This window comes from Artemia franciscana, chromosome 18 (assembly GCF_032884065.1).
Source record: "Artemia franciscana chromosome 18, ASM3288406v1, whole genome shotgun sequence".
Lineage (NCBI taxonomy): Eukaryota > Metazoa > Arthropoda > Branchiopoda > Anostraca > Artemiidae > Artemia > Artemia franciscana.
The window spans coordinates 3,810,918-3,883,006 of NC_088880.1; the positions used below are offsets into that span (position 1 = coordinate 3,810,918).

Consider the following 72,089-nt stretch of genomic DNA (forward strand, 5'->3'; position numbering starts at 1 on the left):
ACATCTTTTAATTGTCTTCCGTTTCTGCGTAAAGATGTTTCCATGGATGAAGGGATTTCTTCTATGGGGACCTGACTAGGTCTCAAAGTATTTTTCGACGTTTCTCCACCACTAAATGTTCTTGTTCTGTTAAATTTCTTGACGAAAAATTAACGACGCCCGGTCCAAGAATTACCGAAGGGAGGACTTCTTTATTTTCAGATAATTGCAAAAACTTTTTAAGCATTCTTTCTCCGAAGAGCCGAAATCATGATTGAAATGATTTTTTGCTCTTTGTTGAAAAAAACAAGTCCCTTGCACTAACCATTTTTTTTCGCACCTTCCACCTCCTTTACTGCAACCAGAACCTTCCTCGATCCAGAGTTATGCCAAAATTATTAATCAGCAGCGTCCGGTCAGTCTCGAACAAGATGGATAAACTGGAAACAGTCTTGCGTCAGAATAATATCTCAGTTGCCACCATTACAGAAAGCTGGAATGTGACTGAACAAACCTGTGCTATTTCAGGTTTTACAATTAGGATAATCACACAGCAATAGTGAGGCCTCAATCCTGATGGTAGCGTAGCAATATTCTGTAGAAACAACATTACCCAAAAGTTCCTGCCCCAACTTGAAGACCCCATCACTGAGTCCCTGTGGGTTTATACAAAGCCTAAAGGACTACACCGGCGCTTCTCCTGCCTTATTTTGGCAGCTGTATATTATACAGAAACCGCAAGAAACCGTAAAGAACTGTTATTGAATTTGCAAAAGGGGCTAATTTTGCCCGACTAAGTTCAGCTGCCCCACCATTGTTTTGCGTGGAAATTTCAATCAGACGAATAAGCAGTATTTGACTTCTAACCTTGGTCTGAAAGAAGTTGTCAAAACCGCTACTCACGTTGCTGGCTGTACACTAGACTTGTTTTGACTCATGCTGAGAGCTTGTACCACAATCCCATCTGCCTGAGATCATTAGAAAAATCAGCCATTATACTGAGTTCTGGCAGGCAAAACTCCCGCAGCAGCCTCTAAGAGCGTTCCTGTGGTAGTAAGACCTGTCACTGATACGAACATTCGGTCATTCGAACAACGGATAAGTCAGCATGATTTCTCAGCAGCAATCAAATGAACAATCCATGGACAGAAAAACCAAACTTCTCAACTCGATCTTAAACAAAAAGTACTCGGAGCACTTCACAACAAAGACTGTTTACAAGCCCTACTCTGATCGCTCATGAATAACAACTGAAACCTAGGCTCTTATAGAACATTGGTAAAGGTTTGCACAACAAAGTCGTTGCCTTCTGCTGCAAGGCCAAGAAATAATTTGCTGCAAACCACGCCAATCTGGCACACTGAAATGGCACGATTCATTAAAAAAGCTGACCGGCAAAACCCGAGACCCTCACTTATGGATTCTTAAAGGGGAGAACTACTATTTGACAGTGTCAGGGGTGAATAGCTTTTTCACTGGTATATGCATCACTTGCCCGAGGTTTACGAGTAAAGAACTTGCAACTGTTCTCGAAAAATCTAGACAGCGTAGCGAGCGACCGCCAGTAGAGCCTTATCAAGTTTCTAATCAACTACTGAAAATAAAACGTAAGAGCTGGTCATACCCTGGTGAAATCCATGTGAGATTTCTTCGCAGATTTCCTCCCTTCATAGCGACTTCTCTAGCAAGTATCATTAATCTGTGCCTGACTCTCCATAAATTTTCAAATCCTTGGAATAAATATTGTGCGATGATTTGAGACCAATTTTGGTAACCTCGTGAATAGCAAAAGTTACAGAGACATTCATTTCAAGGCTACTGTTGAACGATATAGAGCCCCAATTACTCTTATCAATACGGATGCCTTCGTGGCTCCAACGCCTAAGTGTATCCCGCCAGGATGTATGATGATATTCTATCCTGGCTAGAGAAGGGGAAATCCTTCGTAGATCTTGCCGTCACTTACAATAGAAAAGCATTCAACTTGATGAAACACCTTGTTGCTCTTGAAACTTAATGGGAATCTTAATGGGAAACTTAATGGGAAACTTAATGAAACTGAAATGGGTGCGAAAACTAACCTATTGCTTTTAGTTGCTGACTTCCTGTCTGGCGTTGAACAGTGTGTCTTCGCTTTGAACGCAAGGTCTTAAAATTGCTGGTATTGTTTTCCTGGTTGTCATAAACTATATCATTCGATCCTTCAAGGTTGTATACAAATCTGTCGTCGATCTATCCTTCCTACTAAAACTTCCTGCTTACTACTTCCTGTACTCGAAGGAGACTTTGCTGTGCCGAAAGTGACCCTAACATTATGAATATGTTTAGCAACGATTGTGAACTAGCAAGCCTCACTCTCAATGAAGTGAAGTGCAATGTAATGAAGCTCAACCCTCTAAAGACCCAGAGCCAGTACCTTTCTTCCAGCCTGTAAACAGCGAAAAGAAGCTGGACGTTACCTTCTCAACTAACTGCAGATTCAACAGCCATTCGAATGAGCTAGCCCGCAAAGACTACACTGTCCTGCAACCACTTGTTACAACGAAAAGGTTCAGTTTCAGTGGGAAGTCAAAGAAACTGGCCTATATGACTAATTTTTTGCCTGTCCAGACGCGTGTCCTGTTTGATCAATCCCCTAGAAGACGCCTGTCCTGTTTGGTGCCTGAGCGTCCACAACTCGAGACGATTGTCTCCCAACAAAAAATTAAATCATCCCAGTTTTCTTTGGTAAAATTCACAGCCACACTATTGTGAATGATAATCAAAGGATGCACTTTAGTTCTGGTTAAGTATAACACAATAGGAACTGAACAACATCAGAAATGCAAGTCTTTTTGGTTGTCGAAATGGTTAGTGTTGATCCATCTAAGCAGTTACAATTACTAAAAAAAAACCAAGGGGTAAACAACACAAAGAGGGTCTGCAAATTTATCGTTTTATCCTTAGAGGAATACAAAATGTATATTTTTATGAAAATAACCCCGAAAATATATTTTCGATCTTCTAGAGGGGGGGAAGCCCCAACCCCCCTCAATCGACGCAACTGCATCTAAGCACTGTTTACTCAAGCAGTGGATCATCAATTTAATTTTTTAGACTTATTTCCTAGTGTAACCAATTAAAACCAATTTAATCCGTGTCCTTCACGTTCTTTTTTCATTTATTTTTATTTTTCGTGCATTAAGCATTTATTTTAGTTTGAAATTTAGTTTTGAAATTGTGGTGACAAGCCATTTACTTTATGCTAAATGCCTGCATAAAGAGAACAAGAGCTAAGGGCTCATACGGCACTTGTGACGAGGTCGAAAGAGCCAAGAGCTCATTTGGCATGAGCTCTAGCAAAATTCTAAGAATCAATGGATTGATTTAAAAGGAAAATTAGAGGCTTAATGTCGGCCGGCATTTAAAATAAGAACTATGAGACTCGAGGTCTTTCTAAATATCAAAATTTATTAAGATCCGTTCACCCACTCGTAAGCTAAAAATATCTAATTTTTCCTCTTCCTTAAGCCCCCCTGATGGTCGAATCGGGGAAAAAAATTTATCAAGTAAATTTGTGCAGTTCCCTGACACGCCTACCAATTTTAATCGTCCTAGCACGTCCAGAAGCACCAAACTCCCCAATGCACTGGACCCCCCTAACTCCCCCAAAGAGAGCGGATCTAGTCCGGTTACATCAATCACATATCTAAGACATTTGCTTAAGTCTACCCACCAAGTTTCATCCCGATCTCTCCACTCTAAGCGTTTTCCAAGATTTCCAGTTTCCCCTTCACACTCCCCCCAATGTCACCAGATCTCGTCGGTATTCAAAATAAGAGCTCTGAGACATGAGTTACTTCTAAATATCAAATTTCATTAAGATCCGGTCACCCGTTCTTAAGTTAAAATACCTCAATATTTCTAATTTTTCCGAATTAACATTTCTCCACTCTAAGCGTTTTCCAAGATTTCGGGTTCCCCCCCTACCAACTCCCCCCAATGTCACTGGATCCGGTCGGGATTTAAAATAAGAGATCTGAGTTACGAGGTCCTTCTAAATATGAAATTTCGCTAAGATCCGATCCCTCTTTCGTAAGTTAAAAATATCTCATTTTTCTAGTTTTTCATAATTTACCCTTCCCTCCAACTCCCCCAAAGAGAGCGGATCCGTTCTGGTTGAGTCAATCACGTATCCAGGACTTGTTCTTTTTTTCCCACCAAGTTTCATCCCGATCCCTCCACTCTAAGCGTTTTCCAAGATTTTAGGTTCCACCCTCCAACTCCCCCCAATGTCACCGAATCCAGTCGGGATTTAGGAAAGAGCTCTGAGACACGATATTCTTCTAAATATCAAATTTCATTAAGATCCGATTACCCGTTCGCAATTTAAAAATACCTAATTTTTTCTAATTTTTCCGAAGTAACCGTCCCACTACTCCCCCCTCTCGCCAGATGGTCAAAAGACTATATCTAATTTAATCTGGTCTGGTCCCTGATACGCCTGCCAAATTTCATCTGAAAGTGCCTAAACTAGCAAAACCGGGACAGAAAGACCGACAGACAGACGAACAGAATTTGCGATCGCTATATGTCACCTGATAAATACCAAGTGCCATAAAAAGTAATATATGCCATATGCTTCCATACAAAAAAGTACACTTTAATGCCATTGGCTGAATTTGGCCAAGCCAATCACATACTCCCTTATCAATGAAGAAAAAGATCCATTTTTCAAGAAATGGGTTAACAAATGCACTAGTTTAAATAGTGCTGAGCGATAAATCAGATTGACAAGGAAATCCCTTTCCAGAAAAATTAACAATTCCGCCATTTCAAAACCTGGTTGGTTCTCCTGTATGAAGTTTTAAGCCAGTAAAAATAGCTTCATGTTTTGAGTCACAAGATTTTTTCTAAGAAGTTCCTCTGTTTCTTTTTGATTTGTCTCGTTTTTTATCTCGTTTGGGGAATGCCTACATCTAGTGATGCAATTGACGATGATCGTGTGTGTAATCTTAATTTCTCACGTGTTTTTTCTCCCTTACGGAGAGTTCCCTGTTTTATTTAAGCCAATAAAAAGGAACGATAAAGTTTTAAGGTTCGGTATTTTTATCAAGTAAATGCTTTTTTTATGGTATAAATAAAAGTAAAACAGTTTTAATGGAAAAGGACCTATATTCTGAAAGCGCATAGAAATATCATCGCTTTATCCAGAGTTTGAATCAAGGGATGGGGGGTTACCAAAAGGGTTTATGTTCGTGGGGGCTTTAGTGATTTTTACCTGCATTTTTATGATCTATTTGCAAGTCAAGGTTTTTTTTTTTGGGGGGGGGGAGAAATGGTTAAAAACCCAGAGGCCCCTGGATATAGCCCTGGGACAAATAAATAACTTATAATAATTAAAACTTATTCCTTACTGAGGAGAGTCAAAAATAACTATTGCAGCCTTGTAGTCAAACTCGGGTTTTGTAGGCAATATTGAAGCCCTGGTCAATGTCCCATATCTTCCAAATATATCACAGATTTCATCCTAAAAATAATTATTCATTAATAAAATAAAGGTAGAAAATTACAATAAATGACAATTATAATATATCACCATAAGAATATAATAGGCACAAAAACACAATAGAACTTATCTCCTTTTTGAAAACAAAAACCATAGAAAAAACAAATACGAAACTAATACACCTTTCAAGAAGTGGTAGCTAATTACAATGTTTGTTTGTGTCCAAGATGCCTCCTCCAGCCACGAAAGCTGGGTAGAGGAGATGTACGCCTCCTACAAAATATTTCATCTGCATTTTTGTCAAATCCTCACTAGCGTGAACTTTTTGTGTGTTTAAGAGTTTACCAGGCATATCTTGATTGATTGGAAATTGAAATTTCTAGTTTACTCTTTAAGAGTCAAAAGAGAGAGGGCAACTAGCCCCCCCCCTCCTCCATACTCTACCCACTCCTATCACCAAATAAATTCTACGTTCTTGCTTTTATCAAAAAGTCCGTGGTAACGTACTATAAGTAAGGAGCGACGTGGATCAATAGTAATCAAACCTCTAGAAACGGAATTTTCATATCAATGCCTATATCAAAAGAATCGACTTATTATGCTGATTCCAAATAAGCAAGGTTTATCAAGTTTAGTGTTACATAACAAAAGCCACCAACCTGGGGAAATTTGCAAGATTTTCAAAAAAGAGGGAGGAAAAACCCTAAAAGTCAAGGAATATTAATGAAAATCACAGCATCAGATTCAGCGTATCCGAGAACCCTATTGCAGAAGTTTCAAACTCCCAGCAGCAAAAACATTAATTTGTATTTTTTACCAGAAGAAAATTACATGTTTATCTCTTATATATTCTTTTTTACTTTCCCCAGGGGTGATCGCAACAAAATAATAGTTCTAAAGTAACAGACAAGGGCTCATTCAAATGCCAATTAAAAGTTCTAGTTTCGTTTTCATGTGATAAAAAAAATAGAGGGCAACTAGCCCCCCTACCACCCCCTTTCTTCCTCAAAGACGTCCGATCAAAATTGGGAGATGGCCATTTTGTTTAGCATAATTGAAAAGCCCAGTAACTATGCCTTTGAGAACTTTGTATTCCCCTAATATTTTACCTCCCCCCAAAACGCTTTCTGCGTTAATATCTGTTCAGGCATGTATACAAAGGGCCATCTTCCCGCCTTAAACCCACGAAATACCATGATTTCCCATGCCTTGCTTTATTTTCGATTTATGCAGCTTTGTTTTTATCCACCTCCTTTCCAAATTTAATCCCTCTAGAATAAGCTTTGCATATATGTCTAATACATAAAACAATTAGGCTACACATTTAACGACAGCAGCAGTGACGAACTTGATGCAGCGAAACATTTTTATGTTGCAACTATGATCAAAAGGGGTAAAATGCGATTTATCTTCACATGGTCCATGATCCGGGAGTGAAGAGCCTGCAGATTTTAGTATTTCTTTTACATCAATCAAAATTCTTATTTTCCCAAGGCCGCTTTGAGGATTTTCCCAAGGCCACTTTGAGGATTATCCGCTTCTAGTCCTGTTTCGTCGCGTCGGTTGTGTTTCCAGTAACGCGCTAGCTTTTCAGAATTCCTTTCGCATTAAGTTTTGACTTTGCTCTTTCCTTTTATCAGATTAAATAATAATATAAAAAAAAGTTTTTTTCAACTGAGAGCAAGGAGCAGCATTAAAATTAAAAACGAACAAAAATTATTACGTATACGAGGCGGATGTCCCTTCCTCAATTTCTCGCTCTTTACGCTAAATTTTGACTCTGTTCCATTTATTTAAATTCAAGGACCACTTAATTAGAATAATATTCTTTTTTAAAGTTTGCGGGGTCAAGTTTGACTTGACTCTGCGGGGTCAAGTCATCCTAAAAGAAATAGTAATTAGATATATCGACTATGCTGAACAAAATGGCTTTTTCAGAATTTTGATCCGGTTAAATTTGGGGAAAAGGGGAGGTGGGATAGGGGCTAACTACCCTCCAATATTTTTTGTCACTTGGAAAAGAGTACCAGAAGTTTAAAATTCCGATTAAACGAGCCCTCTCTCGATCTTCAAGGATTACTGCTTCGAAACGATCGCCCCTGGGGAAAAAACTAATAAACGAGGATTCACTTACTTTCTTCTGGCAGAAAAAAAAATGCAAAATTCTACATTTCTGTATATAGGAGTAGAGTTCTTAGACATGCTGAATATGAAAGTGTGGTTTTCACCAAGATTGTATGATATTTTGGGGGCGTTTTCCCCTTTTAAAAAAAATTGAGCAAATTTTCTCAGGCTCGTAACTTCTGATGGGTGACATTAAACATGACGAATTTTATACATTTTCAATAAGAAACAAAATTCGGTTCTTTTAATGTATCTACTGTTATCAAGACTCTTTTCTTTGAGTTTTTTTTTAAACAAAACTAAAATTTTGTTAAAATTCTTGAACTTCAGAAAACAAACTGTGCAACGTTATAGACATTTGGGTTTATAGACAAGAATCAACCTGTTCTATATAGTTTCAAGCCGGTGTGTCGCAACATTGGTAATCAGCCCCATCTATTACCCAATGAAATACCCTCAATCCAGCTGCAGCAGATGTGTGCCACCCCCTGAAAGATACAGAGCTCTGGATCACAAACTATGCTACTGCATTATACTGCAAAATCGTGATAAATAACGGATTGTTAAATCACTTTGTACTGACTTCAAAATGTCTTATAGTTGCTTAAGCAATTTAAATAATTTGCTACACAACACTGCCTTTCCATTTAGAAACCTCACCTTTTGTTTAACGCTTATCATATTGAACTTGCGCACTTGTATGATATACCCCCTGCCTAATATTCTTCTAATATGTTTCTCTGACGCTCACTCCTAATGAAATATATCAAAGTGAGATAAAAATGTGATTCTTTAGAATCAAATTTGGGCTATATATTTGCACTTTAGGGAGGGGGGGGGGGTAAAGTATATCAGGTCTGCATGCCTAATGTCTTAGGTACAATTATTCTGCATATTATGTAGTAAGAATTATTTTCTAACTTCCCACTGTCCTAATACTTTACCCCCACCCCTAATGTGCAAATATGTAGCCCAAATTATATATTTTCCGTGTATTCTGTCACTTCTCTTTGTCTCGTCACACGCTAAGCAGAAAGAAACTAACGAAAGCACTTGGTTCTATGATACGTCAATGAATAAACAACTTGAGCGGTAGGGGATTTATCATACATGTACTTGAACTTGTTCTAAAAACAACAATCACTGTTAGTAGATAGGTCTTTCTTTTTCTTTTCTTTCCTTGTATATCAGTTATATTTCTCAACACCTACTCACTATTTTTAATTTAAAGAACAAAGAACAGTATAAATGAAATATAATTGCTTGAACATACAGTTTTTGGCAGTAGCGAGCGCCAAATTAAAAAAAAACGGAAACATGGATGATAAATTAGCAAACAAGATCTGATTTATTAGATATTGGTCTAAATGGCCTAATAATCAGCTGCACCTTTGACAGTACAATTATTTTTGAGAATCAAAAAATGTTTAAGTTTGAATTTTGACGGACGGAAGTGTCACATTCAACTGATTCGTTTTACTTATTTGTTTTCACCGTTCAACAAGGCCACACTGACGTAAATGCTGCTCTAAAAGCTTCAGATTTTGAAACAACCAAAATAAAATCTTAGAAAATCTGTTTTCAGGTATGTATATACCTATGAGTGGCTCAACCTGAATCCTTCCAAACGAAAAGCCATACCAATCCAACACAACAACGGGCAATCAACATGAAAACAACGGGCAATCAACGGGCAATCAAATCCAACACAACAGTTGCTAATTAAAATTTATGAATTAATCGGTAAATTATTATAACTGATTCATGTATTGTCAACACAAGTCAATATGCATGGAAAACTTCAGTTAGTGGGACCATAGGAAGCAGTTTAAACATTGATTATAAGTTTTGTTAAGATATGATCGTCGATCTTATCAGACTAGCTAAATGTTATATAAAAATTCAGAAAATAAAAGGTGAATTAAAGTAAGGTAAATACAAATTAAAACAAAAAGTAATGTACACAGAAATAAAATTAAATAAAAACTATTTAAAATTTACCTCTTCCATATCCATCGGAATTTTCTTCACAAATAATTTCTGTCCTTCTCTAGACCTAAAAAGTGAACAGAATTTTAAATACCCACAAGATAATAATCTAGACCAACCATACGTGCGCAAAGGAGGTACTCCCACCCTTGATATCAGTGGAAAAAGACTTTGATTTTCGACATTTTATCCCATCCCCCTTTATAACCCTCATCTCCCCAGAAACACTCAATCCCCTCTATTCTCAAGGTTGGACCAGTGTTCACCTATAAAGTTCGATTGTATATAAAATTATTCCGGCATTTTCTTCTTGCTCATAATCCAACAATTTTGTCAACATACATCCTTGGGAGAGAAGAGAAAATTTCCCATGCTCCCATTGCGTGACGGTAGGGTTGGATATTTTTAAGGGCTAATATTTATGCAAACATATATAGATAATGGTAGCTTCTACTCGTTACAAAGAAAGGGGTTGTTAGAAAATAGCATTAAGAACGAAGTAAACTACAAAGTAAGCTAATTTTTTTAAATTTATATCTCCCATGAAAACCAGCATAAAGCAATGGAGTACGGCCCAGGCATGTACGCTAAAGGAGGGGGCAACAATCTTGTTTCGAAACTCCTAGACTTTTTTTTTATTAAAATTATGAAATAGGCACTGTTTTTTTATTATTATCTCCCACCACACCCCCCCAACCCCCCAAAAAAACAATTCCTGCGTATGTGCCTAGTACACAAGCGCGTACCAAAGATTTTTAGGGGAGAGAGGGGGAGTAAACAAAATTTAAAAGCGCATCAAAAAATGTTAACATGCATTTTTGTTACGTTTTTAAGAGTTGTGAAAAAACTTTAGGGGGGGGGGTTCCAACTCGGTGACCCAGCCTTGAATACAGCCTTCACATATGTCAATTTAATCAAAACCGATACAATGGTATCAAATTATTTAATTTTAAATTACGTTGTTAGATTTTCAATTGTCTAGGTCAGTCGTCATGCATAACATTTCACAGGATACAACTACTAGTTTACTACCAGGGTCGTAGCCCCAGTATTTTACTGGGGGGGGTGCATGAAGGGTCCACATCCGGAGAGTTAAAAGGCATAGGTTATATAATATTGTTTTCCTTTCCAAATTATGGGGGAGGGGCAAAAGCCCCCCACCCAACGACGCAACTGCCCACTACTAACAACTCTCTCCAGTACCAACACAGCTACACACGCTCTTTTCTCCTTCCTAACATCATCTTCACTTACTCCTAGTCTTGGGTACTCATTCTTCATGAATATAATTTTCCAAACCTACTCTAGCACCCTGAACTCGTCAAACCTCTAAAAGTGGATTCATTGTTCTAACATTTTCATCTAGGAAGCTTAAATAATCAAAGTCTATGAGTGTTTTACCTCCCCTTCGAAGCTAAAACATTTTAGCCTTCGGTTAAGACTGCTATCCATAGTATAATCAAATAATAATAAAAAAATTTTAACTGGAAGTAAGGAGCAGCATCAAAACTTAAAACGAACAGAAATTACTACGTGTATGAGGGGGGTTTGAATTTCGTCCAAATTATTTAAGAACGACTCCCGAAACAATGTTCGTTTTAAGTTTTAATGTTGCTCCTTGCTTTCAGTCGAAAAAACTTGTTTATTTATTTAATTATACGATGGATAGCAGTCTTAATCGAAGGCTAAAATATAGAATATAGAAAATTTCCAACAGTGGAAACTAATGCTAGTGTCAAATTAAAAAAAAAAATCATCCCATAATTCAAGCGTAGGGCGATTTCTTTCCGTTTTTGCCTATCTCCAACTGGTGCATGCTTGTTTTTTTAGGAACTTTAAAACATAGAGAAGAATAAATAATGCAGACTTTGGTCGTTAGTATCTCGAACAGCTCAAGTCAATTAGTGTACTTACAGTGGTATCAATCAATGAAAATATAGAAGGAGTAGGGCAAAGATTTTTTTGGTTTTTTAAAATGTAAGTACAAAAAAGGATATATTTCAAAAGATTCAAAATTGCCCCGCTCCCCTTCAGTAGCAGCCCCTAAAGCTTAACCTTCAAACAGTTTCCCACACTACCATAAACTTGCTTTTTACCGACTGGGTTCTGGCTAAATATAAATCTTGAGAACAAAAAATGGAGATTAATCATGACTGAATCTCAGCTTCATTTCTATATTATTGCAAATTAATTACATAAAATGAAGTGTTGCTTTTGTCAATGAAGTTGTCAGACGCTACGCTTTCAGTGATACTAACAGTCTTTGGTCCTTATCTCCTAGTATCAAATTTTCAAATACCCGATTTTTATATATTTTGTAAATTTTCCAGAAATTCAATTTTTCCATTCTCTTTGAGTAAAACAGCACACAACTGAACCAGGGAAACTCATAGAACAGCACAAATACAGCAAAGAACAAAACAAAAGAGGCATATTAACTCACCTGACCCAACTTTTCCACAAGAAGCTATAATCATATTATATATATATATAATCATATAAATTATCAAAAAGAATAAAACAGCAGAATACACTATATGACAAACATTATAATTAACAATGTATTCTACAAAAGCAATAACCAATAAATTGTATTTCCATGCCAGCCCAAGATAGATAGAAGTTCCACATCTTTTGTTCAAATATATTGTTAATAAGAACCTACAAAATTTCGACCCCCCCACCTCCAAATAGATATGAAGTTCCAGTCATCCCAATATATTTTTCTATCGTAATTCGCATAATCGTGTTTGCTTGTTTCGAAAAAAAATTCAATAGCACAAAAACATTAGCATTAGTGGAGTTTTTTTGAATATTGATCATGCAATAAAATTTATAAAAAAAAAAGAAATAATTTTCACAATATGGGCAGGAGTTTTCCTATCTAAAAAATCTGGAAAGGTTTAAGTGAGCAAAAACTTTCTTATTCCAGTACCAAATTATTTCTTTAGAATGATACACAAATCTTAACTTTCGAAAAAGAAGTATTTTCAAGAAGGCCCGAAAGTGCTGTCATCTACTTTTACAGGATGTTTAATACATAAAGTTGAATGAAACTAGCTGACATGATCTCAATAACTTCGAGGAGCTGACAACTTGCCCTTTCTGTGGCATACATCAGAAAAAAATCTGATGGCTGCAAAAAATTAAGCGATTCTTAATTCTGTGCACACAAATATTGGGAGGGGGCAAAGTAGGCCTGTTACCCCGCTGTACCTCTCCTTCATTCAATTTCAGCTTCTTAACAGAGAGGAAGGCCTGATTACAGGTGGTGTGAAGTAAAATCCCGCAAAAATGCTTAGTGTGTGTAATTGAAGGCACGATGCGGGTCTGTAGTCCTTTTACTTCCTCATTCCATTGCCAACATTTTAACAGAAAGGTACACAGGCTGTACCTTGTTTGAACCAAAATTTTGAACCATATTTTTCGTTTTTCCAAGGTCATATTTCGTTGGTGCTCAGGTACACTATAAAAGGTTGGAATAAAAAGTTTGCAACCTTTCATCAACTTCAATCCAACGGGACATTGTTTGAACCGAAAACAAAGGGCCAAGGTTTTGGACGTTTATCGCCTTTCTAAGGTCATATTTCGTTGGTGCTCAGGTACACTATAAAAGGTTGGAATAAAAAGTTTGCAACTTCTTTCATCAACTTCAATCCAATGGGACATTGTTTGAACCGAAAATAAAGGGCCAAGGTTTCTGATGTTTTTCGCCTTTCCAAGGTCATATTTTGTTGGTGCTCAGGTACACTATAAAAGGTTAGAAAAAAAAGTTTGCAACTTCTTTCATCAACTTCAATCCAATGGGACATTGTTTTAACAGAAAATAAAGGGTCAAGGTTTCTGACCTTTTTCTACCTTTCCTACGTTTTCTACCTTGTTTGAACCAAAATTGTGCAAGGATTTTCAACCTATATGGCTGAAGACAAAAGTAGGTTTTTGGCCTCTCCAACGACCCCTCCCCCACCTGTTCTATCATCATCAATTATTTTTCAAAATAGTTTCTATCCTCATCAATTATTTTTCGAAATACCACTGATGTAAGATCTTGTTCGAAGCAGAATGGTGCAAAGATTGATAACTGGCAAACTAATATGGACCATGCTGCTGCTCCAAGACCTCACCACGCCCATAACCATCTTTTTATCAGAAACATAGTTGTGTGGCACTTTATTTGAATTCTAATCACAGTCTTCACATATTTCCTCATTATGTTCTGTTAGAATTTATATTCAATATGATTGCAGGCATACAATAAGCCCAGTGAATTTCAATACCCTCTCTATGCCAGTTGTTGTGCAGAAATTTCAGCATATCACATCTTTCTTAATCGGAATCACCATAAAGTTTTTCAATGCAAACTATTGGTTGCATAGGATAGGCTTATGGCCCCTATAACACCCTCTGTACTTCCCACTTCTAAATTTTATCAGAAATGTAGGTATAGCACATTGTTTGGATTAGAATCAGATAACAATTTCAATCGATAGGACTTGGAGAGCCTAAAAGTCCCCACCAATCTTCAAACACCCCGCACCTACTTTTTGCTTCAAAACCGGTACGTTTCACCCTGTTTAAAGTGGATTCACACAAGTATTACACATCTCTATCAACAAAGCACAGTGGTCATTCAGTGCCTCCAATTGCCCTTTGGGTCAGTGCATTGATATGAATTGTATTATCATCTTATTAAAAACAAATTGACAATTTCTTTCAGAATTAATTATCTTGAAAACACCACATAATTTACTTCTTTATCATTATTCAAAATGACCCTATGTAATAGGAAACAGTTTATTATAGTCATTCATGACAAAAATGTTTTAACCAAATATAAATAAGAAACTATCAGAAGTAGCTGAGCATCAGCAGGAAGCTTTAGCTCCCTTCTTCACCAGGGTTATGGAGTCGAAGTTTTAGTAAATTTTTGCTGAATGGAGTTGGAATTGGGAGTCGGTATAGATAGATAAGTGTATTTCAAAAACCCGTGGGCCATATACACAAAAATATAAATAAATAACAAACAAGCAAGGAAATTAACAACAGTACGAACACGCACCAAAAACAGAATTCAACGCAAAAAGTACCTAATCTAACTACAAAAGAAATTAATCATATAAAACTTTTTCTTCTTATTAAAGATTTATCTATATATACTCCCACTCGAAATATTGTGGTTGGGTTACTATCTTGTAGAATACCCGGAAGCATCAAATTAACCCCATGCAAATAAATTTCCCGTAAATCCAAGAGCACCGGGCATTTCCGGAGAAAATGATCCAAGTCTTCATCATCATCATTACAAAGGGGACAAACATACCGCCTATCAGGACCAACTATCATTTTATTTTTGTCGAACGTTTTTTGCCTGTTCTGGATTGGAAGACAATTTGCCCTAAGCTGAATCCAACGACGTAGAATCATAGCCGGTAAGTTAAATTTAAAATAAACTTCCTCCCCAAAACTAGGTTTTGCCTGATTATAATGTTGCAGGGTTGTAGAATCAAAAACCAGCCCTTGCCAATGCTGAATTTCCTAACTCTCTAATATAAATCGTACCTGGCTTTCTAAATTTGTTGGTACATCACGAGAGCAGAGACCATTATTCCATAAATAAGGCATTCCTACTTTTTCTAGTAGTGATTTAATTTGGGATGGCCACGAGGTTTTTAAACCACATTTCAACATCTCTTCATATGCCGCTCTTACTAGTCTATCTTCATTACTCTTAGTTAACTTCAACCAGAATCTAAGCATTAAAATATACCTACGTAGCTTTAAAGAAAACAGGCCCATATCACCTTTCAGAATCTGTGAATGAGTTGTCTGATGTAGACCAAACACTCTTTTATAATACTGGAGCTGAAGGGACTCCAGTTGCTGCACCGTTTCTCCACCCCATATCTCTGCTCCATATTCTATCACGGGTAAAATTTTTGTGTTAAATATTTTTTTATGCATTTTTAGGTTTTTGATCCCCATTATCGTCGGGTTTCTAAATATAGCTGACATGGCCACCCTACCTCTCTTAATTATTTCATCAACATGACTCCTTAGGCTTCCATTTTCCGATAAGATAAAGCCTAAATATTTTATTCTTTTACTTATAAACAGTTCCTTATTATTAAGTTTAAATGTATATTTTTCATCGTCCCCAACCTTCCTTTTTTTAAAAATAACAACTTCGCTCTTTTCAGTATTCAGCCTTAACTTTTTTATATGCAAATATTCTTCTATGAGATTCAAAAGAGTCTGTAGATCTTACGGTTCATTAGCCACCAAAGCAATATCATCTGCAAATAATAAGAGAGATAGTTTTTGAGTCCCTAGGCTAACTTTCGGAGCCCATCTATTCTCTAGAAAATGAACAACATCATTAATAAAAATATTAAACAACTTAGGTGAAAGGGTGCTGCCCTGTTTTACTCCCCGCTTAATATCAAAAAGCTTCGAAAACCTATTACCAACTTGAATGATTCCACTCACACAAGTATACATGCTCACTATCAATCTAACAAATGAATGGGGAAGGCCTATATTTAGCATGGTATCCTTCAATAACTCTCTGACGACACTATCAAAAGCCTTATGGAGATCCAGAAATCCCACATAAAGACAAGTTTTACCCTTTCCATATTTATCTATTAATGCCTTTAAAATAAACACACTATCTGTCGTCCCATACCCTGTCCTGAAACCTCCTTGTTCCTCATGTATTAAATTATTTTTATTTAACCAATTGGAAAGCCTGGTATCTAATATTTTCTCCAAAACCTTACTTAAAGCAGGGACAAGTGCTATTAAACGATAATTTTCATGAGCCTTCGGGTTTCCTCTCTTAAAAAGTGGTATAAACAATGTCTTCCAAGCGCTTGGCCATTGCCCTGACCTTAACACCTTATTACAAAGAAGAACAATTATCGGCATCAAAATGGAAAGAAAAGTCTTAAATAACAATATTGGTATACCATCAACACCCGCAGCAGTACCACCTTTTAAATTCTTAAATATTGACTTAATCTCTTGGCCATTCACATCACCAACTAAATCATAATCATGTTCTCTCATGGGATAAATAACCATCTCTGGGGTATGCGCTACCTCCTTAAGATCTGCACAAACACCTTCTAAATTATTTAGGTAATCAGGCCATGAATCAGCTTCCGGAACAGCCTGGGTATTAACATTTCTCCTTCCACTATCATTCTTTATATAGCCCCAAAACTTTTTAAAATCTTTATTTCTAAAATCATCAGCAATAGCCAGTTTCTTCTTATTCTCGTACTCTTTTTTTTCTTTTTATTAAACTTTTATATTCTCTTCTTTTATCTTTATATTTAGCCAATTTTAGACTTTGATCATCCGCGCTATCAAATTCATTCAAACGATTTAATAAATATTTTGCTTCTTCTTTCATGAACTTGCAATCCAAGTCAAAATATCCCTCATTCTTTTTTAATTTTTTAGTCAGGCCACATGATTCTGCACAACTGCCCATTATTTCATTTAACAGCATAATTACACTATGTGCATCTTTTTCATTGTCTTCTAACGCTTTCAACTTATTTTTTACATGCGAGTCCAAGAGCTCCCTTCAAAATGCCTCAGTATCTTTATCTGTTAAATCATATCTAATTCACTTTTCTAAACCTATTTTTCTATAATCCGCATTATAGAAATTTCTTACTCGTGAACCGTGGTTCAAAAACTGCCCAATCTTTACCTCAAGCATAATAGCTCTATGATCAGATCCAACTAAACCTAATACTCCCATATTTATTGATTCAGGTACAAAATTGCGTACTAATTAGCACATAATCTACAACACTTGGAGTTGGACCCGAAAGGCAAGTGAACTCGCCCCTGCCCTTATCATTCCCAAACCTACCATTCGCAATCATCAGACCATGTTCCCCACAAAACGCCAGGAGCTTTCTTCCCCATGCATTTATTTTTCTTTTTTCATCCTTGTTGCTTCGTGGTATTCTACAACAAATTGGGACAAAATCACCTAAATCTGGGATCAACACATCTGGGATCTCAGCCTCTAGGCCGGTATAAGCATTGAAATCCCCCATTAACACACAATCCAGATCTTAATTAAATAAAAAAAACTAATTATTTTAGCTGAAAGTAAGGAGCGACGTTAAAACTTAAAACGAACAGAAATTACTCCGTATATAAAATGGATTGTCCCCTCCGCAATCCCTCGCTCTTTACGCTAAAGCTTTTAATTGTTTTAAAAAGTAGAATTGTTGCAAAGAGTCAAACTTTAGCGTAAAGAGCGAGGGATTGCGGAGGAGACAATCCATTTTATATACGGAGTAATTTCTGTTCGTTTTAAGTTTTAACGTCGCTCTTTACTTTCAGCTAAAAAAATTAGTTTTTTTTTATTTAAATTCTGAACGTTTTTGAATTAATGCATGTTTGGTTTTGGCTCTCCGCACATAAATTATTAAAATGAAATTTGTATATTAATTCTTTTTTTGGCTAAATGGCTTTCTCTTAGTTTTGATCAGACGATTTTGAGAAATAAGGGGTGGAGAAAGAGGCCTAGTTGCTCACCAATTTTTCGGTTGCTTAAAAAGGCAACTAGAACTTTTAATTTTTAACGAACGTTTTTATTAGTAAAAAATATACGTAACTTATAAATTAGCAACTTACGTAACAAACTTTCATAATCTTATATTTTTATTATGTATACAAGGGGGTTTGTATCCTCGTTAATACCTCGCTCTTTACACTAGATCTTAAGTTTTGTCCCAATTCTTTAAGAATGACCCCTGAATCAGAAAGGCCGTAGAATAAATAGTTGAAATTACTATACATACTTTAGCATAAAGAGCGAGGTATTTATCTCCTCCTAAATACCTCGCTCTTTATGCTAAAGTATTTTTAGAACCCCTCATATGCGTCATAATTTCTGTTCGTTTTAAGTTTCAATGCTACTCCTTCCTTTCATTTGAAAAAACGTTTTCATGTTTATTTTTTATTGTTTTCTTATAGTAATGCTAGAAAATCATGCGCCCTTTCCCTTGAATTTTTCTTCCCCCATGACAGATTCCTCCAAGGAAAGATCCTCCAACATAGCCCCTCCCCTCAAACCCACCCCCCAAACAAAATAAAATCCCCCTGAAAACGTCTGTACACTTCCCAATAACCATTACTATATGTAAACACTGGTCAAAGTTTGTAACTTGCAGCCCCTCCCCCAGGGATTGTGGGGGAGTAAATCATCCCCAAATACATAGTTATTATGGTTTTCGACTATGCTGAACAAAATGGCTATCTCAAAATTTTGATCCGTTGACTTTGGGAAAAAAATGAGCGTGGGAGGGGGCCTAGATGCCCTCCAATTTTTTTGGTCACTTAAAAAGGGCACTATAACTTTTCATTTCCGTTAGAATGAGCCCTCTTGCGACATTCTAGGACCACTTGGTCGATACGATGACCCCTGGGGAAAAAAACAAAAAAACAAACAAACAAACAAACAAACAAATAAACACGCACCCGTGATTTGTCTTCTGGCAAAAAATACAAAATTCCACATTTTTGTAGATAGGAGCTTGAAACTTCTACAGTAGGGTTCTCTGATTCGCTGAATCTGATGGTGTGATTTTCGTTAAGATTCTATGACTTTTAGGGGGTGTTTCCCCCTATTTTCTAAAATAAGACAAATTTTCTAAGTCTCGTAACTTTTGATGGGTGAGACTAAACTTGATGAAACTTATAAATTTAAAATCAGCATTAAAATGCGATTTTTTTGATGTAGCTATTGATATCAAAATTCAATTTTTTAGAGTTTTGGTTACTATTGAGCCGGGTCGCTCCTTACTACAGTTCGTTACCACGAACTGTTTGATAAATTTCTTGTATTAACGAAAATTCTTCTCCTAAAATTTCCCAAGTATTTTCTCGATTGTACGAACTATTCTGTGGAGGTATATACACTACACCCAAAATTAATTTCTTCCCACATTTCAAATAAATAGACAGCCAAAGCAAGTTTTCAGATCTACTAGTAATTCTCTCATAGCCGTCAATAGCAGCAGATGCTTTAACCAAAACCAAAATGCCACCATAATGTCTATTATTTCTTGCTACATTACGCACGGTCTGTTCAACGAAATACCCGGGGAGAGGTGATATAGGAGAACAATCGTTCCATGTTTCAATAAGCGAAATCACATCAAACGAAAATAAATCGTCATATAAATAGGTCAACTTATCACGTAATCCTTGTATGTTCCATGACACTAGACTCAGTATATGGCCCTCTATATCCTATGTTTCTACGCCTTCTGTTAGCACGTTAACATCACTAGCCATTGGTTGAGATTGCTCGTTACTAGTCTTAGTCGGGGGAAAGGCAACATGATAATACTCACGAGTGCGGTTATTTATATCCGCTAACTCACTTCGGTGTTTATTGTCATAAAAATCACGTGAAAAACCACCACGATGTCTTTCATTAAACTTCTTTCTTGGCGAATGGTTTCCTTTGGGTGCTACATTACGAGTACCTGGTCGAAACAAGTCATTTGGGCTGACAATAGCACTAGCAGGTCTTTTAGCTGTCGATACTGCCTGAGGAGTGCTGGTCGATGGCACTAATGTCTCAGTATCACTATCACTGGCATCACTAACTAGCCTCATCGGAATATTATTAGGATCATCTGGGAGCCTAGCACTAAAGGGTGGACCAGAATTTTGTACTGGTTTCAAATTACGCTTAATCTCGACTATTGAATTTCCATCATACCTGAATATTCGGCCTTCGACGAATAGTTTGTCACCTCGTAATTTTGCATCACGGCCATCATTTTGCACAGTAGTCAACATTTCCTTTAAATGTTTACGGGCCTCCCTTTGTATAGCTGTGTAATCCGGAGCCACCGATAAACCAAACCTTCTTAATACGGAGCTGTTTCTTAAAATATAGTCTCTGATTTCAACCGAGTTTAGCTTTACTACTATCGGCCCTGATTTCAATCTAAAAATGTCACGTATATCACTTCGATTTATTCCGAGAGACGGCATAGTACGATTTAATAACCCCGTTATTTCTTGCTTCAGAGTATAATCTCCGAGTTGTTGAGGGGTGTAATTATAGAAGATTAAATTCGTTCTTTTCTGCTCTGCTTCGAGCTTGTTGGCTCGTTCATAAGAGACTGCTAGCTTACATTTCACATTTTCCAGCTCTTTTTTAATTTCATCATTTGTCTTAGCATTGTTAGATAACTGCGTAATAATGTTACTTAACTGTACTCGTATGGCATCAATGCTATCCGAAAGTTCAGGAATCGTATTAACTTTCTGCGAAAGCACCGGTAATAAATCCAGGTTAAAATTAATTTCTTGCAAGAACTGGGCACTTTGCATTTTCTCGGCCTCTCGTGTTTGGACCGCCATTTACACCCTTATAAACTTATCAAAGTGCAAAATGTAAAACCTTTATCACTCCTTGATTTGATCCAGTATCGTTAATTAGCAATAAGACTTTTTTTTCACCATTCGAAAAAATCACAATATTGGCTCAAAGCCACGCGGGAGAGAAACGTTATTTCAATCTTGGTTTAAACTAGCTAGTTACACAATTTGTCTAAATGTAAGCATGGATGTTATCCGAAAGAAATGAAATCTGGTTTTGTTGTTAACTCCTTGAACTCTGAATGAAAACATCTGGATGTATATTGAAAACATCTGGAGCGAGAATTGAAGTCGATAATAACTTATAAAATCTAGCTGAGTGAAGCTTTAAAAGAGGGCTTTGAAGTAGGAGTCAGAAGTTCTAGTAGATTTTTCCGAATGGAGTAGGAGTTAGAGTCGGTATAATGAAAATGTCTGGAGTCAGAGTGCAAGTCGGTTATAACTTATAACCGACTCCTCAGCCCTGCTCGTCACTCTCATTGGTTCACGTTTTGATCAGAACAATGGCTGGGATACAACAGATCTTGCTAAAGTACTCAAAAATATTGACCTCCCTTCGCATCCAACAGTGAACCAGATCCCCTTTACTATGCGTTCGTTTACTGTATTCAGTCTTAACGAGAAAATCAACATAGGCCTAGTCCTTAAAGCATATTAATCTGAAAGCTGTTAATAGGTCACAAAAATCAAACAAGACTTAATTTCAGTCAATTTTGAGGTTAAATAACAATTATCTGTTCTTGACTAGGTCCGCTTTAATGATCAACGTTCCAAATGACAATTTTGTATAAAGGGATGGATCTAAGGGGAAGTTGCTCAATTTGCCTGTTTGCAGTTTACATTCATGAAGTTATCACGTTCATACATAATATAGCTTATGTATGCTTATGCTTACATAAGCATATGCATATGCTTATGTATAGCTTATGTATGCATAATATAGCTTTATTCTATTAACTAGTTTTTATGTTGCGAATTGCTGCAATCTCAAAAGAAGCGATATTCAATGAATCTCCCCCTCCCATGGAGAATTCCCCTCTGCCAATTAAGAACGATCGTGTTTTAAATTAAAATATACTTGAAAAATTCCTCTGCTATTTGAAAAATGTTCCCTTTATTTGGGAATCAAGTCCATAAATTGAAAAATACAATATTTTGCTGAATCAGTACATACAAACATAGATTCTTTTAAACGTCATGCTTTCCACAACAGAGTTAATCCCAGACTGAACGAAGCTATCTTTTAGCCTACATTTATATAAATTACCTAATTAATTTTTGATCACATACGAAGAGTCAGAAAAACATAAGCAACCCAAATTTATTTTAATAGGAAAATCCCCCCGCCCCACAATTTCCCAAGCATAAAATTCACTTCCAGAAAATTTCCCTGGAAAATTTTCCAAAAAGTAAAATAGCAAATAGAACTTTTATATTTAGAAAGAAATTATAAACATTTCATACAATTTTTAATACCAAATTCAGAGAATTTATTAGAAAAAAAAATTTTTTCATTTGGAAGTGCGGGAGATGAAGATTTCATAATTAACTAAGTCGTTAATTGAGTGTACAGACAATGTAAATAATTTGACCAGAAGGGACCTAATTATTTATATTGAGGGGTCTCTGATTTCAATCACCCAGAATAAAATTAAGAGGGACTAGGGGGGGGGATTTTAATATGAAATCTCTGCAAGAGTGTACTCAACAGCTTCTTAAAACTTATTTGCGATCAGACGAACAACATAGCAATGGATAGAGGACACAGATACATTTGATTTTATATATATATATATAGATATAAAAAGCCCCCAAAATTCAAGCCTATAAATCTGTGATGATAAAAAAGAAATTAAATGCAAAATACATGCTTACAATTATTTAAATTAGAAAAACAAATTTGATATCAAATGCTACAACACTCTACCCCAGCCTATTTTCACAAACGGAATATTAAAACAGACAGAAACATGATAAACCCAGCACTTACTGAGATGGATGATTGTCTCTTCGATACTCGTAGTCACTACTGATTGACATCTTTGGAGCTTCTATTATTCTTCTGCAAGAAAAATTTAACATTAGAAGTTGTTGAAGAAGAACAGGGACAGAGAGAGAAATGTAAGGCCAACAAAAATGTTGGGAAAGAATAGTGGACCTGTCTATATGCAGACCTGTAAGCAAGACTACTTGTTCTCAACACAGAGTACAGTAAAACTTGTCCTAGATTTTTCAAATGAAATGGATAGTTAAATAGAATTTGCTCATACTACAAAACCTTTCAATTAAGAAAGATTCCTTTTAAGATCAGAGGCAACACTCAAGCATTGTCTACAGTAAAGAGCAGTAAAGAGTCTTCAATGCATTACCTATTTCTTAAAAATCATGCAGACAAAAAGGTGTAAATTCTTGAACAATTCCATTACTTACGTAGAGGTAAAGTGAACACACTATTCTTGATGGAGTATAGGTTAAGACTTCCACTCTCAATAATGAAAGACTATGAAATTCTGGGAGCTATTTTAAAACATTCTTGAATACTTGCTCATGTCATTTCTAAATATGGGCCATCAAATGTTAGTAGTGGTAAATTAGTGTTTCTTCGGAGGAAAAATCCATAAGGTAAGACAGATTCCTGTTAGGATTTCCTTAAATAACAAAAGAGTTTGTCAATAGGACTTTTTAAAGCATATCTTTGTCTACAATAAGTAATTTTGGATTATGAAAGAAAAACAATTTTCTACTGCATCCTCATTTTTTGGAAATTAAATTTCAACTCCATATTTCTAATTTGTTTTAACTTCTTGATGGGATTCCCTACTAAATCATCCAATTATCACTAAAATTACTTGGAACCTGAAATAAAGTAATCCCCTTTTTGGATCCCAAGGAAAAAGATATAAGGTTGATTTTGTGAAAAAGAGGGATGTTTGATCCTGAGTCTCCAAAAAGGCTAAGAATATTAAGGCAAAATTTTCGAAAGTTTTGAGGGGGATGTCAAATTATATGCAGGAGGATTGTCAAAAGGACACAACAGCAATATCAAAGGACGGATAAAGGCATTACGCTGAAACTTCAAAGGCATGTTAAGAGTGATGCTGAAAAAGGAAAAAAAGGTCAACCACCCTGCTCTTGCCATTTTGGATGTCCCCTTAATACTGATAGAGATGTTAAAAGTCAGTTTACTTGAAATACACACAAAATCTAATAGCTATGCCTCTGGGGATTCCATGCCCTCACTACCCCTGGGGAAAGGTATGTACATTAGGCAATTTGTCCTTTCTTTTTAAAATTTGAGATAAAATTACTTGAAACCTGAAATAAAGTAATCCCCTTTTTGGATCCCAAGGAAAAAGATATAAGGTTGATTTTGTGAAAAAGAGGGATGTTTGATCCTGAGTCTCCAAAAAGGCTAAGAATATTAAGGCAAAATTTTCGAAAGTTTTGAGGGGGATGTCAAATTATATGCAGGGGGATTGTCAAAAGGACACAACAGCAATATCAAAGGACGGATAAAGGCATTAAGCTGAAACTTCAAAGGCATGTTAAGAGTGATGCTGAAAAAGGAAAAAAGGTCAACCACCCTGCTCTTGCCATTTTGGATGCTCCCCTTAATACTGATAGAGATGTTAAAAGTCAGTTTACTTGAAATACACACAAAATCTAATAGCTATGCCTCTGGGGATTCCATGCCCTCACTACCCCTGGGGAAAGGTATGCACATTAGGCAATTTGTCCTTTCTTTTTAAAATTTGAGATAAAATTACTTGAAACCTGAAATAAAGTAATCCCCTTTTTGGATCCCAAGGAAAAAGATATAAGGTTGATTTTGTGAAAAAGAGGGATGTTTGATCCTGAGTCTCCAAAAAGGCTAAGAATATTAAGGCAAAATTTTCGAAAGTTTTGAGGGGGATGTCAAATTATATGCAGGAGGATTGTCAAAAGGACACAACAGCAATATCAAAGGACGGATAAAGGCATTAAGCTGAAACTTCAAAGGCATGTTAAGAGTGATGCTGAAAAAGGAAAAAAGGTCAACCACCCTGCTCTTGCCATTTTGGATGCTCCCCTTAATACTGATAGAGATGTTAAAAGTCAGTTTACTTGAAATACACACAAAATCTAATAGCTATGCCTCTGGGGATTCCATGCCCTCACTACCCCTGGGGAAAGGTATGCACATTAGGCAATTTGTCCTTTCTTTTTAAAATTTGAGATAAAATTACTTGGAACCTGAAATAAAGTAATCAATTGTAACTAGACATCGCATAGAATTGATGTTTATTATAAAAGTAGCATAATTTAGTGAATGCAACACTGTAATTTGGTGAATGCAGCACTGTTCTGGTCACTGTATCAAGATTGAATACAGTTTGAACTGATCATTATTTTTCTAACTGAATTTCAACTATCCTTCAAAGAAAAAATAAATTACATTCTTTTAAATTTCACAGTTCCCACAAAGACTACTAAAGTATACTAAATGTAACATTGGAAGTCTTGTTAAATATATTAAAATATCAGATTTATGTTGTTTTTTTTAAGTAGTGCCCTATACAAACAGCAGAATCAGAATGTCCATCTTGTTCTAATTTTCAATTTTTGGGCTATATTGTACATATTAAACTCCTATCAGATTTCTAAAGCTTCTTGGAATCAGCAGATGTAACAAGTGGAGCACCCGAAGGAACAGTTTTGGGCCCAACTTTATTTAAGATTTTCATCAACAAAGCACCTTCAACCATAGAGAATAAAATTTTATTGTATGCAGATGATTCCATAATAATCGGTCCTGTTCATGACCCTCAAAGTGCCAAAGTCATCCATGCTGATTTTGATGCATTGTCAAGTGGGCAAAATCCTGGTGGCTTGAATTTAAATATCCGGAAATGCAGTCATTCATTTTGGAGCAAATAACCCTCTGTGCCAGTATTTTATGGAATCCAAGCCAGTCATAGGTAGTCATGGTGAAAAAAATCTGGGAGTCTTGGTTCATGATAAGCGAGGTTTAATTTCCATGCACAGTCTGTAGTAGCCTATGCTAACCAAACTTTTGGTTTAATACAAACAACATTCTGCAGTAGATTTCTAGCTGTAATTACCAACCTCTCAAATGGTTTAATCTGACCAAAATTGGAATTTTGGATGCGTTTTGCTAATCCAGTAAACAAGAGTGATTTATCAATTCTAGAATCAGTGCAGTGACATGCAACTAAATGCATAAAGGGATTTCAACATCTTACATATCCTACCCAATTACACAAAATCAAACTGCCACCTCTCACATATAGACATAGGCAAGCAGATATTCTAATAGCATACAGGTTAGAACATGGCTAGAGTGATCCCCAACCTGCTCTAGATAGTCAGTTCACCAAGTACTAGAGGCCACCCCTTGAAGCTTTATTGAAAACGTGCTAAGACCAGGCTGCAAAACAAATTCTATTCTAACTATGTAGTCTGTCAACAGAACTCCCTTAGCCAGAATTGTATTATGTCACCTAGTGTTGAGGCCTTCAAGTTTGCAGTTGACAAAGACAGGTACAAGGAACCTTGGCTCACAATATGGGATGCACCTAACAAGTTGAATTATCATCATCAGTGACCAGCATTCATAGGACTTGTCCTTATTGCTGGAAAGTGTGATTTTAGGTAATCTAAGGTATAATTCCACTGAAAAATTCCTATAGCAGGATCTGAAGGGACCTGGCAAATTTTCTGCAATCCTGGTGGCTTCCTTAGACATTTGACAATGTTCCAAACCATAGTCTTTGTTCCATATTAACAGCAGCAGGGATCAATCAAAAGTTAGTAGATTGGGTATTGGACTTTTTGGCAAGCTGATCTCAGATGGTACAACGTGTCACAATAGATTACAAATGTACTTATTTGAAAAGTCTGTTCCCCAGAGAACTGTTCTTGGACCAACACTCTTTCTTTTCTACATTAATGAGATGATACCCAAAGTCAGCAACCACCTAACCCTTTCTGCTGATAACTCAAAACTATTTGGTGTATCTGACAAATCATCTGTACAATCTGACCTTGATTGCATATAGGGATGGAAAGATGGAAGATGGTTTCTCTTTTAATATATCTAAATGTGCCACCATCTATATTAGCCACAAAAATTCACAGTACCAATACACTATGAAAGATAACTAAACATAATCCCACATTTCACTTCCAATCAGCAACAGTGATAAACAATCAGGAGTCAAAGTAGATAAACTCTTAAGGTTGCACAAGCATTCTGATCTAACTCTATGCAAAGCAAATTTCAGGCCAGGAATTTTCAAACGAACCACTATTAGCTGGTCATGTCGAATCTTTCTGAAGCTATGAAAGGCAATTGTGAGGTCAGTCCTGAACTTTGAAACCAGTCTTGCTGGACCCTTTTACGAAAGTGATACAGAGCTGACTGTAGGTACACAAGTGAGGGCCATCAAATGTATTGCTGAACTTGGCAAGAAACATAGTGAAGAGTATGCAATGCAGGTGCTGCAACAAGCTTCTGACACACAAATACATTAACTAAACCCAAAGCAAGCTCTTTACTCAGCCAACCAATCAAAGACAAACATAAAGTCACCCCAAGAAGCTTCATAAGTTACGAATGAATCATCATGGACAGCAAGAATCAAAACATGTAAAAATTAAAATTGTAGCAATTATGATTAGGTTTGGGATTTTGACATGGTTAAGTTCATCAATTCCTACCATACATTTGTTAAAAAACAAAGGCATGGAAATATGTATTTCATAATGACAAAAGCCAAGCTGAGGTAAAAGGAACTAAACAAATTGAAAATGATAGTCATGATTATTTGGTTTTGGATTTTGACATCAATAAGGTCATCAATGCCTACCATACCTTTTAAAATCAAAAACCTGGACTAGATAAATTGTTGGAAGAAGATGAAATTTCTGTCCCACCACCTGAACAATTAAAAGAAACAAAGGTTTGGAAACATGTCTTTAATAATAACAAAAGACAAGCCAAGGCAAAAGAAAAAGTTTTGTCCCACCACTTGAACAATTAAAACAAACAAAGGTTTGGCAATACATCCTTCACATTGACAAAAGACAAGCAAAGGCAAAAGTTAAAGGTCCAATAAAATAACTGAATTTTACAAAGGCAACACATCTAATTTAAGGTCCATTTGGATGTCATGACATCAAGAAAAGGCTCAAATTGCCTGGGTTAAAAAGACAAGAAACAGTGAATATCCATATATAGTAGCCTGCTACATTTGGCTCCAGATCATACCTATCTATGATCATTGTTACCAAGTGGGTTTAAACTGTATCTATCCAGCACTCTTCTAATTGGAAGGTATGGCTGTAAACAAAATGACAACCCACTTTTTGTTTGTGTAAAGTATAAAAATGATTGCCATCTAAACAACAGAGCCACACAGAGTATTTGAAACTATTTACTACTAGCATTAGCCTATAAAGCATCTTGAATTTTAATTAACAGAGACATATATTATTTAGTCTCTAGAACTATATAGGACTGTCAGGAGGGGCAAGTTCCATTATTGGAAAAGCAACCATGATAAGCTATTTAGAAAGAGCACAAAATAAGGAATCTAATAATAAGCCTACTAATTTTATGGTGAATTAGTAGTTGAAAACATAATTAGGGAAAATTACATTTGATCCCTTAAAGGAGCTCTAAAAGGTAAAACAGTCCATAGTAACAACAGTTTAAAAACATGTTTTTATAAAAACTTTCTAGTGAGAAAAAATGTGATAAATTTGTTGTTCACAACAATAATCTAGCTAGGATAAAAGTGAACACATCACTAACTGCCTTTTTATCCTCTTTTTTTTAATCCTATTATCATTTCTGGGGAAAATTGTCTTTTGACCCCTTAATGGAGCCTAAAAAGGTAAAACAGTTCATAGTAACCAACAGTTTAAAAACATGATTATAAACAGAAACTGTCTAGTGAGAAAAAATCATTCATTTGTGGCTCATCCAGGAATGGATGGCTCTTGTTACAAATCATGTCAAATTCATTTTCATACATAAATTTTACTGTTAAGATTAATGAAAATAATAAATATTACGTGGACAGAGGCCATAGCTTTTAGGTTAGATGATATTTACTTTATTTGAACTCAGTAAATTATCATAAATTTAATTCAATCCAAATTCACCCATATCTCTGTTTATGGAATTATTCTCAAATAATTTTTTTTTAATCTCTATTGTTCCTTTAAACATTGGTCCCTAGAAATCAAAGAAACATTTTCAAACAAAATAAAATGATTTGGAAAATTATAGATATGTTCCAAGAGGGATGACATGAAATCTTCAGGTTTGGTATTTTGCTTTAAAGACAATGAAATAGAATTTTGATGTTGTAGCAATCTCATTTTTAAATTCTGGTTAGTATGTCCCACATAAGAGCTTCCACAAGTACATGGGATTTTATAAACCCCACTTTGTTTGTCTATGGAAGTTCAATCCTTTCCAGAATTTAAAAAAACTAGCCAAAGTATTACTACCTCTTAAAGCTACCTTTAAGCCATTATTTTGTAAAATTCTTTTAAGCTTTTCACTCAACTCTGGAACATATGGTAGAGAACAAAAAATATCTTTCTTTTCTGTTTTTTCCAGAATATTGTCAGAAAATTCTAGAAATTTTTTCTTCTTTTCAAAAATGTCTGGTCAATTAACCAACCCGGATAATGGTTACTTATTAAAATATCTTTTAACAACAATAATTCCTCCTTGATGAATTTTGGAGAGCAAATTCTAAAAATGTGGACAGTTAAGGATATGATTAAACCAATTTTTACTTGGCGAGCATGACCAGAGGAAAAAACAAAAATCTGTTATTGTTAGTAGGTTTTCTGTAAATCTTAAAATCCAGACTATTTTCATTTTTTAAAAGAAGAACATCCAGAAAAGGAAGTTTATTATACTCTTCTAATTCTATTGTAAATTTTAAATCACCTCCCCAAAAACTAAGATGTCCTAAAAATCCTTTTAACTCCTCCTCCCCATAATTGCATACTGAAATTATGTCATCCATATATCTCCCCAAAAATGTATGTTTTAAAATATATGAATCTAAAGCTAATAAATTTGCTAATAAAGGACTTAAGGGGCCCCCATGGGTAAACCATTTACTTGTTTGAAAAAACCTCCTCTGAATTGAAAAAAATAAGAGAATGTGTTGCACAACCTAACTAAATTCATAATTATACCAACTTCCAAAACTGTTTCACCACTAATTAAGTCCAAATTTCTTAGTATCTTTCTTTCAAGAAGAATTTCTGCAGCTATTATATCAATACTTGTATACATTGACACTGTGTCAAAACTTGAAATTATAGAATTTGAAGATATCTCCACTTCTATTAGTTTTTTTACAAGTTCTGATGAGTTCTTAATGTAAGAAATTTCTATAGACATGAGTGGTTTACATAATGACACTAACCACTTACTCAGAGCACTTGCTGGTGACTTTATGCTTGCAACAATTGGTTGTAATGGCAGATTTGGCTTATGTATCTTTGGAAGATACATAATTTGGTTTTAGTCATGTCTTTTAGTTTTACAGCTGATGATGAACACTTATATGTGGTCAAAATATCCAGTTAAATTTTATATCTGTTCAATATCAATAAAAAGGTTTCATCCCTATTTTGAACTGTTTTACTTTTGTCATGGAAAGGCAGTGTGTTCTTTGAAGTTATCTACAACAAAATTGTTTTCAGCTTCATAGCTTTGCTCAATTCCATTTTATAAGGTTTTAAAAAAAAACATTGATATGGCTCAAAATTCTACTCAAATAACAGAAATTGCATTTTCAGAACTAAAGGCAGAGAAAAAACAACTAGTAACTGAAAATTAAGGTAAAATGTTGGGTAAAATTCTAATTAATTGACTTCTTGCTATCTCAGAAAGGGTTTAGGTTAGGAAAATGAAACTTTCAGGGATGGGTCTACAGGCTAAAGTATGTTCCAGGAAGGTATTTTAAAGTACCCACCTCCACTCCTTCTCCCTCCAGAGGGCCCTGAAATTTGCCTACATGACAGGTCTATACCTATTGAAATTTTGACAAAACAACATTTTACCTTAATTTTCAATTACTAGTTGTTTTTTCTCTGCCTTTAGTTCTGAACATGCAATTCCTGTTATTTGAGTAGAATTTTGAGCCATATCAATGTTTTTTTTTTCAAAATTTAGGAAATGTATTTGCATATCTTTAAAATATTATAAAATGGAATTGAGCAAAGTTATGAAGCTGAAAACAAATTTGTTGTACTTCAATTAAGCAGAAGATCTATTTTGCAAGGATTCACTTTTATAACAAACACATTTTTAAAGGTCATCAAAGGTCAGGGCCCTCTAGAGGGAGAAGGAGTGGAGGTAGTTGCTCCAAAATACCTTCCCAGGACATACTTTAGTCTGTAGAGTCATCCCTGAAAGTTTCATTTTCCTAACCTAAACCCTTTCTGAAATAGCAAGAAGTCAATTAACTAGAATTTTACCAAATATTGTTTTGTCAAAATTTCAATAGGTAGCCTATAGACCTGTCATGTAGGCAAATTTCAGGGCCCTTCAGAGGGAGAAGGAGTGGAGGTGGGTACTTTAAAATACCTTCCTGGGACATACTTTAGCCAGTAGACCCATCCCTGAAAGTTTCATTTTCCAATCCTAAACCCTTTCTGAGATAACAAGAAGTTAATTAACTAGAATTTTACCCAAGATTTTTCTACTTACACCGAATTTTTAAACTTTAATCAAGCATGTGCTTATACTGTGCTACAACCTATATTTTCCTGATTTAGAAGTTCAGCAGCGCTGCCGCTGCCATCTCACATGGATTCCTAGAGGAATATATAAGGAAGATTTATTTCTCTTATTTTTCAAAATGTTATCTCTTTCCTGTTTTTGGTATCAAAGGAATTTGACAAAAAAGCCTTGTTTTTATAAGGTATTTAACGGGGGTGAGGGAACGTAAATGAATGAGGGAGTAAAAACGACGTATGTAGAAGGAAAGCGAAAAGGATGGTACGCTGGATTAGGAATCCTATGTCGGAAGGGCGAGGGTTCGATTTCTGGTGTGCCAAATTATTTCGGTAGGGACGGGGTCAGTGACTTGTCTCTGTAAGCCCAGCCATAGTCGACCCAGCTGCAAATGGGTAGAGGAAAATATATATTGTACAGTTGATTGAGAGAAAAAATTTATGAAAAATAGTTTGTGGATACATCAATAAGCTATTTCAGGGTGAAAGAGGCACCTAATGACGGAAGGGTATCCTCCAAAGCTGGAAAACTTAGTGTTATTATTTCACCTTTAAAATCTTTCTGTATTTAGTTGTGAAGGGTCAGTTAGTTGAAAAGTTAAAAAGGTTAGCTGAAAAGGGTCAAAATAGTGACTTGGCAGTTCCTGAAACTTTTATTCATCTAACTACTTTCCAAGAAAGCAAGAAGGCCCTAAACTAGAATTTATCAAAGAATAAGATCATGCAACAAGAAAAATGTAAGAAACTAAAAAATTTTGGAATATTCTACCTTTATTGCAATTATATATATATATATATATATATATATATATATATCTATATATATAAAAATAAGTTGTCTGTGGATGGATGGATGGATGTGTCAGGTGACGTCACCTGAAAAAACTGGATCAGGTGACGTCAAAACTGAAAAAACTAAAAAAAGGCAAAAACTACAAAAAAAACTAAAAACTAATAAAAAAAATAAAAAAGCTAAAAAACTAAAAAAACTATAAAGGTAAAAACCAATAAAAAACTAAAAAAAAAACTGAAAAAACTAAAAAAAGGCAAAAACTACAAAAAAAACTAAAAACTAATAAAAAAAGTAAAAAAGCTAAAAAACTAAAAAAACTAAAAAAAGGTAAAAAACTAAAAAAAATAAAAAATAAAAAAAACTAAAAAAAAGGAAAAAACTGAAAAATAAGCTAAAATAAAGGTAAAAACCAATAAAAAACTAAAAAAAAAAGGAAAAAACTAATAAATGACGACACTCAAAGAGAAAAAAAAGGCAAAAACTACAAAAAAAACTAAAAACTAATAAAAAAAATAAAAAAGCTAAAAAACTAAAAAAACTAAAAAAAGGCAAAAACTACAAAAAAAACTAAAAACTAATAAAAAAGCTAAAAAACTAAAAAAACTAAAAAAAAGGCAAAAACTACAAAAAAACTAAAAACTAATAAAAAAAATAAAAAAGCTAAAAAACTAAAAAAAACTAAAAAAACTAAAAAAAGGTAAAAAACTAAAAAAACTAAAAACTAAAAAAAACTAAAAAAGGTAAAAACTAAAAGAACTAAAAAAGAAAAAAATAAATGACGACACTCAAAGAGAAAGCGACCAGGACAAAAGGAATGTTCGATTAGCAATCAACAAAGCACCGGGACACAGGGAGTATAAATGACGACCCGGGGGAAACAGGGGGATATAAATGACGACCGGGACAAAAAAGCTAAAAAGAAAAAAAAACTAAAAACTAATAAAAAAACTAAAAAATCTAAAAATCTAAATAAGCTAAAAAAGAAAAAAAAAGGAAAAAAATAAAGGAGAAAAACAAAACTAAAAAACGAATGTATATACAGACCGGGACACCGGGATACAAATGACGACCGGGACCCGGGACACAGGGAATATAAATGACGACCGGGACACAGGGACACAACTCCGGTACACCGGGATACAAATGACGACCGGGACACAGGGAATATAAATGACGACCGGGACACAGGGACACAACTACAACGGGGACACCGGGGGAAACAGGGGGATATAAATGACGACCGGGACAAAAAAACTAAAAAGAAAAAAAAAACTAAAAACTAATAAAAAAACTAAAAAATCTAAAAATCTAAATAAGCTAAAAAAGAAAAAAAAAGGAAAAAAATAAAGGAGAAAAACAAAACTAAAAAACGAATGTATATACAGACCGGGACACCGGGATACAAATGACGACCGGGACCCGGGACACAGGGAATATAAATGACGACCGGGACGCAGGGACACAACTACAACGGGGACACCGGGGGAAACAGGGGGATGTAAATGACGACCGGGACACCGGGACAGGGAATGGTCGATTAGCAATCACCATCAACAAAGCTCAAGGGCAATCATTAGAATCATGAGGTATAGATCTGAATACAGATTGTTTTCCCATGGACCATTATATGTTGCATGTTCAAGAGTCGGTAAACCTGACAATCTATTTATATGCAAAGACAATGGGACAGCAAAGAATGTTGTATATTCGCAAGTTTTACGTAGTTAAAACCATATATATATATCTATCTATATTCACAGGTGGGACATAGGGACACAACTACAATGGCGCGTAACTATTATGGCGCGTAACGACTTACGCGCGCGGGGGGGCTTGGGGGGGGCGCGAAGCGCCCCCACCAACTGGGTGTTGGGGTGGCGCGAAGCGCCACCCCAACAGCTAGTATATATATATATATATATATATATATATTATATGATATCTCAAAGGTCTAATTGTGACTGGTCCTGTGTTAATATCTACTGATTTTTCAAAATATTTTGTAAGATCGATTTTAATGAAATTCGTGTAAAGAACGTTTAGTGAATGTTCTCCCAAGTCCCTATTTAAGGAAATTGTATTATTAATCTTAAGTCTGAGTTCAGTTGCTTGTCGAACTACCCAATTAATGCCTAGGTTATCAATCAGTTCGTGGTAACGAACTGTAGTAAGGAGCGACCCGGCTCAATAGTAACCAAAACTCTAAAAAATAGAATTTTTTATACCAATAGCTACATCAAAAGAATCGCATTTTAATGTTGATTTTAAATATATAAGTTTCACCAAGTTTAATCTTACCAATCAAAAGTTACGAGCCTGAGAAAATTTGCGTTATTTTAGAAAAAAGGGGAAAACACCCCCTAATTTCAACTATTTACTCTGTGGCTTTTGTGATTAAGGGGTCATTCTTAATGAATTGGGACAAAATTTAAGCTTTAGTGTAAAGAGCGAGGTACTGACGAGGGAGCGAACCCCCTCATATATGTAATAAAAACATGAGAATACAAAAGTTCTTTACGTAAGCTAATTTATAAGTTACGTCAAAATCAAAACATGCATTGATTCAAAAACGTTCAGAAATTAAATTAAAAAAAAAAACAAGTTTTTTTTAACTGAAAGTAAGGAGCGACATTAAAACTTAAAACAAACAGAAATTACTTCGTATATATACTTCGTATATATATATTTTTTTTGGGCTAAATGGCTTTCTCTTAATTTTGAACGAATGATTTTGAGAAAAAAGAGCGGGGGAGGAAGCCTAGTTGCCCTCCGATTTTCGGTTAATTAAAAAGGCAACTAGAACTTTTAATTTTTTACGAATCTTTTTATTAGTAAAAGATATTAGTAACTTATAAATTAGCTTACGTAAAGAACTTTTGTATTCTCACGTTTTTATTACATTGCTAATAAGGAAGATTCTTCCATAAGTATTTTGTTGCTAGGATTTTCAAATACATGGCTGCTAAAAGCAGAATCAAACAAAACAGCACCAATATAAGAATTTAAAGTCATGGTGATATCATCTTTATGCTGTTGTAGGTGCTTCATTAAATTCTGGTGAGTTCTACTTACATAGTATTTGCCACATTCGTATCGTAGTTGATAGATACCTCTTTGGCGAGTAACAAGAGTTTTATTTTTACCAGAATTTAGGAGATTTATCATTTTGAAATTGTTGTTAAATGCAACATATGAATTATTTTGTGTGTATAATTTTTTAAGATTCGTAGTGATTTTTGAAATGTATGGAAGGTAAATTATGTTTGAGGGCTTATCGAGATTATCATTTATTGAACTACCATTGATTTTAATTGAGTATCTTTTCAGTCTACATTTCTTACGAAATATTTTGAAAAACCAGTAGTTATTAACACAGAACCAGTCATAATTAGACATTTGAGATATCATATATATATATGTATATATATATATATATATATATATATATATATATATATATATATATATATATATATATATATATATATATATATATATATATATATATATATATATATATATATATATATATATATATATATATATATATATATATATATATATATATATATATATATATATATATATATACTAGTTGGTGGGGGCGCTTCGCGCCCCTCCCAAGCCCCCCCGCGCGCGTAAGTCGTTACGCGCCATATTAGTTACGCGCCATTGTAGTTGTGTCCCTATGTCCCACCTGTGAATATAGATAGATTTATATATGTGTTTCAAACTACGTAAAAATTGCGAATATACAACATTTTTGGCTTTCCCACTACTGGGAGCTTTCCGTTTCCAATTGCCAGCAATTGATCTAAAAATGTTTGACCAGAGTCATCGTTTTGCAATCGGACACGCATATTTGTAGTTAATTTTAATATTTTTACGTGTGCCCATAAATTAGAATTTTTCAGGCTAGCATTCATTTCGTCTGCAGGAGTTAAACTACGTAAAAATTGCGAATATACAACATTCTTGGCTTTCCCATTGTCTGTGCATATACAAAGCCGTATGCACTAATAATGACGTCATATGCAAACGCTCTTTTTACAAACAAACAAACATGCATACACACAACTCGTTTTTATATAGATAGATAGATAGATAGATACAATACAAATTAACTGCGTAAAACTTGCGAATATACAACATTCTTCGCTGTCCGATTGTCGCTGCATATAAATAAATGGTCAGGTTTACCGACCCTCGAACATGCAACGTACAATTGTCCATGGGAAAAACAATCAGTATTAAGATCTATACCACATTTTTCTAATGATTGACCTTGAGCTTTGTTAATGGTGATTGCAAATGCTAATCGAATTGGGAATTGCAATCTTTTAAATTGAAAAGGCAGATCCGTTGGAATCATGGGAATGCGAGGAATAAGAACAGCCTCACCCTCAAAAGGCCCTGTCAAGATTGTGGCCTCTATTAGGTTTTCCATTGTTTTTTTTTTTTACGGCAAGTCGCGTGCCATTGCAAAGCTTTGGTGGGTTGATATTTCTTAAAAGTATTATTGGTACGCCAATTTTTAGTTGTAGCACGTGTGGTGGAAACCCTGAAAGATCTATGGAATTTAAAAATTCAGATGGATAATTAACCGCTTCATTTGGTTCCAAAACTGTGTCGACTGACTTGCAAAGGACTGCCTGGTCTCGAATCTTGGTCAAAACAATATTGTTGATTTCGTGGACGTCTATATTTTTGGGTGCGGGAATCGCTCTTTCACTTAGCCATTTATTATTTTTTTAATTTTTTAGAATATTCGGAAATACTTTTTCAATCAATTCATTTTTGGACGTCACTAAATTACAGAAATCAGCAGGTAGTTGTATACATCCTGAAATTGAGTCTATCGTATCATAAATGTCTTTTTGTTCCGACGTTAACTTGGAAATGTTATTTTTTACATACGACAATAGATCAATCGTACTGTAACTTTGTTCACGATCTAATTCTACACATGTCGAAAGAGCAGCGATACGGTTAGGTGAAGGCATTCCCAAATCCTGAAGAGGTTTGTTTGCCATACGTACGCACAAATCTTCTATAATAACTAAAGTGTAGTTTTAAATTTCTGATGTAAAATCAAAAGTCATATCTGACGTCTCTAACTGTTTTCGATGGAGTATATCTTCGGACATTTTTGACTTATATTTTTCCCATAACTCTGTAGGAGCTGATGGAGAGCAAGTGCACGAATTTGACTTGGGGTTGACGTTTCGCACGCGTCATTGATGCAGTTATCCCAGTGTTGGTCATTCTCCAATAAATTCAGAGCTTGGCATGCCCTACGGTAAGTGTCATGTATAGTACCGTTTACAGTTCTCAAATACTCAAAGGATGTCGGACCGGGTACATTCACCAAAAGCAGGCATAGAAAGAAGCATTCATGTTGATTGGGGTGAACGGTGTAGAGTCTTCCTATCGTGGTATCTTTGAAGATGGTAGGTTGGCCGTAAACCCACTGGTTATCTACTTCGATGGTGGTACCGTTGCCATTGTAGGTTCTTCAGTCATTTTACAGTTAGAAATTTCTCTTTCAACGGTCTTCTTACAATTAAAAATTTGTCTTTGAACGATATTCTTAAATACCTGTGTCCTGGTCGTCATTTATATTCCCTGTGTCCCGGTCGTCATTTGTGTCCTGGTATCCCAGTCTGTAATTTCTCTTTGAGTGTTCCAGTTGTTATTTATATTCCCTCTGTCCCGGTCGTCATTTGTGTCCCGGTCTGTTTAGTTTTTTACATTTTTTCTTTTTTCAGTTTTCTTTTTCTTCTTTATTTTTCAGATTCACTATGAAATACATATCGCCGAACCTTTGTTTTTTTAACCAAAATCTGGTAGGCATTGATGACCTTATCCAAGTCAAAATCCCAAACCCAATCATCATCGCTATCATTTTCAGTTTTGATATGTTTTGACTCTCGCTGTCCAGGTGGATCTTCATCTAACTGCGCGGTTTTGCGTTCTTTAGCCTCAAGCCTGTTTCCTTGCTGTTCTTTTGATTCCTCGGCACGCTTTCTTTTCTGACTTTCTCTATCAGCAGCAAGTTTTTTGGTATATACTCTTTGAGCATCTTCATCGGCTTTTGCCATGGTAAGTTCATCAGTCATTGTAAACTTAAACATTAATAGATTTCTACGTGAACATATGTCTTAAATATCTTGAATGACGTCACCGTCAAAGCAAAAATGACGACAACTAATTTCATGACGTCAGCCGACACAGAAACATGACGTCACGTGATCCACAGACAGACAAATATATATATATATATATATATATATATATATATATATATATATATATATATATATATATATATATATATATATTATATATATATATATACATGTTTTTAACTACGTAAAACTTGCAAATATACAACATTCTTTGCTGTCCCATTGTCTGTGCACATAAATAGATTGTCAGGTTTACCGACTCTTGAACATGCAACATATAATGGTCCATGGGAAAACAATTCGTATTCAGATCTATACCTCATGATTCTAATGATTGCCCTTGAGCTTTGTTGATGGTGATTGCTAATCGACCATTCCCTGTGTCGCCGTCGTCATTTATATATCCCCCTGTGCCCCCCGGCGTCCCTGTTGTAGTTGTGTCCCTGTGTCCGGGTCGTCATCTATATTCCCTGTGTCCCGGTCGTCATTTGTGTCTCGGTGTCCCAGTCTGTGATTTCTCTTTGAGGGTCCCGGGCGTCATTTATATTCCTTGTGTCCCGGTGTCCCGGTCGTCATTTGTGTCCCGGTGTCCCGGTCTGTATATATGTTCGTTTTTGAATTGTTTTTTTTTTTTTTTTATACGAATTTTAACGAAAGCTTTAGTGTAAAGAGCGAGGTACTGACGAGGGGGTGAACCCCTCATATATGTAATAAAAACATGAGAATACAAAAGTTCGTTACGTAAGCTAATTTATAAGTTACGTATATCTTTTGCTAATAAAAATATTCGTAAAAAATTATAGGTTTTAGTTGCCTTTTTAAGTAACCAAAAATCGGAGGGCAACTAGGCTTCCTCCCCCACTCCTTTTTTTCTCAAAATCATTCGATCAAAACTATGAGAAAGCCATTTAGCCAAATAAATAAATATGCAAAATTTGTTTTAATTATTCCTCTGCCGAGACCCAAAGTCAAAACATGCATTGATTCAAAAACGTTCAGAAATTAAATAAAAAAAACAAGTTTTTTAACTGAAAGTAAGGAGCGACATTAAAACTTAAAACGAACAGAAATTACTTCGTATATGAAAGGGACTGCTTCCTCATCAACACCCCGCTCTTTACGCTAAAGTTTAAAACTTTAACGTAAAGAGTGGGGCGTTTTCTGTTCTGTCAATGTTACAGCTCCTGATCTAAAGGCAACAACTTGTCCGCCAATACTTAATTCTGCTCCAAGGCTGTGCTTGGAAGCATCAGTTTTCAGCTCAAGAGATTTTGCGTTAGTATCAAAAGTCGTCAGGATACTAAAAATCAAAATTTTAATTTTATCCACTGCACGGTTGGGATTTGCCCCACTTACCAATAGACATTGGACTAAATCTAGTTCTTTGGCTTTTATAGCTCTAATCAAAGGTGTTTCGTTGTTTCCATCCTCAGTATCCAATTTAGCACCATTTTTGGAAAGATATTTGATTAAAATCAAATTTTTGGTTTTTATTGCATTGTCTAAAAGTGCTTTATTTGTTGCATTCACTGAATCTAATTTGATATCATTTTGAATAAGGTGTTTTACTTTTGCTATTGCATTTGTTTTAGATTTAAAGCCCTCTTAAGATCTTTTGTAGTCTCTGATTTGCCAAATAATTTAAGCAAATTTTCAGCCACCCAAAGGTCTTCTTCAGTCCCTGATTTGCTAAGTAATATATGATTTGCCTGGTTAAGATAAGGTTCAAAAATCAACTCATTAGCTTCCTTGTATTTTTTTGCTAACAGTTTATGATTAGAAATGCAAAGCGTCTCGTAATAATTATCTAATGTGTAATCCCATGCATCTTGTAATAGTCTAGAAACAAGTTCAGCTTTGACAGGCATTGACGTGCTTAAATTTTCAAAGCTGACGTCCCACGTTTTTCGTTTTTTTTTATTCACAGCCTCAGGGCCTGGATCACTTATTTCTTCAAATTTTCTTTTTCTCGACGCTTCACTTTCAGAGCCTGGATTCGTCTGTGATCGGACAGAAATACATTTTGTCTTGACAGGTACTGATGAATCTGAATTTTCAGAAATCAAGTCATGAGTTTTTATTTGTTCTAGATCCTCAGCCTCACTAGAACCTTTGTCACTTACTTCTTCTAAATACATTTTTCTTAAGGGTCCTATTTTATTATATATTTCCATATTTATGCAAGAGTATTGGGCAGATTTGACAGTTGTCGACCTCAAAAATCACTTCATTTTCAAACAGATCTACAAATTTTTGGTGAAAAGATCCCAATTTGAAAGTCGTCAATTCTTTTTCGCAAAAGAGGAAACGTTGCATACTTTTTGGTATGCCCAAATTTTTCATAGAGCCATATACCCTAAAAAAATTTGTCGTTTCCCTGATTATCTTTCGACATTCGTCTTTTAATGTCTTGCATTTTAGGAGAGGATCATCAGGTAGACACATACTGCATATAGAAAGTGACAGGACTAATATTTCTTTTGATTTGATAGGATGATCTTTGATATAGCTAAACTCAATGAGTTTTTTCAGCAAATTTTCAAAATTGTTTAAGAATACAGGAGGTGAATTGGAATGATTGACAACGTAGGTATTTTGTCTTTGGTCCAAAATCCCTTTTACTTTATCTGCTAACTTCTTTGGACTTGCTCTATTTGACAAAAGCAAAGTAAAGGCAAAACTGTTATTCGCTTCTACAGCACAAAATAGTAAATCTTCAGAGTAATCATTATTTCCTCCAATAAGAAGAAAAACAGAATGTATGAGCTGAACAAGAATTTGTGTACTTCTCAAGTCCCAAAAACTTTGACAATGTCAAATTTTCCAGTTTTTAGCGCTAAATCTAAAGGTGTTTCGTTTTTTTCATTTCTGGCGTTTATATCGGCACCATTCTTGATAAGCTCCTCACATGTATATTTATTTTCATTCTCAACAGCAATGTGTAAACACTGGCCAAAGTTTGCCCCATTTGACACAAGTACCTTTATAAATTTCCTTCTATTAACTTCTACAGCAATAGCTAATAATTCACTAATATAATTGCTTTCCATCCCAGCAATATAGTGTAACCGCTGATGAAGTTCCACTTCATCGATCCCTCCTAGGGGCATTAATAATTTGACTAATGTCAAATTTTTTGTTGTCACAGCCAAATCCAACGCTGTTTCTTGAAACTCATTCATATGATTATAATCAGCCCCTGCATACAAAAGTAGGGAACACACTTCACTACTTCCCGTTAAAACAGCATGGTGTAGACACAGCCCACGGTTGGGATTTGCCCCACTTTCCAATAGACATTGGACTAAATCTAGTTCTTTGGCTTTTATAGCTCTAATTAAAGGTGTTTCGTTGTTTCCATCCTCAGTATCCAATTTAGCACCATTTTAGGAAAGATATTTGATTAAAATCAAATTTTTGGTTTTTATTGCATTGTCTAAAAGTGCTTTATTACTTGCATTCACTGAATCTAATTTGATATCATTTTGAAAAAGGTGTTTTACTTTTGCTATTGCAATTTGTTTTAGCTTTAAAGCCCTCTTAAGATCTTTTGTAGTCTCTGATTTGCCAAACAATTTAAGCCAATTTTCAGCCCACCAAAGGTCTTCTTCAGTCCCTGATTTGCTAAGTAATATATGTTTTGCCAGATTAAGATAAGGTTCCAAAATCAACTCATCAGCTTCCTTGGATTTTTTTAGTCTTAGTTTACCATTAGACACGCAATGCGTCTCGTAATAATTATCTAATGTGTAATCCCATGTATCTTGTAATAGTCTAGAAACGAGTTCAGCTTTGACAGGCATTGACGTGCTTAAATTTTCAAAGCTGACGTCCCACGTTTTTCGTTTTTTCTTATTCACAGCCTCAGGGCCTGGATCACTGATTTTTTCAAAATTTCTTTTTCTCAACGCTTCACTTTCAGAGCCTGATTTGTCATATGATCGGACAGAAATACATTTTGTCTTGACAGGTACTGATGAATCTGAATTTTCAGAAATCAAGTCATGAGTTTTTATTTGTTCTGGATTCACAACCTTACTAAGACCTTGGTCACTTCTTTCTTCTATAGAATTTTTTTTCTCTTCAAAATGCATTTTCCTTGACGCTTTAATTTTTGAAGTGAATGTGCCCAAATCATCTATTAAGAGGGTGGACTTGGATTCAGGTTTGACAGGCAATAACGCATTTGAAATTTTAAAGCTCCTGTCACAATGTTTTTTGGGCGGGTTTTCACCCTCAGTGCCTGGGTTACTCATTCCTTCCAAAGGCCTTTTTCTAAGCGATTCGTTTCCAGAAATATAAATGTCGGATTTGTCATCTAGTCTGGTAGAAATACATTTTGATTTGACATGTACTGACGAACTAGAATCTTCAAAAGCCAATGAACTAATTTTACTTTGTTCTGAATTCACAGTCTGTGAAGGACTTTTGTCACTTGTTTCTTCTAAATTACCTTTTCTCTCTTCAAAATGCCGTTTTCTAGACAGTTCCATTTTTGAAGCGCATTTGCCAAATTCATTTTGTAATTGGGTAGAAATGATTTTAGCTTTCGAAGGGACTGACACGGTCGAAGTTTCGATGGCCCTGTCACAATTTTTTCTTTTCTTTGAATTTTTAGTCTTACTGCCGGGGTCTCTTACTTCTTTAAATGACCTTTTTCTTGGTGATTCCATTTCTGAAATGCCTGTGCTGGATTCTTCATAGAATCTACTGCTAATACGTTCGGCCTTAACAGATTCTGATGCTCTCAACTTTTCAAAGCCAAAGTTAGGACTTTTTCTTTCATTTTTATTCAGAGCCCTTCTACCCGGGTTAATCATTTTTTCAACAGGCCCTTTTCTTGATGATAGAGCTTTTGAAGTTTTTGCGGCAGCTTCATTACGTAATTGGGTGACTTCACCAGGGATTTTAAAATAAGAGCTCTGAGCATTAAAAGACATATGTGGAATTAGAATCCGGAAAGATATTAGTTTATTATCATGTCTTTTCGGCAGAGAATCAATACCACTGTGTCTAGTGCGATTTTTAATGTTTGGAAAAGAAGAATACAGTAGTTTTAAGGTTTTAAAACTAAACAAAAATTCTCTTAAAGAATTAGTTCAACTTCTGTCTAGAGTAACTCAGTAAATGGTTACCACCATTGAATTTATTAAATGTTACATTAAAATGAGAACAAACTGAATAACTTTGTAGAGTGAGTATATTAATTTGTAACTTTCTAGAAATTGTAAGGGAGATTATCAATTGGTTAAAATACCAATATTCACACTCTACTACTATTACTATTACTTACTACTACTACTACTACTACTACTAGTAGTAGTACTATTGCCCCTCTTAAAGCTAAAACTACTGCTTATGCAGTGATTGCTACCAAGACTGAGTTTAAATGATACTACTTTAGTAATACACCGCTATTAGTGCTCTTACTGCTCCTACTATTACCGCGACTAATTGTGATTATAATAAATGCCTATGCCTATAAAAATTAGGCATGGTGTTGTCTGCTCTACTCATGTGAATTTTGCTTTTTTTTGGGTGACTCCGTTATACAAAATTCAACATGTTATTCTTCATGAAGGCCTTTGCACAAAATTTATTCTCAAAATTCAAATCAAAGTTTACACCAAAAATCATTTATATTCCCTGTGTCCCGGTCATCATTTATATTCCCTGCGTCCCGTTTGTCATTTATATTCCCTCTGTCCCGGTTGTCATTTGTCTCCCGGTCTTTTTATTGATTTGTTTTCTTTTTTATTCTTTTTCGTTTTTTAGTTTATTTTTATTTTTTATTTTTTTTCTTTTTTAGTTTTTTCTTTTTTTTAATTTTTTCTTTTTTGTTTTTTTCTTTTTTAGTTTTTTCTATTTTTTATTTTTTTAAAAAAATTTCTTTTTTTTAAGTTTTGTAGCTTTTTTAGCTTTTTACTTTTTAGTTTTTTTTACCTTTTTTATTTTCTTTTTTTAGTTTTTTACCTTTTTCTTTTTTTTTATTTTTCATTTTCTTTTTTTATTTTTCAGGTGTCATATGCAAACCCTCAAACATACAAAAAAACAAACATGCTTTAATTTTTTCTTTTTAGTTTTTTCTATTTTTGGTTTTGTAGCTTTTTTATTTTTTTTAGCTTTTTTTCTTTTTAGTTTTTTACCTTTTTTCTTTTTTTTCTTTTTAGTTTTCTTTTAAGACGTCATATGCAAACCCTAAAACATACACAAAAACAAAAATGCTTTAATTTTTTTCTTTTTTAGTTTTTTATATTTTTTAATTTTGTAGCTTTTTTAGTTTTTTTTTTAGCTTTTTTTCTTTTTTTACTTTTTTTTATTTTTTTAGTTTTTTTAGTTTTTTACCATTTTTCTTTTTTTTTCTTTTTTTAGTTTTCTTTTTCTTCTTTATTTTTTAGACGTCATATGCGTCATATGACAAACAAACACACATAGTCTGGTTACGTATCTATATATATCTATATTCATATTTTCAATCTATATTTTTCAAATATTCTTGACCCCCAGTCTTAAATCATCTTAACATCTTTTGAAGACTTTTTAATCCCTGTCTCTATCTTTGAAATTATTTCTTCTATGTGTAGTTTTTTAGGATTTAGTCCGAATTTTATACTTTTTTCAAGGATATCCTTTTGCTCAAATGATCCCACCAGGGCCTGGGAAATGCTTAGGTTTATACATTGATATTTTTTGTTTTTCATGTTCACTTTTCAGTTGTAAAAATTTTTGGTCTAACTATCTTCCCCAGATAATCTCAAAACATGTTAAAAAGAATTTTTGAAAATTTATATAATTTGTTGGAAATCATGCGTATTAAGAAAAACATTAAAGGCTATTTTGAAAAATATCCATTTCTTTAATAATTTGTTATTTCTGGAAGCGTTTATCTTTCAACACATGCATTAAATTTAGGTAATTTATTTTTTCTCCTGTGTTTAACCTTATTTAATGTATTTAAGTAATGCTTTAAAGAAAACGGGTTTTGATATATTTTATTTACTTTATAATTTTCTATAAGCTTAATTGCATAATAATATTGATATTTTCTTTGCTAATTTTAAAAACAATAAAATTGAATTGGTATTTAAGGTATCAACTTAATGAAAAATTTCTATTTAACCTAAAAAAAATACTTCAACATACTAAACGTACAATAATAGGGTAAGCGATTTTTGGAAGGGTGAGAGGGGGGAGGGTCAGGGCTGTAAACTCAATTTTAGACTAATATCAAACAGTTTTTGACAACAAACTGTAAGCGAGGACTGACTCGGCCCAATAGTAACGAAAACTCTAAAAAACGGTAACAACAGTAATGGTAACAGTAGTAAGTGGTAAACGGTGACATTATGATAGCAATAGATGCATCAGAAGAATTGGCTTCTTATGCTTATTACATAAAAAAAAACTAGTTTTTCTAACTAAAAGTAAGGAGCGACATTAAAACTTAAAACGAACAGAAATTACTCCGTATATGAAATGGGTTGTCTCCTCCGCAATCCTTCGCTCTTTATGCCATTCAATTTTAGGTATTATTATATGTAATCACTGGTCGAAGTTTGTAACTTGCAGCCCCTCCCCCAGGAACTGTGGGGGAGTAAGTCATTCCCAAAGACATAGTTATTATGGTTTTTGACTCTGTGGAACAAAATGGCTATCTCAAAATTTTGATCTGTTGACTTTGGAGAAAAAATGAGCGTGGGAGGGGGCCTAGGTGCCCTCCAATTTTTTTGGTCACTTAAAAAGGGCACTAGAACTTTTCATTTCCGTTAGAATGAGCCCTCTTGCAACATTTTAGGACCACTTGGTCGATACGATGACCCCTGGGAAAAAAAAAACAAAAACAAATAAAGACGCACCCGTGATTTGTCTTCTGGCAAAAAAAATACGAAATTCCACATTTTTGTAGATAGGAGCCTGAAAATTTCGCTATAGGGTTCTCTGATACGCTGAATGCGATGGTGTGATTTTCATTAAGATTCTGTGACTTTTAGGGGGTGTTTTCCCCAATTTTCTAAAATAAGACAAATATTCTCAGGCTCGTAACTTTTGATGACAAAGACCAAATTTGATGAAACTTGTATATTTAAAATCAGCATAAAAATCCGATTCTTTTGATGTATATTTTAGCATCAAAATTCCGTTATTTAGAGTTTCGTTTACTATTGAGCCGGGTCGCTCCTTACTACAATTAGTTACCACGAACTGTTTGATTCCAAAAATATAAAATTTATTAAGTTTAGTTTAACATAATAAAAGCTATGAGCCTGAGAAAATTTGTGTTTTTTTTTCGAAAAAGGAGAGGAACTCCCCCCCCCAAAAAAAAAATATTGACCTCAATGAAAATCATACTATCAGATTCAGTATCAAAAAACCCTGCCGTAGAGGTTTTAAACTCCCATCTGCAAAAATGTGGAGTTTTGTACGTTTTTTCTTTTCGTCAGGATGATCGTTTCAAACCAGTAGTCTTCGAATATCGGGAAAGGTATTACTTGAATAGAAATTAAAAGTTTCATTGCCCTTATTAAGTGACCAGAAATATTGAAGAGCAACTATTCCCCACCCATGCCCCCTTTTCCTAAAATACCCCCGATCAAAATTTTGAGATAGCCATTTTTGTTCAACCTAGTTAAAAAGTCAAATAATTATACCCCTGGAGACGATATGACAAACCCACGGCCCCCAAGGAAAGGGCTGTAAGCTAATATGTTTGCCTATTATTTACATACAGCATTCGTTATTAGGAAATAAAGAGACAGTTTTTGGAGAGGAGAGATTTTACACGGGAAGAATTTTTTGTGGAGGTGGTAGTTTCCAAAGATTCACTATCAATGGGAAAGTTGAGGCAGGGAGGATTTTCCAGAATTCCTGTAGGGAATAAATTTTTTGGCTTACTCTCTCTTTGCTGTCTGAATTTCTGCATATGGAGATGTTCCAGGGAAATTATCCAGGGAAAATTTTCAAAGGGGTGGAATTATCTGGGGGATTTTTTCTATAGAAGGAGGGGATTTTCCGCGAGAGAAATTACTCTTGAGAGAATTTTCTGTGGGTGAAATTCTTCATGGCAGGATTTTCTGGGAGGGGGACTTTCGAATGGGGTCGTTCCATTTGGGGGATGCTGGGAAATAAATCCCACGTAGGGTAGATATCCGGCAGAATTTGGAAAACGATCAGAAACTATATAAAAAAAAAAATCGAATAAAAGTAGGCTAAGGAGAATTTTTCCAGCTGAAATTTTTCAAAGGAATTTTCCGGCAGGAATTTTTTTTTAGCAAAAAGCGAATTGTCTGTGGGGGGGATTTTACAAATGAGAATCTTTCCATAGGAGAATCCCCGGGAGACTTTTCCCGGAGAGCCCTTTCCTTGGGGGCCTTGGGTTTGTCATATCGTCTCCAGGTGTATAATTATTTGACTTTTTAACTAGGTTGAACAAAAATGGCTATCTCAAAATTTTGATTGGGGGTATTTTAGGAAAAGGGGGCATGGGTGGAAAATACTTTTCCGGGAGACATTTGCCAAATAATAGGCAAATAAATTAGCTTACAGCCCTTTCCTTGGGGGCCGTGGGTTTGTCATATCGTCTCCAGGTGTATAATTATTTGACTTTTTAACTAGGTTGAACAAAAATGGCTATCTCAAAATTTTGATTGGGGGTATTTTAGGAAAAGGGGGCATGGGTGGGGAATAGTTGCTCTTCAATATTTCTGGTCACTTAATAAGGGCAATGAAACTTTTAATTTCCATTCAAGCAATACCTTTCCCGATATTCAAAGACCACTGGTTTGAAACGATCATCCTGACGAAAAGAAAAAACGTACAAAACTCCACATTTTTGCAGATGGGAGTTTAAAACCTCTACGGCAGGGCTTTTTGATACTGAATCTGATAGTATGATTTTCATTGAGGTTAATATTTTTTTTTGGGGGGGGGGGGAGTTCCTCTCCTTTTTCGGAAAAAAAACACAAATTTTCTCAGGCTCATAGCTTTTATTATGTAAAACTAAACTTAATAAATTTTATATTTTTGGAATCAAACAGTTCGTGGTAACGAACTGTAGTAAGGAGCGACCCGGCTCAATAGTAAACGAAACTCTAAATAACGGAATTTTGATGCTAAAATATACATCAAAAGAATCGGATTTTTATGCTGATTTTAAATATATAAGTTTCATCAAATTTGGTCTTTGTCATCAAAAGTTACGAGCCTGAGAAAATTTGTCTTATTTTAGAAAATTGGGGAAAACACCCCCTAAAAGTCACAGAATCTTAACGAAAATCACACCATCGCATTCAGCGTATCAGAAAATCCTATAGAGAAATTTTCAGGCTCCTATCTACAAAAATGTGGAATTTCGTATTTTTTTGCCAGAAGACAAATCACGGGTGCGTGTTTATTTGTTTTTTTTTTTTCCCCAGCGGTCATCGTATCGACCAAGTGGTCCTAGAATGTTGCAAGAGGGCTCATTCTAACGGAAATGAAAAGTTCTAGCGCCTTTTTTGAGTGACCAAAAAAATTGGAGGGCACCTAGGCCCCCTCCCACGCTCATTTTTTCTCCAAAGTCAACAGATCAAAATTTTGAGATAGCCATTTTGTTCCACAGAGTCAAAAACCATAATAACTATGTCTTTGGGAATGACTTACTCCCCCACAGTTCCTGGGGGAGGGGCTGCAAGTTACAAACTTCGACCAGTGATTACATATAATAATGGTTATTGGGAAATGTACAGTCGTTTTCAGGGGATTTTTTTTTTGGTTTTGGGGATGGGGTTGAGGGGAGAGGGCTCTGTGGGAGGATCTTTCCTTGGAGAAATATATCATGGGGGAACAGAAATTCAATGAAAAGGGCGCAGGATTTTCTAAAATTTCTATAAAAAAAATGAAAAAATAAACATGGAAACATTCTTTCAATTGAAAGTAAGGAGTACCATTGAAACTTAAAACGAACAGAGATTATTACTTATATGAGGGGTTCTAAAAACACTTTAGCATAAAGAGCGAGGTATTTAGGAGGAGATAAATACCTCGCTCTTTATGCTAAAGTATTTTCAGTAATTTCAACTATTTATTCTACGGCGTTTCGGATTCAGGGGTCATTCTTAAAGAATCGGCACAATACTTACGATTTAGTGTAAAGAGCGAGGTATTAACGAGGGTACAAACCCCCTCATATACATAATACAAATTTAAGAATATAAAAGTTTGTTACGTAAGTAAATTCTTAAGTTACGTATATTTTTTACTAATAAAAAAATTCGTTAAAAATTATAATTTACAGTTGTCTTTTTGTGTAACCAAAAAATTGCATGGCAACTAGGCCTCCTTCCCCATCCCATATTTCTCAAAATCGTCTGATCAGAACTAAGAGAAAGCCATTTAGACAAAAAAGGAATTAAAATATAAATTTCATTTTAATAATTTATGTGTGGAGAGCCAAAATCAAACATGCATTAATTCAAAAACGTTCAGAAATTACATAAAAAAAAACTAGTTTTTCTAACTAAAAGTAAGGAGCGACATTAAAACTTAAAACGAACAGAAATTACTCCGTATATGAAAAGGGTTGTCCCCTCCGCAATCCTTCATTCTTTACGCTAAAGTTTGACTCTTTACCACAATTCTGCTTTTTAAGACAATTAAAAGCTTTAGCAAAAAGAGCGAAGGATTGTGGAGGAGACAACCTATTTCATATACGGAGTAATTTTTGTTCGTTTTAAGTTTTAATGTCGCTCCTTACTTTTAGTTAGAAAAACTAGTTTTTTTATGTAATAAGCATAAGAAGCCAATTCTTCTGATGCATCTATTGCTATCATAATGTCATTGTTTACCACTTAATACTGTTACCATTACTGTTGTTACCGTTTTTTAGAGTTTTCGTAACTATTGGGCCGAGTCAGTCCTCGCTTACAGTTTGTTGTCAAAAACTGTTTGATATTAGTCTAAAATTGAGTTTACAGCCCTGACCCCCCTCTCACCCTTCCAAAAATCGCTTACCCTATTATTGTACGTTTAGTATGTTGAAGTATTTTTTTTAGGTTAAATAGAAATTTTTCATTAAGTTGATACCTTAAATACCAATTCAATTTTATTGTTTTTAAAATTAGCAAAGAAAATATCAATATTATTATGCAATTAAGCTTATAGAAAATTATAAAGTAAATAAAATATATCAAAACCCGTTTTCTTTAAAGCATTACTTAAATACATTAAATAAGGTTAAACACAGGAGAAAAAATAAATTAACTAAATTTAATCCATGTGTTGCATGTTCAAGAGTCGCTAAACCTGACAATCTATTTATATGGACAGACAATGGGACAGAGAAGAATGTTGTATATACCCTAGTTTTACTTAGTTAAAAACATATATATATATATATATATATATATATATATATATATATATATATATATATATATATGTATGCTCACAGGTGGGACACAGGGACACAACTACAATGGCAGGTAACAAATATGGCGCATAACGACTTATGCTCACGGGGGGGCTTGGGGAGGGGGGCGCAAAACGCCCCCACCAACTAGGTGTTGGGGTGGCGCAAATCGCCACCTGAACACCTTAAATTTATATTTGACAATGATGACTGACTGACAATGTCTTGTTTGACTGACAATGTCATGTTTGTACTATATTTATTGATGTTGATTTTAAGGTTGATTATTAAGGTGACTTGTACAATTGAGGATACTTATTTATTAAACTTCTATTAAACTTCTATAAACTTCTATTTATTTTTATAAACAGACTTTATTGGAAGTTTGGACACTTTACATTCTCATTAGGCCTGCTAGCCAACTCTGTGTTGGCAGTTGCTGGGTCTAATTTCTGTTTCTTATGCATGATTCCTGTTTTATTGTTTCAGTAATTGACTACATGGACTCCTGTAGGGACAGATAATGTAAAGAAATCTCTGCCTAGATTACTCTAGTGTATACATATAGTGGAGTTTAAATGGAGTTTAAAATATGCAAATTTCGTTTTGATTATTCCTCTGCGGAGAGCCAAAATTAAAACATGCATTGATTCAAAAACGTTCAGAAATTAAATAAAAAAAACAAGTTTTTTTAACTGAAAGTAAGGAGCAACATTAAAACTTAAAACGAACAGAAATTACTTCGTTTATGAGAGAGGCTACTTCCTCATCAACGCCCCGTTCTTTACGCTAAAGTTTTTTACTGTTTTAAAAAGAAGAATTGAGAGAAAGAGTCAAAATTTAGCGTAAAGAGCGGGGCGTTGATGAGGAAGCAGCCTCTTTCATATACGAAGTGATTTCTGTTCGTTTTAAGTTTTAATGTCGCTCCTTACTTTCAGATAAAAAAAAACTTGTTTTTTTATTTAATCTTAAAAAGAGCACTAGAACTTTCATTGAATCTAACTAGCTTCTTTTAAAGTTTTGATTATATTTCTAGCTATTATAGAGCGATGCTGCCTATCATATTGTTTTATGTTTCTTCTTGAAAACCTGCACGTAAACCTGCATGTAAATCAATATCTTATATTCTAAAAAATAAGATGGCCAAGTTACTTCAATATTAGTTTAAGATATAGAATTTGAAATTCTGTCAAAAAATCCGTATGGTAGAAATAATCGTACTTTTTTATTAAATTCATCTCTTAAGATAACCTTAATATAGTAGTTTTAGAGAAAGAAGGCGAAACTTATTTATTAAATTCCACATCTGTGTTTTCAGCTTTTTAATGCCATCTATTTTACAAAAGTATTTTCCGCTAGGTGGATATTTGACAAAAATTTTCGCCTTCTATGTTGTTACTTATGATCACAGTAGAGAATATATAACATTAAACTGTGCTCATGATCAGTTATCAAAAAATCAAATATTTACCTAGTTTTGTGTGTTAAAACAGTGTCAAAGTATAAAATTTTACACAAATTAAAGGAAATATTAAGGACATCCAGAAAAAGTATCAAAATTAAGCAAACGCAGAAGGTAAATCCACTGAAGAAAAAAACATTATTACTGATTCTTTTTTTTTACTTAGAGAAAGGATTTTATAGAAAGGAAACAAGGATGTTTTCATCCAGAATTTAAAAATTTAGTCAAACATTTCATAGGTTTTAAAAATTTGCAATTCTTGAAATTATTTAGTTCTTTCTCCCTTTTCTCGTAAAACTTGAATTGTCTTTTTTCAAAGTCAATCAAATTCCTTTCATTCTTTTCGAAGTTTTCACTTGCCTATACGTAGATAGTATTCTATGTAGATAGTATTTCTTGCCTATACGTAGTATAGTATACCGAAGTATTCTAATAACTACATAATACTAAAAAACAAAATATTCTGCAGTATTTGCCCGTTTAAGCCCCCTCCATCATAGAACTCCCCTGACGCCTCTCTCACATTTAGGCTAAGTACACTTTTGTCACTGTTTGCACTATCCGAATTCTCCGGGAATTGTCCTGAAGAATAGAATATTTACGATTGATAATTTTCTGAGCAGATTTAAGGGAACACTGTTTTTTTTTAGAAAAAAAAATTGAGAAACCCTTAAAAATTTAGCAATAGTGGAAGTAATGACATATGTCTAGGCCCACTAGGCCCGAGCCTAAGGGCAGAAAATGCCAGGGGTCGCAGTCAATTATCACTGAGTGATTTTTGTCGGAATAAAACTGGACTGATGTGATTTATCGTCAAAGTGCCAGGTGCACCCCGCCGCCCTGTTACCTAAGCACAGAAAAGTGATTTAAATCAACACAGGAATTCCTTAGCCGCATATAAACTGTCAGATGTCTCCCAGGTATGGCAGCTGAGAGTTAGATATCACCCCTCTCTCTGATTACTTTTGGCTCATCAGTTGCGTTCTGTCCAGTGCTTCCACTATCCCCGTATTTCACCGAAAATCTCACAAAAACGGAGCAACAAAAACACTTGGGCCTAGATGCGTCAAGCTTTAAAACCAACCCTGCTTATCTCCATGTTGATCAGAGACAAGGCCGTGTTGAGAGAGTGCCACCTTTGTACCTATCCCTTCCAGGAGTTTCTTTCCGACTCATAGAAACATAACAAAATGCATATAAACAATTTTTGATGCGTTTTTTAAGTTTATTGGTGTTATAGTTTATAAATATAATATAAATTAAATATAAATTAAAATATAAGCTAAAAAAGCTTAAAAATTTAATTTTATAATTAAATATTTTATAAATTTATTATTAAATTTTATTATAATTTAAATATAAATTTAAGGTGTTCGGGTGGCGCTTCGCGCCACCCCAACACCTAGTTGGTGGGGGCGCTTCGCCCCCCTAAGCCCCCTCGCGCGCGTAAGTCGTTACGCGCCATATTAGTTACGCGCCATTGTAGTTGTGTCCCTGTGTAGTACTATTGCTCCTCTTAAAGCTAAAACTATTGCTTATGCAGTGCATAGAAACCCCAACACAATGCATAGAAACGATGTTAAAACCATTGATAATTATATTTTTTGAGATATTTGAACTATTTTCCAATATTGGAAGCGGGGGCTGTCGTACTAGCTACGATGGGCGTTAAAAGAAGTCCTTGCTTATGTAATTTTGGTAGACCATGAAATTTTGGACAAAACTTGCCCCGGGGGAAAAATTTATTCTGTAATTGTGGAGTAATTTTACCATTTTATTTTAGATTTTTTAATTTATTTTTTAATTTCAGGAAATAAAATAGCCGTTTCTAGTACTTTGCTCAGTTTAAAAAATTACTTCCTATGATGAAACAACAAGAAAAAATCTACGGAAGTGACAATCCTTTAGATTTTGATCTTCTCAAGGCTGTAAAAAAAAAATCAATGGTATTTGGTATAATACCTTTTGGAAAAAGGAGCAAGTCCCAAAAGTTGTCTGTATTTGCACAATGCTGTTCGGTTTGGAAGTCGCGACATTTGCGACTTACTGATAAAGAATGGAGTCGAAATTCATACTTTTAATGAGGCCGATGAAACTCCGTTGTATATTGCAGTGAGAACAGGAAAAAAAAGTTTAGTCGAATATCTTCTAGAACGTGGGGCAAATCCAAGACTGTGCAAACCCAATAAAAGACTTGTAGACATTGCTATAAACCAAAAGAATTTTCACTTAATGCAATATATTCTGCATAATGGTGCAAGTTTATCCTGCAATTTGGACAACAATGAACCAGCTTTATCTGCTGATAAGAAACGCAAAACCAGTGACTTGTGTGAATTACCAACCATAGCTAATTTACCTGTGTTCCATACCGACCAAGATAAACTTTTTCTTGAGGCTGTAAAAGCCTCAATGTTTCCCAAAAATTAAAGGAGGTCAAAGAATATTTGAAGAAAGGGAAACTGTGATTACTGTCTACACTTTACTGTTTTAAACGAACATGATTATCAAACTGAACTTGTTGACATGCTTATCAAGTATGGTGCTGTTTAAATACTCTGAATCGTGAAAAAGAAACACCGTTAGATATCGCTTTAAAAAAAATATCTCACTGGTGACCATACTTTTGGAAAATGGAGCAAATCCACAATTTGGTGAAAAAATAAAAATAGACTGCTGTACCTTTTTTGGAAGTGAATTATTAACTGTTGCAACAGAGGCTCGTATTTTTGATTTTATAAGATATTTGTTGTTAAATGGGACGGATTCAGACAAGTTAGCCACTGTAGTAAGAGATTGTTGGGAAAGAGACCTTCTACGCCTAGATTCTTCTCCAGATACGCCATATTCAGAAATTGTTACCAATTTGAAAGATTTTCTTGACGAAGAATTTCAATTTTCCATGAAATATGAAAGCAGTCCATTATTAAAGCGAGCTTTCTTAATTATGGCTTCGTGTCTACCTAAAATTACCACTATGGCAAACTACGAAAATCATTTGCCACTACATCAAACATTAAAAGACATATGTGGAATGAGAATCAGGAAAGATATTGATTTATTATCACGTCTATTCGGCAGAAAAAAATACCAGTGTGTCTAGTGCAATTTTTATTTTTTGGAAAAGAAGAATACCGTCGCAGTTTTAAAACTAAAAAAAACTTCCCTTGAAGAAATAGCTCAACTTCCGTCTAGTTGCATTAAAATGCAACTAAAACGTATGTTGCATTAAAATGTTTTGGTGTAAACCTTGATTTGAATTTTGAGAATAAATTTTGTGCAAAGGCCTTCATGAAGTATAAGATGTTGAATTTTGTATAACGGAGTCACCCTAAAAAAAAAAAAAAAAAAAAAATTCACATGAGTAGAGCAGACAACCCCATGCCTAATTTTTATAGGCATAGGCATTTATTATAATCACAATTAGTCGCGGTAATAGTAGGAGCAGTAAGAGCAGTAATAGCGGTGAATTACTAAAGTAGTATCATTTTAATATTCTGTATCATTTAAAATCAGTCTTGGTAGCAATCACTGCATAAGCAGTAGTTTTAGCTTGAAGAGGGGCAATAGTACAACTAGTAGTAGTAGTAGTAAGTAATAGTAATAGTAATAGTAGTAGAGTGTGAATATTACTATTTTAACCAATTGATATTCTCCCTTATAATTTCTAGAAAGTTACAAATTAATATACTGACTCTACAAAGTTATTCAGTTTGTTCTCAATTAAGTGCTCTTTATGGAAAGTTAATTTTAAACATTCAAACATTTCTCAATAGAACATCTATCTATATCTTCTATATATATATATATAAAAACCTGCTGTTGGGATGGCGCTTCGAGCCATCCCAACACCTAGTTAGTGGGGGCGCTTCCCCCCCCCCCGCGCGCGTAAGTCGTTACGCGCCATTGTAGTTGTGTTTTTAACAACGTAAAACTTGCGAATCGCACTCCCCCAGCAACCCCCCACCCCCCGCGCGCGTAAGTCGTTACGTGCCATATTAGTTACACGCCATTGTAGTTGTATTTTTAACTATGTAAAACTTGCGAATATACAACATTCTTTGCTGTCACATTGTCTGTCCATACAAATAGATTGTCAGGTTTACCAAAACATAATAATTGTACATGGGAAAACAATCCGTATTCAGATCTATACCACATTTTTGTAACGATTGGCCTTGAGCTTTGTTGATGGTGGTTGCTAATCGAACATTCCCTGTGTCCCCGTCGTCATTTATATATCCCCCTGTAACCCCGGCGTCGCGTTGTAGTTGTGTCCCTGTGTCTTGGTTGTCATTTATATTCCCTGTGTCCCGGTCGTCATTTGTGTAAAAAAAAAAACTAAAAAAGAAAAAAACTAAAAAACAAAAAATAGAAAAAAAAATAAAAAAGAGAATAATAAGTATTCAAAAGAATTGAGGCTCTTTCGATTTTATTAAATTGTTTAAAATGCAAATACGCCTCCCATTCCATGGAAAGGTCTCCCAGGGATTCTCCCATGGAAAGATTCTCATTTGTAAAATCCCCCCCAGAGACAATTCGCTTTTTGCTAAAAAAAATTCTTTATAGAGAATAAATCTATAAAGAGAAAAAAAATTGAGACTCTTTCGATTTTATTAAATTGTTTAAAATGTAAATACGCCTCCCATTCCATGGAAAAGTCTCCCAGGGATTCTCCTATGGAAAGATTCTCATTTGTAAAAATCCCCCCCCCAGAGACAATTCGCTTTTTGCTAAAAAAAATTCCTTCCGGAAAATTTCCTTTGAAAAATTTCACCTGGAAAAATTCTCCTTAGCCTACTTTTATTCGAAAATAGACTTTTTTTTATATAGTTTCTGATCATTTTCCTTATTATGGCGGATATCTATCCTACGTGGAATTTATTTCCCAGCATCCCCCAAATGGAACGAACCCATTCGAAAGTCCCCCTCCCAGAAAATTCTGCCATGAAGAATTTCATCCACAGAAAATTCTCTCAAGGGTAATTTCTCTCGCAGAAAATCCCCTCATTCTATAGAAAAATCCTCCAGATAATTCCACCCCTTTGAAAATATCCCTAAAGAAAATACTTTTCAGGAAATCTGCCTAATCAAAAATTGAAAAATTGGCCTGCTTTATCAAAAAGCGCTCAATTTTGTAAGTAGGTCCCGAATTATTTTTTAAAACAAGAATAATCAAAAAAGGTGCTACTATTTTGTTAACATAGTCTACCGCAATAATAATTCCTTAACGGAAAAGCTTATTAACACAAGTATAACTAACACTTACCCTACAGGAATCGCTGTCCTCTTATCTAACGTAAAAATTAAAATATTGCAAAACATAAAGGCTTATAGAGATAACCATCAAACAATAGTCAATTAAAACTCATTAGTAGCCTTAAACAAAATCAAAAATTATTAATAAATTACAAATAGTCCAGTGACAACAAGCGTCCTCGTGAATTGTGGTCAAAGCCAAATTTGTCCAATTTACTTTGCAATACTTTTCAATTATCGTTCCCACACTCCTTTTTGGCATATTCTTGATTCGTTTCTTGCTATTGAATAAATTTAGTGACATCCGACAAATTAACTTTTAACTAAAAACGTCTTTAATGAAGCTATAACTTGCGATACGCATTTACATTTGGAATCGAATCTACTTTGTTCAAGTAAGATCAAGACTCGTAATTCTACCCGAATATAAGACCTTTTGAAATTATTGTCGGATAATTTACCCGACAAAGTAAAAACAACTTATTATTCACACTGAAAATTTCCTAAAAATCCCATCCAATCCCCCCCGCTATATTAAGGTCGCGCTTAAATACTTTCTCAATATCAATTTTCTTAGTTACTAATTCCAGCTTTATTAATTAATAATCTAATTTGTTCCGTAATAATGGCCAAAGCAATTATAGACACAGAATTTGTTTCAATTATTCATGCTAAAGAAAATATAATCTATTCGGCCGCAATGTTAGTTCAAGACGAAAATGGCAAAGAAGTATTCGCAGAAAGCTGGTACCTAAATTATGATTTAACGAAATTTAAACCTCACACGTATAAATTTGGGCTAAAGTTAGCAAACAGCCCAAAATATCGACCCGCAAGAGGAGAAGTAAAAAACAAATACTCGAACAAAAGCAAAAAAGGGAAGAACTTGACAAGGTTACAATTAACAATAAGAAAATTACAGAAAAAAATTAATATCTGCTAATGGTTTTGCAAAGGCCCAACCCAAACAGACCTCCTTTTAATTGATAAATGTAAAAACCCGAAAATATGCTATAAAATCGAAGAAAATATAAATTGTATTAAATACGAAGGGGTACATTATCCATTAGAGAAAATCCGGCATTACGCAAAGTTTTTATACGACCCGAGCGCACAAGAATATGCCTTAAAGGGGGATAAAATTTTCTTAAAACGAAAAAAATCTAAACAATCAAAAAAGACGCATATAAAAACGTGTTGCCTTCCAAAAAAAAATTTAAATTCTAAAGTACAAAATATTATTTTTAGATCCGTAACCAGAAGGAAACCAAATCAGGTAAAAATCTACTCAACTAACCGCTTATACTAACCAGGGGAAATGTATAAAACAAACTTATACAATACAGATCCTAATGTTTTAAAACTTTGGAATTGGTCCAAAACCAAGCACCCACAAGACGAGACTTTTGGCTGCCAAATAAAACACAGAGCTTACCAGATCTTTCAAATAGAAGTCATGAGGCAAACGAAAAAATCTTAGAATCAGCTATAAAAAATGCAGTAAGAAACTTGCGTTACGATATTCTTCGTTCCTTACTGCGCGTTCCGATTATCCCTAGTGATAATTGATAATTGAAATAATGGTTATATTGCTAATAGGTACTTTTTCGCCAGAGGTAATGAGAAAAGACTATGGATACAGGCATAGATTTACCCTCTAAAATTTTGCAGTACTTCTTTGTTCAATTCCCTCAAAGAAATATCCGTTAATTGCGTCTCTAATATGTGCAAATTTGTGGTTACCACTTGCATAAGAAAATTTCGAGTTGCCTCGGCCTTTAAAATTCTTAGCAATGCTAATGGAGGTAGATTATAGGATATTTGACAAAAATCTTCTCTTTAAAATCTACGAAAATAATAATATACACAATTATTACTGGATTAATAACTCGATTCATTACTTATATGTAGAACAGTACGAAGAATTAAAACGTTTAATTAGTAAGTTTTATACAATAGATGAAAACATTGGGTCAAAATTAGTAAAAGGGAAAGATATTCAAATATATGAAAAAATAATAAACTGCAGAAATCCGCTATGCTTCCATAAACAACTGATTTTCAAAGAAGTTCGTATTACTCCAAATAACCCAAGTTTAAAGGAGTTGTGTAGAAAAAACATACGTTTAGTGATGGGAAAAACAGTAATTCACTACACTTTGGCTAATCTAACACTCCCCGAAACCCTAAAACGGTATTTAATACACATCGAAGATATTCATGGAAATAGCAGCCAAGAATATCGATTGACATTTATGACTCGACACCTATTAAAATCTGAAATAAACCAGACTTCAGGCCAAGGGCCAATATTAAGTATTCCAAATGACCGTGAATTAGACTGTTCAAATCTAATCTAACTACTATTACTTTTAAACAGTCGGTTAATAATAAATTAATTTCTTTTACGGTAAAAGTAGATCTTTCATAACAAAAAAAAATATAGACCTCCAACAAGCACGAAAAAACTCGTTTTTTTCTTTTCTTATGTGCAAGAGATCTAAGAGGTCGTCTCCTGTAATTTTACTACTCTATTTCCAAGTTGAAAATATTCCAAGGCATAATGATTGAAAGGCTATGATACAAAATGTATTACTTTTCGACAAATTATGCATTGGAAGTTCAAAAAAAAAAATTTGATTAAAGTATCAACCTAAAAACCATTAAGTTAATGTAACTTTTTTTCATACAGGACTTACAAACATTGCTACAAATGAACTGCACTTCCTTTTAAACCTTTGTCTCACATTCGAGTCAGAATTTGTTTTTGGTAATCCACTCTCCAATTGTCCTTTCTCTAACTCCGGTTTTCATGGCCTCAGCTCTTTCATTGTAGAAATCTGTTTGCTCTGTAGTTAGCTTGCTGCCGTTTGAGATGAATTTCATATACCAGTACTCTCCAGAAGTCTCTTCAATACCGGATGCTGAGTCAGCTGTGTTCTGTCCTTTGTTTTTCGGTTTGAGAACAGTCTCTCTTCTCGAGAATGCAACCAAAGTTGCGAAAATTCTTATCTTTGGTAAGCCCACTTCTTCGGGAATTCTGGCACAGATGGATCTTGTAGAGCCCAACAAAGCACAAGTCATGTGGATCCAGATATGCAGCATAGGTGACTCGGTTGCAGAATACGGAGATTTGAGAGCTAATCTCAGAGCGGAAATGTAATGGACATAAGAGAATCTATAATCCAATTCTTCGTCAGGTTTAAAGATTTTCCTGAACTCATCCCCCATTGTTTTGTCAAAAATCCAGTCCATCAAGTCATCGAAGTTCATATTGGCCACATTTGTCATATGAATTATTGAGGAAATTATGGAGGAATCCTTTGATCTGGTAATGATGGTACCAAATCTGGAGAGTGCAAATGAGGATTCAGGGTGTTTGTTCCAGAACATGTCGCACGCAGCTGCTAGTGACAAAAATGAACTGTCTCTTTCCCATCCTAGAGCAACGTTTGGGTTGGGAACTTTCCATTTGTGTGTGATAGAGGATCCCAAAGATTTCAATCTTAAACTAAGAGTATCCCTGTAATTTCCCAACGTTGGTGATATACTTATTCGGTACAAGCCGAAAATCATCATACTAGCCATCGATCGTCTGTTATGTCGTCTTCGCTCTTCAAGCTGGTCTTGTCAATTTCTTGCACTGATCCCCCCTCCTCAATTTTAATCAAACTCAAAGGAGTTATGTCCTCCTCTTTTTCACATATTTTGACGCCGAATGACATCCACTTTTCCTTGGATTTTACGGTATCTTTTTTCAGGACGGACGAAAGATAACATTTTATGACATCTGAACCCACGGCCACACTTCTTTGGAAGTGATCTAAAATTAGGAGCTTAATATGTTGGTCATTAGTTTCCTTGGGTTTCTTCGGAATTACAACAACGGGTGGCTGTTTCTGATTATTCTCGAAAAACACAGATGCATAAGTGGGGGCATTATTCGGCTTAAAAGAAAGTGGTGTTATTTCTTTACCAGTTGTCCTATGATACATTATATTCGTAGTTTCTGCGACTCCTGAAAAAAAAATGGAATTAAAGTATCAACCTAAAAACAATTAAGTTAATGTAACTTTTTTTTTTTGAAATTGGGTGATATCTGTCAAGGAAAGTCAAGGAAAATGAGAAACCATCAACCAAATTATTTTTTCGCAATTCAAGTAAAAAGCGCACAAATAAAGAGAAAGGCCTCAGAGATACAGAACTACTTAATTGAAATCGATCCTAGTCTATCACAGGCTTTAATTCAACACTGCACTTTCCATGTTACATTAAAGGTTATCCACCTAAAAAATAATTGTGAAGTTGAATTACAGAAAAATGTTTTCACAAGGGCAATATCTGCTTTTCAACAAGAACTTAGTGAAAATCAAATACTACTTGACTTCCAGGGTATCGGAGAATTTTCTGAACAAATTTGATATGCCCAGTTAAATAATGAGACAGAATTTAAAGCCCACTTCAGTCCTGTGTTAGAAAAAATTACTTAAGAAGTCAGTAAAAGCGGGATACAACTCGCAAATCAGGAATGCTGGAAGCCTCACTTGACTTTAGTAAACATAAGAAAAGTCGCTAGGCTAAGAAGGACGGCGAAAAAACTTCACCCATCCCTAATATCTGTTTTTAAAAATGTGAAATTCGGAGCCGAATTCGCAGAAAGTATCCAATTTTGTTCTATGCATGGGCCAAAAAACGAAGAAAATTACTACGAAATATTAACCGAAATTAAATTCGACAAAAAAAACAACTAAAAGAATCTGGAAGAATTTGGAACAAGAAAATAAAAAATACAACTAACAGGTAACTATATACGGGGAATAATTATAACATATACATATATATATATATATATATATATATATATATATATATATACATCATTGCTATAAGCTTAATAATTCTTGACGTTACTAATGGCATAGTAATTAACCTGTGTGTGTCTTAATACAATTAAAATTTTGTTTACAAGTATAAAAATAAGCATCTCGCAAACCAAATACGTCTATAAATAAGACTGACCAACCTATTTATTATAAAAGCCAACCTTAAAAAACTTAGAGTATCTCTTAAATTGAACTCCTTTTTATGTATATGAATACTAATTCTAATTTTTTTTAAATAGTATATATATTTACGAAATCAATTTGAAGTTCAATCCACAGTTTATCACCAAATCAGACGCGGATTTAAAACAAAAATAAAGGGGAGTAACACGGGAAAGATAAAAGCGCAAAAATTTTAATCTTACCAAATTTTAGCTTCATTGTGCCATAAAAAAAATGCCAATTCTGTAATAAATATACATCCTGAAAACTTAAAATATGAACGCATAAATCCGTGCGTATGAACAATAAGACAAAAATTCGTACCTGGCAAAACAACGAAACTCTGAGGGGAAAAATTGCTAGCCGTGACGTTCGAAAGTGAAAATCACGAATAGGCATTTTATCTAAGAGACTTGTAACACATAAAACGTACAATGAATGTATTGTATAATAAATAACCCTTAAGGAACGTCTGCTAATGGAAGAATGATTTTTACGACCCAGAAATGTACTTCAATTAAAACACCCAACAAGTGCCTATCGCATAACAAGAGTGTAAAGAAATAATAACACTTGTGAAAAGCCTGTAGCGATTTTAAAAGAGTTTTAAATTATAGCCAAAAGACCGCCTAGCGGATTTCTAAGTCATGAAAAGTTACCAACCATCTTTTGAATTAACCAATTACAATGCAGGATCCCCGAAGGCATTTAAAGAAATAACCAATCACAGTGCTAAATCTCAGTGGTAGATATATATTTATTTGAAGCCCAATTATTTTGTCAAATAATTTCTGTTCATCGATGTAATTATCGCAAGCTAGCTAATTATGTCAAACAACTCAATAAAAACTAAAACGCTATAATTTTAATTTTTTTCCTTTTCAACATAATAATAGAAAATTATTCAAGACTAAAAAAAATTACAAATTAACTGAACAACCAATTTTGTTTATATTCAAGAAAAAATAAAGATATGCAATCATTTTTATATTCGTTAAATTGAAACTATTACGTTTACCTAATTATTTATCTAAATTAAAACATAATCTAGTTAACACTTAAAAATGTTAACTAATTCAAGACATCGTTATATATGTGACGAATATTTCCATTGAATGGTTACGATGCGCTGAGTGGAAAAAATACTCAGTGTGCTGTTCCGTACGCCATAGTGTGCCGTATTGTGCGCCGAAAAATAAAAAAAAAATTCTGAGAATCACAAAAAAGTACTTAATTTATTGTATGAAATAAATAATGCAATGCATAAAAACTCTCTTAAGGGTATAATGCGCCGCATAAAACAATGTTTTCTTCTCTTGCCGTACTTGAATAAGAAAAGAATTGCATATAGAAATAAAATAACAAATCCTTCCTACTTAAAGAAATTAACACCATAATATTTCCAGATCATCCTCAACCGAATACCAAGCCAAACAGGTAACCTTAAACTTATATCCTGCTTAATAATAACACCAATTAACAACATGCCCTTATAGAGAACACTAAGAAATCCAAAATAGTTAGAAAACAAATCGGTACTAATACTTCAAAATTCAAAAAAAGGAAAAAATTTTAAGAAAATGAATTTGACGGAAATCAGAAAGTGGGAAAACGCAAGAAATTGTCAAAGGCCAAAAGAAAACCAAGAAAATCAATCTTTAGATTTTAAGATTATGTCATATAATGTTCTAGCTCAAAGGTATCTCGAAACAATGCCTTATTTGTACTATAACTGTAATAACGAAAATTTGAAATGGCCAGATAGGAAGCAAAGACTTTTTAACCAATTCAAAATGTCAAACGCTGATATTGTATGCTTACAGGAAGTGGAAACTGACTATTATTATAATACCTACTTATCTTATTTTCAATCTCAGGGGTATGATGGCATATTTAAACATAAAAATAAGTTGTCTGTGTGTGGATCTGTGGATGGATCAGGTGACGTCACCTGAAAAAACTGGATCAGGTGACGTCAAAACTGAAAAAACTAAAAAAAAGGCAAAAACTACAAAAAAAACTAAAAACTAATAAAAAAAATAAAAAAGCTAAAAAACTAAAAAAAGGCAAAAACTACAAAAAAAACTAAAAACTAATAAAAAGCTAAAAAACTAAAAAAACTAAAAAAAGGCAAAAACTACAAAAAAAAAACTAAAAACTCATAAAAAAAATAAAAAAGCTAAAAAACTAAAAAAACTAAAAAAACTAAAAACTAAAAAAAACTAAAAAAAAGGAAAAAACTGAAAAATAAGCTAAAATAAAGGTAAAAAAAATAAAAAAACTAAAAAAAAAAGCTGAAAAAACTAAAAAAAGGCAAAAACTACAAAAAAAAAACTAAAAACTAATAAAAAAAGTAAAAAAGCTAAAAAACTAAAAAAAACTAAAAAAACTAAAAAAAGGTAGAAAACTAAAAAAAATAAAAAATAAAAAAACTAAAAAAAAGGAAAAACTGAAAAATAAGCTAAAATAAAGGTAAAAACCAATAAAAAACTAAAAAGAAAAAAAGGAAAAAACTAAAAAAAAATTTTCATCTAAAAAACTAAAAAAAAACTAAAAAAGGTAAAAACTAAATTAGAATCATGAGGTATAGATCTGAATACAGATTGTTTTCCCATGGACCATTATATGTTGCATGTTCAAGAGTCGGTAAACCTGACAATCTATTTATATGCAAAGACAATGGGACAGCAAAGAATGTTGTATATTCGCAAGTTTTACGTAGTTAAAACCATATATATATATATATATATATATATATATATATATATATATATATATATATATATATATTTATATATATATATATATTTTCACAGGTGGGACATAGGGACACAACTACAATGGCGCGTAACTATTATGGCGCGTAACGACTTACGCGCGCGGGGGGGCTTGGGGGGGCGCGAAGCGCCCCCACCAACTAGGTGTTGGGGTGGCGCGAAGCGCCACCCCAACAGCTAGTAATTTATAAAATATAAAATAATTCGCACTACAACTAATCAATCAAGTTTAAAAGGACTATGTAGGGACAAAATACGGACGATTATGCAAAAATTAAACATTAACCATACATTAGAAAGTTTTAAAATACCAAAATGTCTTGTAGATTATCTTATGTATATTAATATCAAAAACAGCGACCATATATTAGAAATAAATTTTAAAACCAGTGATTCTCTAAAATCAGAATTTAAAAAAATTAATGAAAAAGGACCTATCTTTAATATTAAAAATAAAAATATGCAGAAAAACTTATACTTTAATTTATAGAGAGAAAAAGTAACATAATTCTTTGGAGAATAGAAAATTAATTTACTTTATACCAGTTTGTGTTATATACTAATGCTATTAACCCCTAATCTTGGTGGAAGTGGTGGAGAAACGAAAAAAAATATATTAAGGTGGTACAGCTCCAACAGTTTAGCCCCCCCCCAAAAAAAAATCTTATTTATACTAATCACTGAAATAACTTTTCTAGAAATAATGAAGTTGATAACAATATTGATGACCCTGTGTATCCATTCCAACACACAAGATATCATAAAACATGGAGTGATTTTCAAGCATGAAAATTCACTTCTAACCAGTAACAACGCATGGAAAATATGTATGAAACTAGACCCTAAACCATTCAAGACAGCTAGTATATATATATATATATATATATATATATATATATATATATATATATATATATATATATATATATATATATATATATATATATATATATATATATATATATATATATATATATATATATATATATATATATATATATATATATATATATATATATATATATATACTAGCTGTTGGGGTGGCGCTTCGCGCCACCCCATCACCTAGTTGGTGGGGCGCTTCGCGCCCCCCCAAGCCTCCCCGCGCGCGTAAGTCGTTACGCGCCATATTAGTTATGCGCCATTGTAGTTGTGTCCCTGTGTCCCACCTGTGAATATAGATAGATTTATATATGTGTTTCAAACTACGCAAAAATTGCGAATAAACAACATTCTTGGCTTTCCCATTGTCTTTGCATATGCAAAGCCGTATGTACTAATAATGACGTCATATACAAGCGCTCTTTTTACAAACAAACAAACATGCATCCACATAACTCGTTTTTATATAGATAGATACAATACAAATTAACTGCGTAAAACTTGCGAATAAACAACATTCTTCGCTGTCCAATTGTCGCTGCATATAAATACATTGTCAGGTTTACCGACCCTCGAACATGCAACGCACAATTGTCCATGGGAAAAACAATCAGGATTAAGATCTATACCACATTTTTCTAATGATTGACCTTGAGCTTTGTTAATGGTGATTGCAAATACTAATCGAATTGGGAATTGCAATCTTTTAAATTGAAAAAGCAGATCCGTTGGAATCATGGGAATGCGAGGAATAAGAACAGCCTCACCCCCATAAGCCCCTGTCAAGATTGTGGCCTCTATTAGGTTTTCCATTGTTTTTTTTTACGGCAAGTCGCGTGCCATTGCAAAGCTTTGGTGGGTTGATATTTCTTAAAAGTATTATTGGTACGCCTATTTTTTGTTGTAGCACGTGTGGTGGAAACCCTGAAGGATCTATGGAATTTAAAAATTCAGATGGATAATTAACCGCTTCATTTGGTTCCAAAACTGTGTCGACTGACTTGTAAAGGACTGCCTGGTCTCGAATCTTGTTCAAAACAATATTGTTGATTTCGTGGACGTCTATATTTTTGGGTGCGAGAATCGCTCTTTCACTTAGCCATTTATTATTTTTATAATTTTTTAGAATATTCGGAAATACTTTTTCAATCAATTCATTTTTGGACGTCACTAAATTACAGAAATCAGCAGGTAGTTGTATACGTCCTGAAATTGAGTCTACTGTTTGACCAGAGTCATCGTTTTGCAATCGGACACGCATATTTGTAGTTAATTTTAATATTTTTACGTGTGCCTATAAATTAGAATTTTTTAGGCAAGCATTCATTTCGTCTGCAGGAGTTAAACTACGTAAAAATTGCGAATATACAACATTCTTGGCTTTCCCATTGTCTCTGCATATACAAAGCCGTATGTACTAATAATGACATCATATGCAAACGCTCTTTTTACAAACAAACAAACATGCATACATACAACTCGTTTTTATATAGATAGATAGATAGATAGATAGATAAAATACAAATTAACTGCGTAAAACTTGCGAATATACAACATTCTTCGCTGTCCAATTGTCGCTGCATATAAATAGATTGTCAGGTTTACCGACCCTCGAACATGCAACGTACAATTGTCAATGGGAAAAACAATCAGTATTAAGATCTATACCACATTTTTCTAATGATTGACCGTGAGCTTTGTTAATGGCTATTGCAAATGCTAATCGAATTGGGAATTGCAATCTTTTAAATTGAAAAGGCAGATCCGTTGGAATCTTGGGAATGCGAGGAATAAGAACAGCCTCACCCTCAAAAGGCCCTGTCAAGATTGTGGCCTCTATTAGGTTTTCCATTGTTTTTTTTACGGCAGGTCGAGTGCCATAGCAAAGCTTTGGTGGGTTTATATTTCTTAAAAGTATTATTGGTAGGCCTATTTTTAGTTGTAGCACATGTGGTGGAAACCCTGAGAATAATATCTCGAGGTAATATATATATATATATATATATATATATATATATATATATATATATATATATATATATATATATATATATATATATATATATATATATATATATATATATATATATATATATATATATATATATATATTCACAGGTGGGACATAGGGACACAACTACAATTGCGCGTAAATAATATGGCGCGTAACGACTTACGCGCGCGGGGGGGCTTGGGGGGGGGCACGAAGCGCCCCCACCAACTAGGTGTTGGGGTGGCGCGAAGCGCCCATCCCAACAGCTAAAATCTAAAAACAAACAGCTAAAAACTAAACAACTAAAAAGAAAAAAGGTGAAAAAACTGAAAAAGTTACAAAACTAAAAAATAGAAAAAACTAAAAAGAAAAAAATTAAAGCATGTTTGTTTTTTAGTATTTTTGAGGGTTTGCATGTGACACCTGAAAAATAAAGATGAAAATGAAAACTAGAAAAGAAGAAAAAGGTAAAAAATAAATAAAATAAAAAGAAAATAAAAAAGGTATAAAAACTGAAAAGAAAAAAGCTAAAAAAGGTACAAAACTTAAAAAAAGAAAAACTAAAAAAGAAAAAAATTAAAAAAAAGAAAAAAAGGAAAAAATAGAAAAAACTAAAACAGAAAAATAAACAAAAAAAGAAACTTAAAAAAAAGAAAAAACTAAAAAAGAAAAAACTTAAAAACAAAAAAAAAGAAAAAAGAAAACAGATCAATAAAAAGAAGAAACTAAAGAAAAGAAAAACTAAAAAAGATAAAAACTAACAAAAGAAAAAACTAAAAAAGAAATTATATATATATATATATACTAGCAGTTGGGGTGGCGCTTCGCGCCACCCCAACCCCTAGTTGGTGGGGCGCCTCGCGCCCCCCCAAGCCCCCCCGCGCGCGTAAGTCGTTACGCGCCATATTAGTTACGTGCCATATTAGTTACGCACCGTTGTAGCTGTGTCCCTGTGTCCCACCTGTGAATAGAGATAGATATAAATATATATTTTTAACTACGTAAAACATGCGAATATACAACATTCTTCGCTGTCCCATTGTCTGTGCATATAAATAGCATTTATATTCCCTGTGTCCCGGTCGTCATTTGTGTCCTGGTGTCCCAGTTTGTAATTTCTCTTTGAGTGTCCCGGTCGTCATTTATTTTCCCTGTGTTCCAGTGTCCCGGTCGTCATTTGTGTCCAAGTGTCCCGGTCTGTAATTTCTATTCAAACAATCCCTGTGTCTCAGTCGTCAATTATATATCCCGCCTGTGCCCCCGGCGTCCCCGTTGTAGTTGTGTCCCTGCGTCCCGGTCGTCATTTATATTCCCGGTTGTGATTTGTGTCCGGGTGTCCCAGTCTGTAATTTTTCTTTGAGGTTCCCGGTCGTCATTTATATTCCCTCTGTGTCGGTCGTCATTTGTGTCCCGGTCTGTAATTTATCTTTGAGTGTTTTTTCTTTTTAGTTTTTTTTAGTTTTTTACATTTTTTCAGTTTTTCTTCTTCTTTATTTTTCAGCGTCACTATGAAGTACATATCGCCGAACCTATGTTTTTTAACTTAAATCCGGTAGGCATTGATGACCTTATCCAAGTCAAAATCCCAAACCCAATCATCATCGCTATCATTTTCAGTTTTGATATGTTTTGTCTCTCGCTTTCCAGGCGGATTTTCATCTAACTGCGCGGTTTTCCGTTCTTTAGCCCCAAGCCTGTTTTCTTGCTGTTCTTGTGATTCCTCGGCACGCTTTCTTTTCTTACTTTCTCTATCAGCAGCAAGTTTTTTGGCATAGACTCTTTGAGCAGCTTCCTCGGCTGTTGCCATTGTAGGTTCTTCAGTCATTTTACAATTAAACATTTTTCCGTGAACGCATGTCTTAAATATCTTTAATGACGTCACCGTCAAAGCAAAAATGACGACAACTAATTTCATGACGTCAGCTGACACAGAAACATGACGTCACCTGATCCACAGACAGACAGACAGACAACTTATTTTTATATATATAAAAAACTATATATTCTATTACATATATATATAATAGATATATATATATATATATATATATTTATTATATATATTCTATTGCAGTTTTTATCAAAGATATTTGATTATTAAAGCAAGTCCAATTTCTAACAATGATACCTACTAAGCTTCAAAGTTTTGGTTTTCTTTAAGATTTGAATTCTTGCAATCCCTTTTTTTAATTTTAATTTTCTTTTTCTTTTTTAATTTTTTTCAAGAGTCCTTTCAAGAGTCGAGAGTGATCATTGGGGTAGACAGCCTCCCCCCTCCCGTCACGCTGTTTTCCTCCAAATACATTCGCTAATAAATTTGGATTAGCCACTATGAACAAAATAGTCAAAAATTCAAATAACTATACCCTATGGGTTGAAAAATCTCCCTTAGCCCCCGAGGCAAGGTTTTTAACTTCTGCAAGTTGTCCATTTTTAACATCTAAGGTTCTTAAGGAAGGGCTAGTCAAAGTAAGTTTTGAGGGGGCTCATTTGATTGGAAAAGGAAACATCTAGTTCTTTTTTAAGATTCAAAAGTCATCAAAAGACGACCAGTCCTCCTTCCCCATCCTTTTTCCCAATGGCATCCGGACAAAATCTAAAGATAGCAATTTTGAGATATAAATGCAGGTTTTCAAGAAGAAACACAAAACAATATGAGCCTGTGTCCCTGTGTCCCGGTCGTCATTTATATTCCTTGTGTCCCGGTCGTCATTTGTGTCCCGGGCTGTAATTTCTCTTTGAGTGTCCCGGTCGTCATTTATATTCCCATTGTCCCGGTCGTCATTTTCTCTTTGAGACGCAAGTCTGTTTTCACGTTGTTTTTGTGATTCCTCGGCACGCTTTCTTTTCTTATTTTCTCTATTAGCCGCAAGCCGTTTGGCATTAATTCTTTGAGCAGCTTCCTCAGCTGTTTCTTCTGCCATTGTAGTTGGGGTGGCGCTTCGCGCCACCCCAATATATATATATATATATATATATATATATATATATATATATATATATATATATATATATATATATATATATATATATATATATATTAACTCCGTAAAACATGCAAATATACAACATTCTTTGCTGTCCCATTGTCTGTCCATATAAATAGATTGTCAGGTTTAGCAGCTCTTGAATATGCAACGTAATAATTGTCCATGGGAAAACAATCCGTATTCAGTTCTATACCGCACTTTTCTAACGATTGCCCTTGAGCTTTGTTGATGGTGATTGCTAATTGAACATTCCCTTTGTCCCCGTCGTCATTTATATATCCCTCTGTGCCCCCGGCGTCCCCGTTGTAGTTGTGTCCCTGTGTCCTGGTCGTCATTTATATTCCTTGTGTCCCGGTCGTCATTTGTGTCCCGGTATCCCAGTCTGAAATCTCTCTTTGAGTGTCCCGGTCGTCATTTATATACATATATATATATATATATATATATATATATATATATATATATATATACTAGCTGTTGGGGTGGCGCTTCGCGCCACCCCAACACCTAGTTGGTGGGGGCGCTTCGCGCC

The 72,089-nt window shown here is 34.4% G+C and overlaps 2 protein-coding genes across 3 annotated transcripts; both read right to left on the minus strand.

Annotated features, from left to right (window-relative positions):
- Window positions 1-5,370: 5,370 nt before the first annotated feature.
- On the minus strand, window positions 5,371-31,815 carry LOC136038511 (uncharacterized). Of its 2 annotated transcripts, XR_010620230.1 has the most exons (4): window positions 31,758-31,815; window positions 23,001-23,072; window positions 9,593-9,647; window positions 5,377-5,488 (listed from the first exon to the last, which is right to left on the minus strand). XR_010620230.1 is itself a non-coding variant. In XM_065721608.1 (3 exons), the coding sequence occupies exons 1-2, from the start codon at window positions 20,990-20,992 to the stop codon at window positions 9,619-9,621; spliced, it is 1,053 nt and encodes a 350-aa protein (XP_065577680.1). In that variant the 5' UTR covers window positions 20,993-21,280; the 3' UTR covers window positions 5,371-5,488; window positions 9,593-9,618. The 2 variants fall into 2 exon arrangements, 1 of the variants encoding a protein (XP_065577680.1); XM_065721608.1 differs by lacking the exons at window positions 23,001-23,072; window positions 31,758-31,815 and adding an exon at window positions 19,969-21,280 and having other exon boundaries at window positions 5,371-5,488.
- A 9,738-nt stretch (window positions 31,816-41,553) lies between these two features.
- LOC136038987 (putative ankyrin repeat protein RF_0381) lies at window positions 41,554-41,946 on the minus strand. The gene has a single exon (XM_065722505.1). The coding sequence runs from the start codon at window positions 41,944-41,946 to the stop codon at window positions 41,554-41,556; it is 393 nt and encodes a 130-aa protein (XP_065578577.1).
- Between the last annotated feature and the right edge of the window lie 30,143 nt (window positions 41,947-72,089).

Bases quoted from the DNA above. Each gene is read 5' to 3' on its own strand.
- LOC136038987 (XM_065722505.1), bottom strand. From the start codon at position 41,946: ATGAATGAGTTTCAAGAAACAGCGTTGGATTTGGCTGTGACAACAAAA.
- LOC136038511 (XM_065721608.1), bottom strand. From the start codon at position 20,992: ATGGCGGTCCAAACACGAGAGGCCGAGAAAATGCAAAGTGCCCAGTTC. The intron at 9,648-19,968 runs GTGAGTATTATC...TTCACTTTTTAG, and splicing joins GGATATAAATAACCGCACTC to GTCTAGAGAAGGACAGAAAT.